Genomic DNA, 72,089 nt, shown 5'->3' on the forward strand with positions numbered 1-72,089 from the left:
AACTGTGTGGTAGGCTATATGAAAGATTGAAAATGGAATCAAGGTAGTCAATCAAATCTTCAATATCTTAAAAACAGTACTACTTTGGGTGGATGGAAAACATTGCCAAAATTAACGTTTACTTTTAAATGAATCCTTTGAAAGGACCCTTAACATAGCCATTGTCACGGTTTCTTTCTATCTCTTACCGGGAAAGAGACTTGGAAAGGTTCAATGATGTAGTTTAATGAGATATTATCGAAAGGCAGTCAATTAAATGTCGAATAGCTCTACTGATGAAATGATAATGAAAATTCTTGAAGGACTTTACCGAACGGCTTCTCAAATAACCCTAATTTCAAACACAATTTATATCAGCACCAATTCTCATCTACTTGTATTCAATTACTTTGACTCTCAATCAACAATAATCTCTTCACCCATTACCAATCCACAACTCATAACACAACTCTCATATTAATAATAATGCAAATTACACCACTTATTTATAGCAGGTTGTTTGGTCTAGTAACTTCGAGAAAGTTATGTAATGTTACATCATAAGAACTCATTGTTCTGTCACGTTGCACTACACGTAAACAAGCAAGTTGAAGAAGGTTTTAGATCTGCACGTAGCAGTAGAATGATCTGGAATTACGTCACATAATACAGATTTTGCAATCAAAGGTTACTACAGGACAATGACCAAAAATAACATATTGCATAAGAATTCCTCAATCAAAACCAGGGTTGGTTGATTTAAATCAAATGATTTAATTTTGCTAAAATAAAAATAAATACATCAACAAACATTTCACTGCTTCTCTGTAGTACAAAAGTTGTATTTAAATACTTAAGGCTATAGGCTATACATGCTTTGAAAGGCAACTTAGTTTACTTGGCAGTTCACAAATAGTGTTGTTCACTAAACATAGTTTTTGAGCGAGTTTTTTCCACTTTTGGTCTGGTTCAATCAGAAGTTCGAAATCGATTGGGCACTGCAAAAGCTGGCGAGCTTGTATTTATGTACAAACTTCTCAATGCAAAATAAACTGCAATTTTATGTCATCTGAACTTTTATTGTTTTGGTATGGTACGTCGGTAACATAATTATATTAAACAGTTAAACTTTCTTTGCAAGTGATGTGTGCTTAAACGTAAGGAAAGATCTTAGTGTAGTGAGATCACGGTCTGAGACGTACCTCAATCTTGATATGCACATTATGATTTAGTATAAAGCAACATATCACACCTACTTAAAAATATGTGCAATAGACAGGCTAGCCTACAATATGATGATAAAAATGATTAAACACTTGCAAAGCAAAGCCTTTCAATCAATCAAGGGGTTAAAAATAATTCTGCTATTTTACTAAAATGATCTCTTCCCCCAAGTAGACTTGACGCTTTTTTATATAAAAAAAATCTGATTTAAATCAAAAAAATCCGATTTAAATCAAAAAAATCCGATTTTTTTGATTTTTTTAAAAAAATCATAATTTTTTCTAACCCTGATCAAAACAGCACGTTCGGTCAAGATCCAAAGCAGCCCGTCGCGAGACCTTTCGCATTGATTGTGACAGCCATAATACAGCTTCCTTAACTACCGTACTTAGCTACAGCTTCACTCTGCTTGATGAGAGGAGTGTAAGATCGGAAGCTCCTGTTGAAGTTGCAATTCTCTGGTTCAAACATCCTTTATTTTTTCAGAGATCAAGTATGGCCTACCAGAGCTGGTTCCAGGCGGCAAAGTTCTCACGCTAGGTGGCCAAAACAAAAAAATCCTTTAAAAAATTTTCTTTTTAAAAATCCGTTAATTAATCTAATGTTTTGTGTTCATTCGGAGAAGAACAACGCAAACAATGACCGGAAACATACGGTATTTGCAGTTGTGTTTAAATGCACTGCTTTCCACATAGGAGTAGGGCTAGTCTTCGAGTTTTTATAGGTTACAGCGATACTCATACTTTGCATTGTTTGTGAAAAAGTATTGCAAAAGGCATGCAAATGTCAGTTTTATCAAAATTTAGATGGTTATTTGGATTTGTTTTTGGCAAGGTGACATATTTAAAATTTGAAAAAAGTTGCACTAAAAAAGGTTAACCTATATTGCTTAAATTACAGTAGAATTCGACCACAGTGACACTTTTTCGAAGGTCCCTTCATGTATCATTTATAGGCAAATTCTACTGTAGTCTAATTATCAACTGTAGTCATTATTTCATAGCCCTTTGCACAATGTGCACTAATGGATATATATTTGCATTCTTTAATTGCACTGTAAGCATTATGTTAATCATTTATCTTGTAATTGGCTGCTTACCGGAAATGTAGTATTAAGCTGATGTATATGTGTTTCCCATTACTTTCAGATTTCAGGTATAATGACATTAATAAACATTATCTTAATGTGCTGTTCTGTTTTTTTTAAACCAGGGATAGATTTTGGCTAAGGTTATAGCTTTCCTACCTGTTTTAATCACCTTTATTTAAATAAATATTAACTCTTGGGAAATACTTGAAGTGTATTCGTGCTTATGGCCAGGCTGGATGAAACCATTCATGGGCACAAGCAGCAGGAGGTAAGTATTTTTTATGCAGTTGATATTTGTGTGTATGTGTAATTGTACTTGTAACCATGACAACCTTTTTACACAGCCCAGGCCAACAGGCACTTATTAAATTTGTTTGTAAATGACCTATTGCACTTGATAGCAGTCTGACTTTCTAGTGTAGTTTGCCACTCCAAGTGCTAGTTGATAAATTCTGTCTTTATATTTTGTGATATTTCGGGCTACACTGTTAACATTTTGGCACTTTGCACTGGAAATTGAAGACATAACAGCACTGGGTCATTCTACTGTATTATAATATAGTCACGCTTGGTAAGGGTAACCCACCCAGAATTTCTTATTTTTGATAAGGAGCTAATAAGAAAAAGTGAAGATTGGCATTAACCGTGCCAAAATTCATGAAGCAGTTTTCAAGATATCGGCAATTACAAATACTAAGATCATCCCATGTGTAGTGTATCTTTATCCAATTCAACTCTCTGCCAACCAGTCAACCACTCATTACTATAGCATCATGATTTTTCATGTCTGTATTTTGTGAATCTCGGCAGTTAGTTTTTGTATGCAGTATTTGCTGTGGGTGTCAGTGTATTCTGGCTTTCCTGTTGAACGATGAGACCGTAGCGTAGACTCTTCTTTAGCAGCCTCTCAGTGGAATTCAGGAAACAACAACATCCTAACCTACGGTAGTAAAAGAATATGCCTTTGCCCTTTCGTCGCAGAAACTCGAATGAAAAAAGACAGTTTATTCAACAATAGAAAAAGTTCACTTTTATCATGGAAGTTGCGTTAGTGGGTTATTTCTAGAGAGTCAAGTAACACAGTTATGAATTCCAAGGGTCTTTTAGTGGTATATATATGATGAACATTGAGTATGAATCACATCTCAATTATTAAAACTGACGAGTTTTATTTGTCCTCTAAAAAGTTTTTTGTCCTGAGATTTAAAGACGTGTTTTTGTCAAACTTGTAGCCAGCAAGCAAATTTTAAAATAGTAACTTTTTACAGACTGGTGTCAATTATCGTTTGATGAGGATACAAGTCTTATCCGGACATAGCCTTGCAAAAAAAGACATCTTTGGAGCAAGGTATGTTGTTTAACTTTCATATTTCATAAAAACCCAAACTTTTTTTTATTTTCCTTCCAAATGTTCAACTTCTTTTAATTGTGAGCTGTTGAGTTTTGCTGTTAATGATTTTCTTTTTTTATTAAAGGTAGAGATTACAGCTTTTCTTTCTACTTACTGTTACTACTCATTAGTGCTTCCGATGACCATTCAATCATCCATCCATCCAATCTGCATTGGATAGTGGTTCTTTTAAAAAATATCTTCTAAGCAAAAACAAGTTGGTGTTGAGTTATCATCCATAGTTTTAAACTTTTGATCGAAGGTGTAAGTTATGTGCACTTGGGATTTAAAGCCTCTCTCGTCTGCAGCACTTGTTCCTTTCAGCCATGAAGTGATAAGGGCGAATGAAACTTCTGCATTTTTCCTTGTTACTCAGAGTGACAAGCATTGCACTGTACAATATATGATGTGTTCACGTAGCACTTTCTGATTTTCTCTTGATTTATTTTCTCTTTGTATTTTCAGCGATCCTTATGTGAGTGTGACTTTGTACAGGCCTAAAAGACGGGGTCGCTCATCTAAAAAATATGATTCTGTCAATACCAAGACGATAAAGAGGGTATGGTTGCCATTATTTTTGCATTTTTTAAAAATCTCAGTAGCAAGTATTATTGTAACTATTTATATAATTGTAGCAAGTGGCGAGATGTATTGTGTTGCATCTTCACTAGTATTAGTTGCTTGGTCAAGCCATGGACTTCTAAATAGTAGCACCTGGACTGGACACGCAGTGACCAACATGAGGCCAAACAGTTGGTACAACGGTTGACCAACAGTGGGCCAACAGCCAAGTAACTAACCCTGTTGGCCCACTGTTGGTCAACCGTTGTACCAACTGTTTGGCCTCATGTTGGTCACTGCGTGTCCAGTCCAGGTGCTACAATTTAAAAGTCCATGGTCAAGCGCATTAACAACCAATGAAAACACTGCGTTTTTTGGTGAATGGAATCAATTACATTGTGCAACTTGTATGTTGTAGTGTATCACAATACTATATTTGAATTATTATCCAACTTCGGGAACAAGTGATTTGATCAGTATAAATATTTGTGACTTTATGGTGATGGTTAACTGAGAGCTACTTATAGCGTTACTAATTTAACTAATATTATATATATATATCTTTGAGTTTAATAATTTTTGCACAAAATTTTTCTTTTTAATTCAGACGCTTAATCCAGTGTGGAATGAAGAATTTCGCTTTCGAGTAAGTCTGTTTACAGTGTAAACTTAACACTGATAAAACTAAATTTATACATTTATTAATTCCAGAAGTGTTTAGTGGTATGTGATGAATATTAAGTATGAGTCACTTTTCAGTTATTAAAAACGACAAGATATCGACAAGACTTTTCTTGATCTATTTCTCTGGTTTTGTAAAGTCTTTTGTGAAATACCCGACGCAATCATTAACGTAGAAAGGAACGAAAAACGATAATTTGTGTCCATGTAAACTGTGACCAATAATGTTAATTGTGAACTACAACTGCTGATGTTCGCTTATTTCTACAGTGTTTTGATTAAAGCACCAAAAGCTCGCTGATGTTTAGTTTAACCGCAAATGAAACCACACCATTTATCATTATAGAAACAGAGAACAAAAAATGAACAGTTTCGACAGTATATATATCAAGTCCTTGTCAAGAACAGCATCTCAAAACATGATTTGCATTTTAGTGAAAAAGGAAACAGGTTGTAGGCTATGGGATTTACATTTTTGATTTACTGACTGTGTCCATGTCTTCACTTCTGTACAAATGCATTTTTTTTATATGTTATAGGTTGCTCCCAGCGAAAACCGACTTGTGTTTGAAGTGTTCGATGAGAACAGGCTGGTAAGTGGATGTACAGAAATTTCTACTGAGTCTGTGCATTGGTGTAAAATTGGGCTGAAAAGAAAAAACGTTCGAAAAGTGCTAGTTTTTGAACCCAGTGAGCATAATAGTATTTATGATTTATTTATATACTACATTAAGACATAATTTTGACAATCTTGCGTGGTTGCCCGCAATATTTATCATCCATGGAATGGATCACAAACACAAAATGATATGTTTGATATAAACGTGTTAAAATGTTTAAAATGGTCGTAAAATAATCGGATGCAAGGTTTACTTTACCACTTCAATTTTCAAACAGTTTTTTACCCAACTTGATTGCTTTTACATACCGCAAGGCATCTACCGTAGCCTTTTGTTTACTTCAATACTTGGTCTAATGCGTCCTTTTAAAGTTTAATTACCCATAGTTGACATTCAATTTTGGCGTCTATGCCTTTTTTAATTGTTGAAATAGGTGTTGTTATGCGGAACATATATTGTACCAGCACCACAGAGACATTTTGTGACCTGATGGGTGATGGTGTTGGGTTGTAAAGTGATCTCAAGTTCTTTTTTTTTACTTTTGTGCTGATTACCATCATTCTTATTATATTTTATTGGATCGCGCAGGTTTTCTTGTTTGCCTGCTGTATTGAATTGTTTGTGAAAGAATGCACAGTAGTTTGCATGTTACTGGAAACAAGATGTTTTTGATGACATACTTTGGGCTGAAGTAAGGTTTACAGTTGGAGCAGTCAACCTCCCCCAGTAACACATACTTTTATCAAATCCCATTTTAAACGGAAGTAAATAATGCCTGGTTCCTGATGTTGTATCGTTTAACTGCTGAACAGGGCTACACACTTAGGAGAATTCAGAAATTTTTTACCAAGCTTGAAGTTACGAGTTAAAAATAATCCCAAAATGCATATTGCGTGCATCACTATACAAGTAATTGAAATCGCTATTTTTCAAGTAACCTTCAGCCCGTTTTACCCTTGGTGAAATCTTTAAAAGGTTCTGGAAAACATGCAAAAAACATAACTCTGTCATATCAAGCACCTTGCCTTGACTTTGTTCTCAACAAAACCCGTAAAACAAATTAGAAAGTTAGCACTCGCATACCTCACACAGCCTCACCTTTCTTTTTACTTGTGTTCCATAACGTTCTGAAAATCCCATTAGGCTATTAATGCTAATTTGCTAATACGTAGTGACATCATTTACTTGAATTTACTCTGCTTGGCTTTGTACTTGTGGTTGAGCACTCTTTTTGTTGCACGAATATCATATCGTATTACTACGAAATAGAAAAACTTTCATGTTTCCAAGTCTGATGAGGAAAACTTTGCATTTTGCAAAGCACGAAATTGAAATTCTGAGTGAAATTCATTTGAAGCCTCCAAACTTAAAACCTCGGACTTGAAACTAAAATATACGTCTTGCTGAAATATGTACGTTTTTGTTAGTAGCATGACTTGAATCGTGGTAATAGATAAATGGAATAGGTATTAACATGCTCATTGACAGCCACGGTTTGTTGTATTCGGACTAAATTTCTGCTACCATGGACCATGGTATGTGTTATGAATGATAATTAATCGGTAGGAAAAGTAGATTCGATATCAATGTGTTAAAGACTGAAATTGCGACATCATCGTTTGTTATATATCAGATTGTTGTTTAATTTGTCAGTTGTTGTTCACATTTTTGGTTTTAGAAAAATGAACATATATACTTTGTATTTGACCGTGGTAACTATCTTTTAGACTACTAGAGCAACGAAGCCTTGTTTTATTGATCAAAACAACCAGTCGAGCTGTTTGTGCTGAGTGGATGCTCTGTTCTGTGTTTAATATCTGTCAAAAAAAAATCCTTTGGAAATTAATAACAATGACACGAGATTGTTTTTACGGTGAAAATCTTACTAAGATTGTTGTCGCAGTCTGTAGAATTTATCTTGGTCTTTGCCGTCGAATATGCTTGGCTTCTTATTTCTTCATTGCTGTGTACTGGACGATACAAAGTAACACTAAAATCTAAGACCAAGTATATGCAACAGCGAGAAAAAGTGTGAAAACTTTGTAAGGTATCTAAGTTTATTTTAACGCGCATGGACAGTGGACACTGCAGTTGTTTGGGTAGGAAGGAGCATTTCAGCTACCAGTAGAGTCACAAAACCGAAGACCGTGTTTCGGTGAGTCAACATGGTCACGTGCTGACTAGCAATCGTCACCAAGTGGCTGTAACAACTGTATGAGCTTGTTTACATTAGTTATTTCCAGCTACTGGTTGTTTCTGCATTGCTAGCAATGTTGCAAGCGAAGCATAACATTCTTCACCACAGGATTTGTTTGTCCATCAAGAATGTGTGGCCTTGTGCTAGTCGTTATTTTTTTATTTCAAGCTCAGCCTGGTGACCCAAATAGCGAAAGGAAATCATTTTTACATCAAGTCAACGTCCGACGACGTTGAAACGATATAAAAAGGCGACGTTTGCTAGCTTGGTCAGCATGAGCTGGTGCCACTTACACGAAACGCTTTTCTTTCCCTGCACCGACAAATAACATATAAATGACTCAGCATAATGGACGACTGAAATACACCAAAAGTATGTAAGCAATAAAGTGAACGCCAGTGAGGTATATTAGTTCTTGTCACAACTTATTTCTTCTGGTTATAAAGTGATTTTTGTGTTTCTGTGTTGACCGACTTGTACAGCGTAGTATGAGGAATTGGCTGTACTGTATTGCTGTAAAGTTTTACGACGAGCAAACAAGGAATCGCATTGGGCATACTTTTCTAGTTACTTGTTGCCAGTTCTGTTTATTTGGATATCACATGTGCTCAATATCATAAAAGCAAAAAGTAAATGACGTTTTTTGAAACCAACTCTCATTGCTTTTTTTTCGGTTCACGAAAATGTGTTGAAAGAATGCTCAGTGGTGAAACCTTGTGTCATGGTGCTGATTGCACAGATGTACCGGTACTTCTCACTCTACTTCCGTTACGTCAGGACTGTTATTTAGCCGAATTCTTTATATAATATCGTGGTTGTTTTTAGGAATGAGCTTCACGTAAAGTGTTCACAGCGAATGCAATTTGCTTGAATAAGCCAGTCACATACTACTGACTTTTTGATGAACTTGTTTTTACGTGATTTATGCTGGTTGATTGTATTCGCATTTTATTTATTCTGGATACCGTGACTGATAAAGCTTATTAAATTAACTTACAAATGCATTCATCTTCATGTTTGTAGTAATTTTTGAGCTACTATACAATATGTGCATTTTTTGGCACCTTGGCAATGGTTGGTGAAAAGAGCTTTACCCTGAACTGACATAAGTTTCATTTAATGGTAAACTACTGTGCTCACTTGAGTTCTCCACATATCGATTCTGTATGACTGGTTACCTGGGTGGGGTGAGCTTGAACTGTTTAAAACACAATATGGTTTTTCTTTGAGCCTTCCCGGATATTCCGGGTTTTCAGTTGTTGCCAAGACATCAAGAGAAACTTGATGTTCCGGTAAGACTGTACGTACTTAAACTTTAACTTTAGAACGAAGTTTAAATAAAAATGTACTTGATTGCACACTAAAACCAGTCACGTCACTATTGTGTCTTATTAATGTGTGAAGTTGGTGCTTATTCATTGTAATTATAAATCGTAACAGTGGATGCACTTTGAACAAAAACTCATCAAATGGAGGTACCTACTGACTCGCTTGCCATTCACATCATTCAAGTGTTTGATGTAGCACTAGCTAATTAAATTTTTCGATTGAGACACTGTTTTAAATACAGGGTCATCAATATTTAGCGTTACAATCTATTTCATCCATCGAGATTCTGGCTAAAGAGTCGAGAGTGTCGTATGGGACCATGTCAACTTTACTCCGAAAGGACCTGAAGATGTCTCCATTCAAGCAGGTCAAGAAACAACAACTTTCTGCTAAAGTTGTTGATAAACAACGCCAAAGATCCCAGATTCTTCTTTCCTGCATTCAGGATGGCATGCTACCAAATCTCGTTTTCAGTGATGAGAAGAAATTTGATGTTGAACATCACTTTAACACCCAAAACGATCGGGTTTGGTCGAGGGATGGAGATGAAGCATCTCGAGTGGTGACAAGGAAACAATATGCCGCCTCAGTGATGGTCTGGGCAGCCGTGACAGAGTCCGGTAAAAGTCCCCTCTTTTTTGTTGACCAGGGGGTGAAATTGAACCAGCAAAACTATCGAGATGACATCCTCGTTGGCGCATTGTTGCCCTGGGCCCAGAAGCACTTCAAAAAACGTCCCTGGTCTTTTCAGCAGGACTCTACACCATCACATGGGGCTAAAAAGACTCAGGAGTGGCTTTCCGAGAATGTCCCGCACTTCATTCCCAAAGAGAAATGGCCCCCGTCTTCCTCCGATCTGAATCCTCTTGATTTTGGGATCTGGTCATACCTTGAGAGCAAGGTCTCGGCCACTCACCATCAAAGTTTGGAAGCTCTGAAGGTGAAACTGCAGAAGGAGTGGGCCAAAGTCCCTCAGAAAGTAAATTCGTGACACATGCAAGGCTTTTCCTAAACGTCTTCAACTAGTTATTGACGCAGATGGAGGACATATTGAATAATATTTTGTGTATTAACTCTCTATTGCTTTTTCTACAATAATACATTTGCAAAAATTCTAAATTTTCTTTCATTTCATAAATATAACCAATTTAAGTTGTAACAATAAATACTGATGACCCTGTATATGACCGAATAAGAAAGACGTTTTACTGCTTGCGATTGCGATTAAGAATATCCGGTCTTTGATTACCTTTTCAGTTTAAATGTTATTTTTAAATCAATCTATCAAAAATTCTGCGCTTCTCATTGCGAATTCTTTCATGAAAAACATGTTCAGTTCCTTCTTGTATAATATGACACTATTCGATTAAGACAAGAAAGGTGTCGTTAGATAAAATCCATCAAACGTGGTTTATTTTACAATCTTATAACTGAAACTGCTTGGCCATGTTCCAATTGTTGGCATTTTTATTTTGGTTAAATTCCATCTCTGTTTATAATGCTAACCGAAGGGTAGACTGTTGTAAATTTGTTGAATTTAAAAGCATGTTAAATTTTTCATTCAAATTAGTTTCACTTTGCTGCCAAAATTAAACGCTTCAAAACATTTAGTTTTAACAGTGCTGTGAATGTAGCATCAGTTTAGTTTCTGAATTTTGGATGCTGTGCTGTTCATCCAGAGCTAGAAACAATCACTAAACAGCTGAGTCATATTTCTAATCCACTGCAGTTTTCCCTGTGAATCAGTTTGTTTCTCCTGGTTTCTGTTAATGTTAACACATTGTTTTACGACGTTTCACTAATTATGTTTGTTTGCAAAGCTACTAGTTATGTATTCGTATGTCATGTTCTTAGCTGTGTTAGTTTTTGTCTTAGAAATAGCTTTGTAAGGCATTGAGCGAACAAAAAGAAACAGCATTCTCATGCATTCATTTCGTGGACAAGTTTTTCCAAGAAACTCATTTAGAGAGATGTTTGCCAATGTTGGTTTTAGATGCGCATATTTCTTATGTTGTAGGTCACGAGTTACTTTCATTATATCATCGACACAAGTTAAACATAACGCTGTTCTTTCCATGACTGTGTGAGGAGAATGTTTATTCTTCAAACTGTTAGGTACAGCATTAACAGTTTTGATACGTCGGCCTATTTACACAAGTCTGTTGATCTGCAGAACATTGCTGATGGAGTTCCATGTCAGATATTAGCTAAATGGAGATTAGAGCCATGACGATTTTAGCCACATTCATCACTTGTTGAGTTTTTGATGTTTCTCAGCCTGTTTACAAAAACACAGTTCAATACATAATTATAATTGGTGTTTGGTTTGGTTATTTTTAAGTCTTAATACAATCTTTACTTTTTGAGTTGTTGGCATTCAGAGAATAAAAACGTGTCCCCTTTGCCCCATCACATCACATTCGTTCTGGTATGTTTGACCATTTTTTGACCATTCATTTGACCAGTTATGTGTGCCTAATTTTGTTAATGTAAAATTTTTTTGTACCAAACTGTACTGTATTTGAAGTAAAATTGTTCAAAGTTATTTCAAAATGTAGCAACCTGAATTGTTATTGAGAATTTGTACACAATCGCAAACTTCAAACTATGTGCTCGGTTCGTTAAGCCGGCGTTGTTCATTTGAGGCCTGATCCGAAAGTTTCAAGAATGAGAGTTCAGTTTATAAGTTCTTCTATTTGCACCAAGTGTAAACTTTTCCCTGTTTCAGCAACAACCAAGCGTGCGTTTTTAAACGTTTTAAAATTATGACTTTGGAGTTTAGATAACAGGTGTGGACGATTTTTTGTAGTTTTCCTTTCAAATTACTGTCTCATAACTTTTAACCACTACGATTGCTGCTTGATATTCATGCACACTAGGGTGGAGTGAAAAAATTTTTTTTTTTCAAATCAAAAAATCAGATTAACCAAAATTGGCGTATGGACCTAAAACCAACTTCTGAGAAGGTTTTGGGTTTGTGTCACCTACACCGAGGTGGCCCATAATTTTTAAAGGTCATCCGAGGGTCAAATTTCATGAAAATCCCATAACTTGGAAACCGGTTAAGCTAGAATGTTGGTTTTTGGCTTAAAAGTTCCAGAAGGTCCATGTTTATATATGCTCTAATGCAACTTTTGTCTCTATTTTAACTACATAAGCTGATAATAATAAAAAATGACGTTTTAGTTTGAAAGCTATGTAACGTGGAGAATTGAAAATGCTATATTTGAACTATTTGCACCCATAGTTATGTGTTAAAGCATAATAGGTACAAACTGACTAAGTGCTGCTTAAAATACTTTCTAAGTAGTTAGTACAAAGGATATGCAAGCAACAATCATGGATATGTGACAAACAAACTCAATGACAAAAATAATGTAGCAAAGACTCAAATGCAATAATGTTACTATGCTATTTGACATTAAGTTTCAAAATTTACATCTTTGGTTTCCATGAAATTTATTAGAAACTACTTACAATCAGGGTCACATTATAAAAATTATCATGTGGTGAAAAAATATTGAAAACCTTCAACCTGAAAACATTAGGACTATCAAAGTCAGAAAAAATATATTTCGACTCTAATCCATTGCAAATTTGGGCAAGGCTGACTCTGCTTTGGTAAAGACCCTTGCCAACCTTAATCCACCACTATTTGCAATGAGTGTTACAGAAACTATGACATCAACTCATTTATAATTACACATATCCAATGGCAATACACAGCCAGTGGCTCCGAGAGGGGGAAAGTCGGGCAACTTTCCCCCCTAGCATAATATTGTGAAGGAAAAACGAGTAGTTTTTCGTTTTTGCACGTTTGAGGGGGGCCCATTTTTGCCACTAAAATGATAGTGTAACAACTTAAAAAAAAACAAATTTTTGAATAAAATAAGCAGTTCCAAGTATTTTTCGATCATAGCATATGCAACTTCAAATGCATCTCATCAAGAACGAATCATTCTTGTATTAAGGTAGGCATTGTTAAACTGTTTCAAGACGTAAAATTTGATGCCTGTTAAGCCTACTGATTTCTGCATCATCAATTTTCTATTGTTTTAACTTAAAAACTGGTGCTGCTGCGATTGGCTAAGCGTGTAGCCTACTATTTTTGCTTGACCAACGGAACCTTGACTTCAAAAACTGCATTGGCCAGGCGTACCGTAAGTCCACCGGTGTTAGCTCAGTGGTTATGCGTCCGACTCGAGATCATGCAGCGCTGGTTTGACTCTCGTGGTCATATCATTTTTGGAGTAAGTGATCAACTGTAGCTTGTGTCATTTTCAAGTGTAACCAGGCCAGATAGGAAATTCAAAATAAAGCTGCCTCATTCAAGAAGCCTACTTGAGCAGTTTCAAATCCATCCTTCTCTGCATTTGTTTTTCCTTTACAATATTATGCTAGGGGGGAAAGTTGCCCGACCCCCCCCCCCCCCTTCTCGGAGCCCCTGGCTGTGTATCGTTATTGGATATGTGTAATTATAAATGAGTTGATGTCATGGTTTCTGTAACACTCATTGCAAACAGTGGTGGATTAAGGTTGGTCTTTACCAAGGGTCTTTACCAAAGCAGAGTCAGCCTTGCCCAAATTTGCAATGGATTAGAGTCGAAATATATTTTTTCTGACTTTGATAGTGCTGATGCTTTCAGGTTGAAGGTTTTCAATATTTTTTCACCACATGATAATTTTTATAATGCGACCCTGATTGTAAGTAGTTTCTTATAAATTTCATGGAAACCAAAGATGTAAATTTTGAAACTTGATGTCAAATAACATTGTAACATTATTGCGTATGAGTCTTTGCTACATTATTTTTGTCATTGAGTTTGTTTGTCATATATCCATGATTGCTGCTTGCATATATCCTTTGTACCAACTACTTAGAAAGTATTTTAAGCAATACTTAGTCAGTTTGTACCTATTATGCTTTAACACACAACTATGGGTGCAAATAGTTCAAATATAGCATTTTCACTTCTTTGTTGCATAGCTTTCAAACTAAAACGTCATTTTTTATTATTATCAGCTTATATAGTTAAAATAGAGACAAAAGTTGCATTAGAGCATATATAAACATGGACCTTCTGGAACTTTTAAGCCAAAAACCAACATTCTAGCTTAACCGGTTTCCAAGTTATGGGATTTTTATGAAATTTGACCCTCGGATGACCTTTAAAAATTATGGGCCACCTCGGTGTAGGTGGCACAAACCCAAAACCTTCTCAGAAGTTGGTTTTAGGTCCATACGCCACTTTTGGTTAATCTGATTTTTTGATTTGAAAAAAAAAATTTTTTTCACTCCACCCTAATGCACACACAGCCTTCTTTGTTGTGTGACGTCACACGTCGTTTACGTGTGTGCGTTGCTTGGCGTGACCCTCGACGTCACGATGTCACGTGGATATGCTGGTAACGACCTCCTTCAGGCAACTCGTACTGTTGCGTGTCTCATAAACGTTGTCAATAATTTGCCTTCGTTGCATTAACACGATTAGCCAAGAAGAGAAATTACATAAAGTTATCAAGTTAAGATGACACATGAAGCTACATGTTAATACAGAAGACATGCCCATGGCCAAATTTGATGTTTTTCGAATGGCTTGTAATCTCCCCTAAGCAATGCGATTGCGATGTACACTTTCATTAGCATTAAAACTGACTTGTCGGACGATCCAGTGTTCTGAAGCAATTTTTTTTTGTCAGCTCAAACCTCTTCTTTACAAAGCAGAAACGACAAACGTAGGCCTGAAGTATTCCGTCAGAAATTTAACAGATTTCGACCAGTATGCAGAACGAAGACTGAAGCAGCTAAGAGATGGCCATTGTGTGGCACAAACTGTACAGAAAGACAGCAGATTTTACAAAATTACACTTAATAAGGCTATGTGGCCTACTTCAACAGGTCATGCATAAACGATTTTTTTCATCATCTTCGTTATTCGGGTCTGCTACTATTCGGTGAGTCCGATTCGGAGGCTACGGTACCCGATAATTTAAAAAAAAAATTGAAAAAATCCTCCGTGAAGGGATCGGACTCACCGAAACGGGCCATTCCGTCGTTATTATACTGTAATTTCATTAGGACAACCACTATAATTGATTCCTTAGTTACACTGAACGCATATTAAAATAAAACTATCATTATGATGCATTTCGTTGGTGGTAGAAGCTTGAAGTGCATCAAATGGTTGTGAAGTGCATCAAATGCATCAAATACTTGTGACAAGACCCCATCTTTTTACCTGTCGGCTGCACTGCATGGCCGCATGGTACGACTTTTGTAAGAGCGCCTGTTTGACACCGCTCAAGAGCATGCGGCTGTCGTAGGCCAGTCACTAAAAAACGCATTCCTGAAAGTGGTTATGAAGATTGTCTTCCTGTCCTCTCAATCTAAATCTTCATCTACTCAGCGTAAGCCTGGATACAGTGAACAAAATCGTTCTACCTAATTAAAGGTGATGTGCGTCGACACATGGTGAAATTTATTAACTTAGTGGCATTTTAAAAAGATAAGTTATTTTTGTTAAGTTTTAGAAACATTCACATAATTACTTCCTGACTTGGTTAGTTGTACTTTTATTTTATCATCAAATCGTTGTCCTCAAGATACAGTATAAACATTTATTCAACGTTTACAAACGTTGTAATGTAGAAAGGACTTTGTTGGCTGGGGTTTGCTGTCTTGTGTAATGTCACGTAATTGGTGATGGAAAGCGACATGTGCAGCAGTTTGATTTTAACCATCAACTTTAATGCTTTGTTATCCCCTCCATCAACAAGTAGATAGAGATGTAGCGTTGGTCACTGGTGGATTCAGGCAGAAAGTCCAGCATAAAAATAACTTTCCGTTTAATTGTCAAAACTCTAATATACGGTAGGCTGCAGGTTGCAGTGGATAACTAGTTTTAGGTATTTTGCTGTTTTTTGGAAGTAGCTCTTTCATACCTTTCTTGTGCTGTATTCTACTGATTTAATTTTCAAGACTTGACTTGTTCGATCTGTTCAACAGTGGTGTCAGTAGGCTGCTCAATACTCGGTATCTATGCAGATAGTTCAGCAATTTGTATACTTGTTGTGGGTTTGAACTACGGTTACTTGATCTTGCCATCTTTTCGCACGAGCATGGTCAAACTTAGCCAGCAGCGTACAAGACAAAACTAATTTTCCATGGCACTTTTGTGAAGCGAATCGCGTTGTAGGGCTTGATTGCTCTTTAGCATTATTCTTTATCGCAGACTGAACACAACCGAATATGTGATTGAGATGTGTGCCATTTGGTTGTAATGATCACTGTTGATTAATGATTTTTTCTTGAAAATACGTTAGTCCAGAGTCTAGTTACATCCGCACTGCTCAGGCATGCATATTGCATAAGCCACCCGACTTTTTGCTGGCATTTTGTAACTGAGCTCGGTTTTTAGTTGAGGTGATACTACTAATTTTGTTTTATTGACAATCAAGAAATATATACCACAGATCTACGCAATTTCTGCTACAATTTCAGGTTGCTATTGTATTTTTAGGCTTATTATTCTGTGAAAAGAATTTTGGAAAGATTAATTTTGCCAGTTTCTCATATTACTTGTAGGGACTCTAAAGTTCTAAACCACTAAAGCAGGCTTGATTGATATGACATTGTGTGCTTGTTGTTGCCCGTAAATTACTCCATCCAAAGGTGTCGTGTTTAGAAGAATTGTCCTTAAACTGTGCTGCTCAAGTGCACACCATGATAGTAGACCCTCGTTTGATGATCTTATTGTTTCCTAACCGCAGACCTGGGTTTCATCCTCTGGTTCATGGGGGCGGTTATTCTTTTGGGCTGTAAGGCGTTTTTCTCCGTTTCGTCTGAACATACCTGGGCCTGGATGGGTTATGGAACACCAGACATTTCGATTCCAAATCCAACGCAGTTGTACCGCGTCACATTCGCTGCAATTTAGCAGCCTAACCCAAAACTGAGTCTAATCTTGTAATTTTGATCACCTCAACAATCTTGCTATTTCCAGCTAGAAAGATGTATTTTCAGCATTAATTCTACGTCTGCTGATTTAACCAAACTTCATTTCTGGTGGGAAGAGTTATAGGTTTGTGGTGTGACAAGGTAAACGACTTGGTAGTCATAATAAAAAAAGAATCATATCTTTTGTCAAGCTTGTTTTGAAAATTTCATGTAAGATTTGCTTGATGATTTCAATGGAACTCAAAAGTAATTTCAAGAATGAACAATTTTTTCTAAAGTGGCAAAGTGAAACCGCAAAGTATGCGATACTTCATTTATTGTCCACCTATTCCTGCTTACTTGCGTGAGGTGTATGCTTGCTTTGTGAGGTTAAAGAGCCTTGGGCTACGCTCAGAAGCATGGCATGACTATTTTCGTTATGAGTGTGATTTTGTCTTCAATTAAAAGCTACGCTGGTGTACATTGCAAGGAGACACAAACGGCGGCAAGTTGATCTTTCACAGGCATCGGCCGCCCTTGGTAACGTTGTAACTTACACCTCACGTTGTAAGTTTTCAACAACAACAAGTACGTTCATTTTGACCAAACCTCATTGCATAAGTGCTTACAAACGCTTCTGGGGAATTCTGGCATTTCGATCAAATGTAATTTCGGGGTCGGGATTTCCCGCGATCCCATCTCTAGGCCAATATACATGAGTTATGACCAAGACGTATTTATATTTTTAAGGTCAAACCTTTTCTTACAGCGAAAGAATGTAAAACTAACGAAACTCATAACATTGATAACTACGTACCGTACATGTGTAATAGTGTATTCAGACTGGTGTAGTGGACGAATAATCACCCACATATGATTCCTTGCAGACTCGGGACGACTTTCTTGGCCAAGTGGACGTTCCCATTAACAGTGCCTATGTCACGGTAGGTATTATTTTCTGCATCCATGCTACACATGCGTCGCGATATTTACACAACTTCCGTCGCTTGATTTTAACGTTATTTCAACTTCATCAGTCATCACGTTATTCACAGCATTAACTTTCGCTTTTGAAAAAAGACAAAAATTTTCCAGCAGTCGGGTGGAATATTTTGTATCACTACCTTTATTTTATGTTAGTATAGTGCAGTTAACGATATTGAAGCCGAGATATTCATGACAAGACTCTTTTTTTAAGTGTCTAGTGTTTTGGTCAAAAAGTCCAGCTACAAACGCTTGGTGAAACTTTTATTGCCTCTTGTGTAAATGGATTGCATAACAATGAATTGTTATTGAGCTGTGTTTGCCTGTGACATGTGAACAATATTAGTTTTCCCTTTAATACGAAAGCAATTTGTTTGCTGCAGTATTACGTACACAGACGAATATTTAAACAGGCTCAGCTTATCGTTGTTGTATTTTGTACATTGCATTATTGTCGCCTGGCGTCGAAGTTCGTAAAAAAGGACAGCTTAGTGTTATTTCATTACGCAATGGCACGCCCAGTTACTGTCATTTTCTTTCAGAACGAAACACCGAACGGTGCCATTGAATACAGAGAGTTTCCTCTGAGACCGAGAAGGTACAATCTTTCGCTTTGTTTTTGTAATGTGTCTTGTACAATGCATTGCCAAGCATACATGCAGCACTAATACGATATTGTTATTTTATAAATTTGTAGCAATCAAGGCTTGCTTTACTAGCAAGTAGCACACCGCATCATCGGTTAAGGGAAATAAAGAAAATGTAGAGAAATATAAATATAATTAAACTGTCACTTGGAATAGCAAGTATCGCGACGACCAATCTGCCAGTTTTGATATGATGTGCTGTGCTGGTTGTATTCATTGGTCTTTTTAACAAGGCTGCTATTCACTGTCGCTTGCTAATTATGCAATATGCATGACGGACATCGGCATAAAGGTTACATTTATTTACCGCACAACAGCACCAATGATGACACTGTTAACGTTATTTTTGTTGGTCATGACAACATTAAACTTTTTTATAGTTGACTTGCGCGCTAATTTATCTGTGAAAGGTATAAATATCAGCGGTGGCCTGACAAAAATAACCACATTATAGAAAATTTGTTTTTTCATTAAAATACTGATCATCGAATACAGCTAAATCTTATCACAGTTTCGGTTAAAACTGGCCCGGTGGTTGAATGGATGGATGGAGTGCCTGGTTTTGATTTGGTTGACGTGGGCTTGAGTTCTTGTCGGGTCACACCTGAGATCTTACAAAAACGGCCTTGAACGAGCTGATTCCGGGTCATAATGTAATCAGCTGCGCTAAAAACTCCCCGTCTTGTAAAGTACTGAGAGCAACGTATATCTGCGATGGAAGCAGCGTTATAAAGAATGCAATATTACCATTCAAGATTAATATGACAGGATTTTAAGCAATGTAGTTGTATGAAAATGCTTAGCAAAGTTAAAAGAGCAAGTGGTGTTTTAATCCTGTTAAACTTCAACCACTGTCCAGTGTTACACAAGGAATTGTAGATAAACGTTGACATAATTACCTCGACCAATGAAACTGTTCATGCTGTTGCTTATGGAGCACATACCGATCAATCCGTGACTAGCTTTGATATCTCAGCCATTTGGTGATCCACCAGAGTTTCTTAACTCACCTTGGTTGCCTTAAAACATAATTTAAAAATTGTTGCTGTTTATATTTGCAAATGCTTACCATTTTTTCTTGTAAAACTTAGATATGCACCGCAGTTGAAACCTAACTTTTGCTGCCATTACTTATTTCTTGGCACTACGCCAGGTGGAATATTGTGCTTCACTAACCAGGGTTGTTGTTATTTTACCCGACCCAAAAAAAACCAGGTGGGTTTTTTTCAAAAAACCCACTTAAAAAAACCCATAAAAAACCCAGAGCATCATATTTGTCCAATTTTTATCAGAAGATTGAAAAAATGGATCAAAGTACTACAAAATGCTTAAAACAAACTTCAAATTAGGACTTAAAGGGCGGGGAAACCCAAATTAACTTTTTGCGAGTTTTTTGTTTCAGCGTGATGTCATTGTGTACAACATGCGTTTTAGCAAAAAAAAAATCCAAATTTTGTTGCCCTCGTCTCGCTAAGGCCGCTTTTATTTGATACCCGTTTGTGAGGTCTCGCGCGCATCAAGCTGTGATGCTGTTCGCTGTGACGTCACAAGGTACATATAGTTGTGGCCAAAAGTTTAAGACCAGATTTGATTTATGACCATTTTTGCATTACTTCAAAATACTGCATCAGATATTGTTTCAGTTGCATCATCTTTATGCATCATCTTATATCTGATGCAGTCTTTGAAGTAATGCAAAAATCGTGATAAATCAAGTCTGGTCTTAAACTTTTGGCCACAACTATATGTACCTTGTGACGTCACCGCGAACAGCATCACAGCTTGATGCGCAACGAGACCTCGCAAACGGGTATCAAACAAAAGCGGCCTTAGCGAGACGAGGGCAACAAAATTTGGATTTTTTTTTTGCTAAAACTCATGTTGTACACAATGAGATCACGCTGAAACAAAAAACTCGCAAAGTTAATTTAGGTTTCCCCGCCCTTTAAGGATGTGATTGTGAAGGAAAATTCCAAGGATAAATTGAAAACACAGTGGATATTTCTGTACACAAAAATCAAGTAATGCCACTTTGTACTAAACTAAAACTCATTTATGCAAGAAGGCCTCATTATTTTATTGAGTTATGCCAGCATGTACTGTGAGTGAGAGGCACTTCATTGGTAAAAAGTAGTATTTGAGGTGAAATAAGCATGAATCTACCTTTTTTGCATCTTTTTTAAATAAAACCCAAAAAAACCCGTTTTTTTTTTTATAAAAACCATGCGGGTTGGGCTTTTTTAAAAAAACCCGGGTTTTTCTCAACCCTGTCACTAACGCATCTTCATTGACTGATTGTGTCAAAGTGTTAATACAATGTTTTTGTGATCTTTAGTACAAAGTCCAAGGTCAAGGGTCATTTGCGATTGAAGTTGTCGTTTGTGGATGACCGACCTTCACCAGAGAATCAAGAAGATGCAACATCTGAAGTAAGAAACTTTTCTTTTGGTCGAAACTAAATTTTACTTTATGAAAAATGGTTCGAAATAAAATGAAACAAAATTTTTCGATTACAAATTTCATTTCCTGAATCGAAATGAAATTTTATGTTTGAAGTTTAAGTAAAATTTTATTTTGTTTCAAATAAATGATTTGATTTGATACTCCTGCAAAGAACGTATTGCATTCTGTGATGTTTCGAGTTTTACGGTTCTATTTTAAGGTTTCTTTGATTTCAAAACGAAACCAACATTATTCTCATCAGTGATAGTTTGTATATTTTTATGAAGATTTTCTTACTGTTTTTTGTTTAATGTTTGTTTTCACGCAAGCTCCAAAGGGTTTTTATTTTTTGAACAATATATCACAAAGTTACGTGATCTCCTGAAGCTGGAACTAGCAAATATCAACTCGTCGTCATCAGATTTTAATCCTATATGCAATTATGCATATTTCGAAGTCGCAGATATTGTCTCAAGTGGTTTGCTTAAAACGACAGCTGCTTGTCTGCTCGGCACGGTTGTTATTTACTAATCATTTTCTCAATGCACTTGGCACTTTTTGCGTGTTATTCATTTTACCCTATCATGTCAGGCTGGTTGCGAAGCCGGTGATGAGGAGGCAGCGGAAGGACCAAGTTCTGCTCTTCCAGAAGGATGGGAAGAGAGGCAAGATCATCTTGGAAGAACGTTCTATGTTCATCACTTGACCCACACAACTCAATGGCAGCGACCTGTCAGGTTTGCGTAATGACGTCAATACTATAATGTGCTAATGATAGCAGTATGAATAATGGGGTCTGCTACTATTCGGTGAGTCCGATTCGGTGAGTTCCTAACCTCTAACCCCTAACCCTAACCCCAAACCCCTAACCCTAAAACGGCAATGATAATTAGGCTACGGTACCCGATAATTTAAAAAAAAAATTGAAAAATCCCCCGTTAAGGGATCGGACTCACCGAAACGGGCCATTCCGGAATAATGAACATGAATCAGTACTTTGTGGGTTTGTGCTTGTAAACTTGCTGCTTAATTTGCGTTTTTCTTCGTTGTTTGAGCTGCTGGGGCGGAAAGTCTATCCTTTTACCACCCAGATTTACGATATTCTTGCGTTTATTTGCTATCTTATTTCAACGTCTTTTGTATCAGCAATTTTCTTCTACAGTCGTATACATACATCTACATCCTCCTCTTCCGTCAATTCCAACTTCTCCGCCACATCAGAGCCACAAGCATCAGCCGCAGCCACCCCCACATCAACCGACAACGAGCGACCATCCACCGACGTTGCCGCTCGACAGTTTCGACAACGACGTCACATCAGTGAGGAGGTCGGTGACATGGCAACCACGTCACAGTCACGTGACAGAGAGAGAACGGTGAGTAATGAGTTTCATGAAGCGTTTTTTTCTAAACCAATAAATACCGATAGCTTTTGGTTTGTCTTGCAAGATTGATCGATCAAAACAGAACTGGTACGTCCGTCAAATTAAAACTTCGATGGACGCGCTTTGTGTGAGAATTGAATAAACTTATGTTTTATCAGTTTTTAGTTGTAAGGTTTAGGTTAGTTCCTAGTTAGTTCTCTGTTTTTTAAAGAAAGTAAAAGCGTTTAAAGTTACAAATCGTACAACAGCTGGTGTTTTTTTTTCCTTTCGACGAGTGTCGGTGTCATTGTCATCGAATCATTGGATGTGCTCTGTAGTCTATCTTGGCAAATTGAGTTGGTGACGTTTAGGACAGGGGTGGCAAAAGTTTGTCAAGCATGAACATTGAACGCATTAGTTATGTTCGCAGGTCTTAAAATGTACTAAATTGTGATAGGTAAAAATATTAAAGTCAATCAGATTGTTTAATCAGACATTTTGAATATTGGTCACACAGGCAGCTTGAGTTTTTCCATGCTATCCGTAAGTTGCTTATAATTTAACCCTAAAGTTATTGCCGCAATCAGAACTGTTTCTATTCCGTGGAGGCTTCGACGATGTTTAGATTTTGGGAAACCCATCATCGAAGACAAAGGTTCAAAACTAAACATGAAAAAAAGTTGTTAATTTTCTTGGGCGTAGGACAGTGCTTCTCAACCCCTGGGTCGTGACCCAAAACTGGGTCGGCGTTTCATTTGGCTGGGTCGCTGTAATTTAGTTTTCGTAATTTCCACTATTCAAACTACGCCGCAGGTATCACCCAACAATTTTGCCACACGCATTTTGCGGTGAAGTGTACACAACAGTACCTACACACTACAGTAGATTAGGGAATTGTAACAATTAATTGCTTCAAAAACCACACCAAACAAATACAATTAATTGCTAAAATTGGACAATTAATTGTTTTAAACCTTATCAAGTAAAAAGTTCTTGCATTTCCCGCATCCCTTTCAATCTTTCAACATCATTGTGTACCGGTAAATTCGTCAATTAACTTACCTAAGCTTGTATGGTTACTATATGTTCACTTTTTGTATTGCTTTGGCAACAACAACACGGCAACAACATCTTTGGTTTGGTCGTCTCATTTATGAATGAAGAGGGATTAGAGTGGAGAAAATGCTCCAGTATTTGCAGTGATGGAGCTCCAGATATGCTCGGATCTCGCAAAGGTTTTACACTTTTACTGCTCGTGTAAAAGAAATGAATCCTACTGTACTCGTCAGTCACTGTTTCGTCACCGAAAAAGTTTAACATCTTGCAGGCTTTCAATCGAATTGGGTACTGTCATGCAAGATATAATTCACATCGTCAACTTCATCAAGGCCAAATCACTGAACTCACGACTATTTGAAAAATTATGCTAAGATTTTAATGCAGAATACAGACATCTGTTGCACTTTTCTGATGTGGGATGGTTATCTCGTGGCAAAGTACTGGAGAGATTTGTAACTCTGCACATGGAGGTGAAGGAATTTTTGATAAACAAAAAGCATAGCTTGGCAGAAAAAGTTTGCAGATCAAAAGTGGCGTTTGTTTGTGGCGTATCTTTCTGATATATTTTCGCAGCTGAACATCTTGAATAAATCTTTGCAAACATCAAACAAAGTGTTGGTCAATGTAATAGAAAAACTGATTGCTTTTACGGAAAAGCTGAAGTTGTGGAAGTGGAAGATCGCGTCCCAGAAAACAGCACCATTTACTGTTTTGAATCAGTTGCTGGAAGATATGGAGTTAGCCTTTGACGATGTCCAGCTTGTCATAGAAAGGCATTTGGGTTCATTGATACGAGAATTTGATATGATTATCCCTAAAGATGAGTGTGGCTCATTTTTTCATGCTTACAAAACGTCGTGCGAAACGTAGTTTTGGAAATAGGGTCGCCAAATATTCGCTATGAATTTAACCTTAATATTTGGGTCGCCACAAATAAAGGTTGAGAAGCACTGGCGTAGGATATTTACTTTTGTTTCCGAACCTCAACAATCGAACCACAGTTATGCGACATTATTATAGCCTAATCTTTCTACACGTTCTATGTTGTATGCTCAGTGGGACGCAGCATCCGAAGGTTCATCACCATCTGAGGCTCATCCAGCTCCTCTGGAGGAGGCAAACGAGGAAGCTCCCCCTTCTCCAACGGATGCTCCTATTCCTCGCTCTCCCAGTCTTCCCGCACGTAAGTTTTTCAGGGTCTGGTTTTCTTACCACTTGGTTATCCTTGTTGGTTTAATGTATAAAGCATAAACATTAAACGATAAACATGCATCATGTCGTTACTGCTACAAAGAGGATGATATAATTAAATGGGCATCATAAAGTTAGAACAGAAACATACAGATTATCCAACCTTACTGAGGTTGATTACCTCGTCTTCGACGTCTCTTGCACTGGGGCATTAGGGTGGCCCCTTTTGAGGCAATTTTTTCATTTCAACTTGCCTAGGTGATAGATTTTTGCCCTAGCCCAAAATATTAATAAATCCATTTTTTTTTTGAAATCTAACCCTGTTTTAACCCTGCCCCAACACCATTTTTAAATCGAGCCCCCTAAATTACGTTTTAATGATAAAATTAGTACTATTTGAGCTAGATATATGTTGTTGGTATTCATTTTTATTGATTTTCAGAAAGGAAGACACTTGCATGCCTTAATTCAAGATTTGAACAACTTTTTTATTGATTCATTTTATAGTATCAATGTAAATGCTTCTTAAATTGACCGATGAAGTGATATGATTTCTTTTTGAGAGTTAGGCAAAAGACAAAGTGATGAAAGCCCTACTAATTTATTGACCAAGAAGTAACAGCACATCGCATTTCACACAATAGAATCTATGTTTGCTTGGATTTTCTGGTGACACATACTTTTTCCCGATCCATGGCTTTTTTCTTCCTTCTATGGTGCACAAAGCTTCACCAATTTGTCGTTTTTGCCCGGCTATCCGCCCAGTTGCTGTTGTTGTCAGTTTAACTCCATGTTCTACAGATTGAGTGTGACTTGGATAATTTAGATCAGGAGTCACCAAACTACGGCCCGCGGGCCGGAACCGGCCCGCAAACTGATTTCATCCGGCCCGCCACATGCTGCGGAAATAACAGCTGCACTACAACTGTTAAGGAAAAAACATTTTACATTTTTCCACCAGGCAGCCTACATGTTGGTGTTCTGTTTTTATCATTAGGCCACCACAAATGGGGACAACCTAGGCCAAATTTGGAAAGATGTAATGTTTTTTCAAGAGCACGATGCCCTGTAGTGTATCACAGCAGGGGATAATTTTTCCAGCAACCTTTGAATTTTCATCACAACTTTGCTATTCCACCACTGACTTTGTTATTTATTGTGCTCAATTCAAGTCAATGGAGATTCTAAATAGTTGTATATCTTTTCGCAATTTGCATCCGGCCCGCAGCTGTTAATCTCGCAACAATCCGGCCCTCAGAAAAAAAGTTTGGTGACCCCTGATTTAGATGAAAAGAATGTTCCACAAATTGCTTAATGTTATGCATGGTTTGGTCAAGGGAGGTTCATTCAAGGGAATGATTCCTTTTTTGTTTGAGAGGTAAGATATTGTCGAGTCCCCACTGCCATATATGGTTATCATTTCTGTACTGTATAAGATGTTGCTTCAAAATTTAATTTGGGAAGGTGAAACTCTTGCGCTGAAGAATTTTACGATTGACTTTCATCTAAGGCAAAAATCTATCACCCAGGCAAGTTGAAATGAAAAAATTGCCTCAAAAGGGGCCACCCTACTGGGGCATGTTATAGGCAAGAATCTAATTCCCAATCTCTTCAGGAGTGCCTACAACTGAGACTGATGGCGATCATCCCCTGCCCAAGGGGTGGACAGTTCGCTTTGATGCGAAGGCGGGCAAGAAATATTACGTTGATCACGTGAATAAGAAGACAACGTGGCACCGGCCGAAAACTGAAGGGAAGGTAGGTTTGGTTGAAGAAACGTAACAAAAAGTAGTGAATTACTTGAGATAAGAAGGTATTAGTTGATTTGTTGTGATATTTTGCGACAGTTTAACTGTGGTCATAAAAACGGGGAGAGGAATAGATGTAACTCGTAAAACTTCGTGATTCGTAAAAAAAAATTCATCAAAACGATATGTTATGTACCTACCATACAATACGGTGGTGGGAGGCTTTATTACACCAATAACAATTCAATATGATTATTATCCGGTAGCAGCGACAGACCATTAGGTCATCTAGTTTTCGAATGGTCGAACGGGTATTGAATATCGACCCAATTCTACTTTTCTCAAGCCTCGTTGTTTTGCTCGCCAACGATTTTTATAAAACAGACGGCGACAGGGTGATCTCATCATGTTTTCATTTTTCCTCAGAGAACTACCAGCGCTCGGATAAACATTCCTAATTCTTCTTCCTCTCCCAACAATGCATCAAAGCATCTACCCTCAGGATGGGAGGCAAAGTATGTGATTTATTATTCTTTATTATTTCTTTTTTGCGTGGACTGACTACCTTGTACAACGTTCCTGTTTTTACGTTACATTTGCGACAAAAAAATCATCCATCTTACATCCTCCAGGACTGCACCTGGAGGCCGTGTCTTCTTCATCGACCACAACCGACAGATAACCACGTGGAACGACCCACGAAGCACTCGTCTCCCCTCACACAGGGGGACCATAAAGAGCGCCAACGAGCTGGGTCCCTTACCTGTGAGTGTTCCACTTGATTCAATAACGTTCGGCATAAATACATGATTGACCAGGGCTGTGGAGTCGAGCAAAAGTTGTACGACTCCATTTCTCCGTTTATTACTGGCCAACTCCGGCTTCAGTGTTGGCAGATTTTTTCAGGTTGTCAGGTTTTTTTTTTAATTTTGTCCTTTTTTATTTTTTTTTTACCCGTGAGTGCTCCTCTTGATTCAGTAATGATCGGCATAAGTACATGATTGACTTTACAACTGGTTGAATCATGCTTTGCAGCCTTATTAGGAAGCAAAGCTGTTTCGTCAAAACGCTTAATCTCAACATGAACAAGAGCTTCAATTTGATGAAAACCTGCACAAAATCTAACACTAAAGAGAATGGTTGCAGAATGTTACTCATACTAATTTAATCAAACTACATCTATCCACGAAAAGGTTGACGATTTTGTTCTTTATTTGCAGCCTGGTTGGGAGGAGAGGATTCACACGGACGGGAGGATATTCTTCGTCGACCACAGTAAGTAGAAGGAAGCCGTAATCTGAGGAGATCAGGGTTTTGCCACTAGCATCACGATCGCATTGTTTATTGTCATTTTGAAATTTAAACTGTAGAGTGTGGAAAGAACACATGGGAAACCATTCCTCATAAAAATCAACACCACAGTGTATTCTTGTAGCAACTTCACGCCAAAGCACTGAATCTACATTGTAAAGTGCTGAGAGTGCTGTGAATTGCCCGATGGATGCAGCGCTATTGTTATTGTGATGTAACCCCAGCTGAGCTCATCGATTTGCAAACATTTCATGTCCTATCATGTACTTGTAGCCAATAAATGACAATTGTTTGAGATGTGCAATCTCAATGCGAGAGTGTCGTCTGCGTACCAATCACTCATCATTGATTTGTTTAGTCAACCACAAGACTCAGTGGGAGGACCCGAGGCTGATGAATCCAGAGATCACCGGACCGGTTAGTATGTGTTTATGTAATCACTAAGTAGAACATGAGCGAGAAATTGAAAGGCACTGGTTAGTTTTAGACTTTGTTTTAGTTTCTGACATGAAACTATTTCTTCGAATCACTGATTGTTTGAAAGTCCCAGAGTCGGAACTGTTGATTTTAAACTGAGTTGCTTTGATTTTCAGGCGGTGCCTTACTCCAGAGACTACAAGCAAAAGTACGAGTTCTTTAAGACCAAAATCCACAAAACAGTGCCGGTGAGTTGTCAAGCCAGCAAAGGTTGCGATTATTACGTCTTCACGTAACATGTTTTTACGTTTCAACGTCGCTTGTGGCGTTTTTCTTGTGAAGTTTGTTCTCCGACTGAGAGCATCTTGCACCCGAGGACGTCGGTTCGAAACTCAAGTAAGCACCCAGCTGCATTTTTGCAGGGACGCCTCATGACAGGTTCAAAGGTTAAAACAAGAAATGTTTTTCTCCAGATTACTTGAACTAAATCTTCAACGCTTGGATTCGACAAAAGAACTAAACAAACTACTTTGTGTTCAGCGTGACATCCCAAACAGATTCGAGATGAAGGTTGACAGGAAATCGATCTTGAACGATTCCTTCCGAGGTATCACCAAGGTGCGCAAATCCGACTTCCTCAAAGCAAGGTTATGGATTGAGTTCAAGGGAGAGAAAGGGCTCGACTACGGGGGAGTTGCGAGAGAGTGGTTCTACCTCTTATCCAAAGAAATGTTCAACCCCTACTATGGGCTTTTTGAATATTCAGCCACGTAAGTCACTGATGGTCTTCCTTTCTTCACTGCGTCGTTATGTTCAAGTTTTTAGATTCCACCTGTTTTGTCTCATGATGTTTTACGTTTATAGCAGTGATTGGTGATGTCATGGCGATTGGTGACGTCATGGATGTCTTTGAACTAGCTCTGTCTGAGTTTTTTTAAATTTTCTTGCATGTGTGCGTTAAATATTCGATCTAACCTTCTCGTATGAAAACACTTGTGCAGCGACAACTACACACTTCAAATCAACCCGAACTCCGGTCTGTGCAACGAAGATCACTTTGAATGGTTCAAGTTCATTGGAAGGGTGGCAGGGATGGCGGTCTTCCATGGAAAGCTACTAGATGGTAAACTTCAATTTTTGATCACTTTTATACCAGCAACAGCGTTTAAATTTAATTGAATCCTCGATGTTTGTGTCTCCTTATCTTAGAAAGAATGGACTAGTGCTTATTTTTGTATGAGTATGTCTCTATTCTCCGTGTTACACACATGGAAAGGGCTCTAGGAAAGTTGCTTCAAAACAACTCAGCGAGCAATTTGCAAAAACGCGGTGCAAAAGTGACGTGTCTATAAACCGGCTTGGAAAATCTTAAAATCAAGTAAACCCAAAGACCACGTTACTAAGTTTCAATTGAAAAGCGACGACGCCCATTCACTTTTCTTGTTTTTCAGCTTTCTTCATTCGACCTTTCTACAAGATGATGCTGGGTAAACCGATCACGCTGCGAGACATGGAATCTGTGGTGAGTTGTATTTGATATACTTGCAATGGAAGGCTATCATTGTCATAGCACGACGTTCAAAATAATCGTGACCTAGTTAAAGCCTTTCTATTGTGTTTGTCTAGTGGACCAGAGTAGCCGGTGAAATAAGATATTTTAGTTGTTCAAGTACGAGTTAGGTTTTTGTTCTTGATTCCGATCTCTCAACGAGCCGTGGTATTCAAACTACTTTGTGGATATTTTTAGTTGTAGTTTTGTTTTCACACACAAAATAGCATTTTCTTTGTTGTTTATTGTGTTAACTTTGATCGATTAAGTTATTTAAATAACTCAAAACATAGCATTCGGTTCAATGTTAAAGAATTATAACATTGCAATCATATCCCATTAACTCATCACGCTGAGATACAGCTACTAGCTGCCTCCAGTCTTCAGCAAGTGCATTTATTGAACCAGTAACTATTTTCTGTGAAGTCATGATTGATATGTTTCAATCGTCCCGCTCTTGTCAAGTATCGAACCAGTGTCGCATGATCAGAAGTTAAAGACTCAAATTCTCAAACCCAATTGTCCAGTCTATACATAGTTACGCGCATGAGCAAACCCAACGGGATGTTGTCAGACAGGGTTCTTATTCCACTCCATCATTTGCAGGATAGCGAGTATTACAACTCACTCAAGTGGATCCTGGAGAACGATCCTACAGATCTTGAGCTCTACTTCACTGTTGATGAAGAATTGTTTGGAGAGACCAAGGTCAACGAACTCAAGCCCAATGGGAAAGACATTCAAGTCACCAATGAGAACAAGAAAGAATACATCCAGTAAGGATGGATGAAATAGAACTTACATGGAAAGAAATTTGCTGAAATTAATTTGCTATTATGCTGTATAGCGATTAAACCGTGTACCGTTTGCGTTACGATTAATATAAGACCAGTACCGGTTACCAGCCAAGCAATCGAATCTTAAATGTTCGTCCCACCTTCTAGTTGTTGAATCTTTGATTAACACGCGAAGTGTTCTTAGTTAAGCACGAAATGAACGAAACCGAATCGAAATTAAGCGACCTTGTGTTTTCAGGCTTGTGATCAAGTGGAGGTTCGTGTCTAGAGTGCAAGACCAGATGAAAGCATTCCTGCACGTAAGTGATGTTGAAACTAAACTTTTTGCAAACGGGTGACTGTATTAATGCTTTACTGCAGTAGCGGGTAATTCAAAACAGTTCAACGCTCCCGTGTACACTCATTACAGCAGCACTTGGCTGTCCAGCTTAGAAGTCCCATCGGGCGGATTTGGTCCCTTGGTCGTAGTATGTCCACGTCTACTTTACTTCCAGATTGGCTGCTTTGTCGTATTCTTCTCTTGTTTAGTAGGTTTGCAATTTGCTGTGGTATGATGAAAGGAAAGACTCTTGACCCGAGAAGCCCCGCCAAACTTATCTCTGCTGTGTTCTTGTTAATAATTGTGATGTCAGAAGTCATCTTTGCCGATTGATGATCTTATAAAATTAGTTGTCGTGTCGTTAACTTTGCTTGCTTCGGACCATTTGTTGCTGCTCCCAAATTCATATTACATACAATTTTCAGTGTGTAAAGTTCATGGGTCAATTTAGCCAGGTCCTAATAAGCTTTTGATACTTTGAACAATGGGTTGGTTTCAGATTTGAAATAGATGCAGCTACGGTGCTCTGCAATGCGTTGCATGTACGTTATTTGATGTTACACTTCAGGGTTTCAATGAGTTGATTCCGGGCAACTTGCTCAAGATATTTGACGAGAATGAATTGGAGTTACTCATGTGCGGGTTGGGTGACGTGGACGTCAATGATTGGAGGAGAAACACCAACTACAAAGGAGAGTATTCAGCCAATCACATCGTCATCCAGTGGTTCTGGAAGGTAGGGTGATGCAAAATAAACAAGAGGTTCTTCGGTTTGCCTGAAATTGATCCATGTTAGAATATGCGCCTTTCAAGGAATCACGATAGGCGACAACGAGTGTGCACTATAGATTGACATGGGTATGCACCCGGCAAAGCTGATGTGGGTGAAATTACTTCTAAAATTACTCCTGGAACGAACGAGAGTAAAAAAAAGATAAGAGTCTATGCTGTGATACTAGAAAATTTTTAAGAAGTAATCTCTATTGCCGTAAATATTTGTGAAAACAACTCTATTTCCTTCTTCAGGTTGTCTTGTTGATGGATCCAGAGTTGCGGGTTCGATTTCTGCAGTTCGTGACTGGAACATCTCGTGTCCCGATGAATGGGTTCGGAGAACTCTGGGGCAGCAATGGACCTCAACTGTTCACGATTGAAAAGTGGGGAACAGCAGAGAAACTTCCCCGCGCTCATACATGGTGAGTTATGTCAATAGTGACATTGCCTGTTTTTATTTCACAGCGCTTTATACATCGCAAGTGTGCTTGTTACAAGGAAAACAGTTACAGCATAGTCGCGAGCACATTGTTACTCAGTTCAAATAAGAAGTACTGAACAAAAACGACGCTCGCTGTTCAATGTTGTTTTCACAAGTCTTTGATAACACCTGACGAGGTAGCGAACCCGAGTCTATCGATCCAGAAGCTGGTATCCACTGGGTTTGCTTGAGTCGGTTTTGCTGAAAGTGGCCATTTCTATGTCACTTAAAAACAGCTTTTCATTTCTTCGTTGTTTTCTTCGCAGTTTCAATCGACTGGACCTTCCTCCTTATAACAACTTTGAAGAATTGCGCAGCAAACTTCATCTTGCCATCGAGAGCACTCAGGGTTTTGAGGGAGTTGATTAACGCGTTTTGGTGGGTGGTTTTGGACCTCATATTCGGCTTTATTTCTCTTAAGACCTTCTCCTATCAAGCAACTGCTCCAGCAATCACATTTTCTTGATAAAAAGAAACATTTGAATAAGTTATATCGAGTTTTTTTTCATGTGTTGTTTTGTTTCGCTTCGTAATTCCATCTGACAAAATCTGCCTTTTCAACAACCTTTGAACTTGTAGCGTTTGGCTAAGATGCTTATCGCTGACTCATGGGACAAGACGACTGGTCAGTGGTTGATGATGTTGGCCTCAGTTGAAGGGATTGTTATAGCACAATATCATTTTGCAATCCGCATTTCGATGTTGAAACGATGTTGTTGCATTGTGGTTGTAGCAATACCATATGTTACAAACTCTGTGTGTTCAAATATCAAAGCAATGGAAGTTTATGCTCAAGCAAGAATTTCCATTTGCGCTTCTACTTGCGAAAGCTGTCTTGTTTACGTCGTTTCAATGTCTTAGTAAGTTTGCCTTTATGTACTCTCATATGGGAAACTTTACTAGCTGGGCACTATGTGCGTATAAGAAACATAAGTGGGCGTAATTTTCCTTGAAAGTTTGCCATTTGCCTGTACTATTGTGTATGTGTAGTCTCAGTTCGTTACGTAATTATGACACAGGAAATATGTCAACCGTTTATCGAACACTTAGGATTGGATGCACCAACAACGTATCATTCAACGGTTAATCAAATCTACCGACTAACCAGCTTATTCCGCGAACTAATCGAACCGCAATTCGATTATTTGAATTGCAGATTACCGAACTACCGATGAACTTTGCGCACACTGATTCTTGAACAACTAACTAGATGGTCCGTCGCATTCCGCCGCTTAAAAGATTTGCTGTTGATACATTGAAGTTTATTCGGCCCCTTTATCTGCCCTGGTTTGATGAGATCACCCCCCCACCCAAACAGGCCGCTTTTCATCTGCCCCAAATCTTCTCTTTTGTAAAAAATGTCTTCTCGTGAAAGCAGCGCTAACTTGATGTGTTGTAGTCATGCCGGCTTGACCGGTAATCAATTTCCCAGCTGACAACCTTGATGATTTACGTCGCTTCAAGGTTGCCGATCGTTGAAATGATGTAAAAATGTTCACGTTTTGTATCAGTCGGTGCCCGGGAACCTCCAGCACCTGAAGAAAAAGTAACGTAGACCTCATAGTCACGTGACCAAAGAAGTTTGTTGTTGTTATGACATTGTGACTTGCAGCGACCTGGTTTGACGTCATCGTAATGCCTCATCGACGTCAGCATCTGAACATTCGATGACATTGCAGCATGTCTTAACTTAGCATACAAGTTACTTTATGCTGTTTTAGCGTTCTGTTAAACTATTTTCAATTCCAGTGTACCCAAATGCTTTTCGAGTTAATTACTTAAAAATACATTTGCATTATCGGAAAGTGTAACCGTAAGATTTTTGTTCTTATCATCATAAGAGCGATTTAATAAGTTCTCTTGGTTGTATAAGTATTAAGTTTGTCTAACTTACGAGTTGCCGACTGTTGTTTTGTACTATTCTGTCATCGTCTTGTTTATTTTGTAGTTTCGTATTCGTGATGGATTCTTTACACGTGTCCGATCTATTATCAATTCCTGTTTGTTTCAAATTGACAGTTGCCCCTCCAGTGAAGGGCCGTATGTGATGGGCCCAAACCCATGTGACTTGCAACTCATCGCTTGATTCCCCAATACATTACTTGTCCGAAACATGTGCTTTTGCCCCCCCCCCAAGTACTCTTCCACCACAGATTGCTTATCTGGTGGGGCTACTCTTGGACACCTGACGCAGATCTTATCTGTGGAATGGGAACAAGCCCATTTGACGGAGCTTCGGCTGTATACGAAGAATGACTGCACAAGGATGTAATAGATTGCATCAGCATTTTTAAAAATAACGTTTTTCATTCCTCTGCTCAATTGTCGTTTTTGCATTAATTTAAACTAACAAACGGGGAATTATGGTGTAAGCATGCCGCTAGAACGAGCATTATTTCGTTTTTCTTTTTCGTTTTCAATCGGCGACTTATGTTATTGTACAAAGACACGTATAATACGAACATTCACTTTACTTCTGTGTTCGCTTTTCTTTCTTGACGTTTGCATAACATCCAGTAACGACGAAATATCGCATTGACATGTACATTTATCTTTATAAACGCATCGCTATGGAAGGTTTGATTTCGATCGAGCTAGCTTGGAATATTTCCTTTGCACCATCCTGACGTAGTGTATGTCACCATTGCATCATGACTGCGTCACAGTCGCTCAAAATTGACCACTATAAATTTTGTTTTGCTGAATATGATTTTTTCGTTAATTAACGTTTGAAGAACGTGTTTTGCGCCATATTCTTCCCAGCAAGCAAAATTCATCCGTTTTACACTGATTCGAAGTCTGCTGACGTTAAATTTATGTAAAAAGGACCAGTTTTACTAGCTAAGGTGAAGTAAAATGATATGTGTCAGTCAGCACCCCTGCAAACAAAAGTTCTTTATCCGAAACTTATCTGGGAAGGCTTTGCTTCTACGCGTTAAAATTTTACGTTGATTGAACATTGGTAGACGTTTAATTTCAATACCAGTCCTTAATTTCATGACAGAATTTTCTTTTTATTCATTTTCCATTGCGCTGGATTGGTGAATTTGATTATTGACTTCCATGTAATTCTATGTCATTTCACGAAAAGTAAACGCAAACTTTTCTCCGCAACATATTAATGCAATTCTGTTGTGTTTTTGTTCAATATATTAAACGATAGGATATTATTTTTCTGTACCAAATTTAGATAATTTTCCTATTATTCGGGACATACAGTATTTCATTTCTTTGCTGAGAAGTTCAGTGCCTTCGTGGCCGCATTTGCGGGGTTGGTTAGGCTTTTTGAACTCGATGCTAAAACATGGTTATGAGCGGCTGCAAAAAGCCCAATTGAAAAAGAGACTTAACTAAAAACACGAAGTCTCTTTGCAAGTAGGCAAGTCAGTTTCTTGCATGCTCATTTCTTGAAAAAGTGGTTTAAAAATCAAAGTGAGTTCCAGCCGTCTCAACCAAGTCAGCAAATCAGTCCCTTTTTTATTGATGATGTTCAATGTAAAGTGAAACTGATTTGCTGGCTTTAGTTTAACCGCTCCCATCGCAAGGCTGTTTTGTTTGATTGTAATTCTGATATATTGGCATTTCAAGCATCGTACAACGTGAAGGAGTGTGCTCACTCTGGTGTGGTTTTATATTTGAAGAGCAAGCTATTTGGTCTTTGTTTGGAACATTGGAACACCGCGGTACTGCAGGCTCACAGATAGGCTTACAGCTAAAAGACATCGGTTAGACTTAGGTGGTTTTCTTTGATCCCCGTTACTCTTAAACTTGTGGGCGGTGGGATGACGCAGTGGTTAAGACGTTCGATTTGCAATCCTGGTTCGACTTTCTGCTTAAGCTGGTTGTTGACAAACACCGCTCACCTCTACCCAGGGTGTAACAAATTGGGTGGGCGTAGTTGCTGAAAGAAAGGCGGCCGAGAGCAAGAAACTGGCCACCCTACTCTCGTTAGTGCCGACGGCTTAGTATATTGAGAACCTCATCTTCTTATCTCCCGATGCTTGGATTCAAGTATGGTACTCACCTTTACTCTTAAACTTGTCAGCCTTAGAAAAGCGGTAGGCTACGGTTGGTTTTACTGAGATCGTTTGCTGGACCTCGCCAAAGTGCGCCATTGTTGTCTGGGCTATTTTCCACAATAACCTTAAAATTCAAGAATCCAAAATGTGGCGTGGGCGGCTAAGATTCCTTGAATAAAAAATTGCAATCCATCGGCCCAATAACAACATTTTGGGCACCTGCAATAGCCCACAAAATTTTTGTTTTCGAAGAATTGTCCTAAACGGAATTTTGCTTGCTCGCAGATAAACAATTAAAATCAGGCAACTCTTTGAACATCATTGACTTCAGTCCAGTGAAGGTCACGTGATCTCCAAAAACAAGCGATTTTACTCTGCTTTTGCCTAGTTTTTCGCTTGCTTAATCAAATTTTGTAAAGTTTATCGGTGGCTAAAACGTCATAGGGTAGGTAGGTGTGTTTTTAATAGTGGGTAGGCTATAAAAGAGGTAGAATTTTTTTTTAATTGTTTCAGAAACTAAAGTACATTCCAATGTCAGTGTTGTAGGCCTACACGTCAATGAAATGAATTGTCAGCGTCAGCGCGAATTGGCTAAAAACTTTACGGCGTAAAGTAGCCTACTGCGTCAGTTCTTAAAGAAATTGACGGCGTCAGCGGTATTTTAGCCAGGGTCTTACAAAACAGAAATATTTCAACCAAGTGTAGGCTAACAGTAGCTATAAATAAAGAGCAGGTTTTATGTTTTGAGAATGTATTGTAATTAGCTTATTGGTTATTTCTTTTAAAACGTTTGTCTGACGATCTGCTGCGTTTGGGACGCATAATGTCCTTTCCAAGCGAAAACATGCGTTCCACAGCAGCGCTGAATGGTATTGGTGTGTTGTATTTCAAAAACAAGTCTCGAAAGCGTTTACTTGGCAAGGTAGCCTTATCACTGTTCCAAGCGTGCTGTGATGGCTTAGCATATATAAATTTTGGGTCCACCGCACCAACACCGCTCTTTTCAGCTCTTGAAATAATATTTCTTCAAACTCCGCGATGACATCCATCGATTTTTCGCTTTCTTTCTCTGATCCCTCATTCTCGATACTGCTCACGATATGAGTGATCCCCATTTGGTGAACTCTGGGTGAACTTCTTCAGCTTGTATTCCAGGGAGCCATTCCAACCAACGCGAAAGCGGGTAATTCGGATAAGTCGCGCTGGCCAGAATACATTGTGAAACGAGATTTTCCATCAAAACAAAAAATGACGCATAGCGCTTGACGCTTAAAATCGGCGAAATAGTTGACAGCGCTATCACTTCCGTCAACTAAAAAATAAACTGACGGCGCTAGCCTCAGCGTCAACGTACAACACTGTCCAATGTTAACACATTGCTCAGCTAGTTAACAAAGTACAGTATTTTAGTGTTAATAGCCACAAGTATGCCGTTGAACATGAAATTACTTTCAATTCTAAAATGTAATTTGGTGTGTTATTCTCCCCCAAAACTTTTATCTTTCACGTGCTCCTCTGCTAACCTACATCTAGGTAAATCTGAAATTGTGTTCACAAACTCTAAAATATCTGGGTGTAGGCCGATTTATTGAGAATTCTCTCTCGGATGAAAATGATATTTAAAGGAAGGTACGCTCTCAATAGCCTACTGTGGTGCAAACAATGCAAAATCTCATTTTGCTAAATGCTCAGTTGCTCACCCGCTGTAAAAAACATTGTATTCTGCTCTTCTTATTGTAACTTACCGTATGTCGTTTTACGCATCCCAGTTGTGGAACAAGTTTAAATCTTCCACACACGCAATCGTTTTATAACTTACATACGGTAGTGTTGCTTCAATGTCTTTGAAGTTCTCTAGTAGTAAACTGATGAAGGAGATCTGCTCGACTATCTGAGCGGCTGCTATGCTGCGACGATCCTTTGTCCATTACTAACTTAGTTGGTCTGTCTGCACTGTCAAAGTACCAAAGGATCGGTCAACAGTCTCAATAGTTTAATAGAAATCAGTTTCATGAGAGGCCGTAGCCTTCACATCTTCAGTCTCATATGAATGAAACAAGTTAGGGGAGACTCGGGTAAGTTGGCCCAGCAAAATGAAAAATTGAATTTGTGAACTAATAACAAAACATATGTTAAAGCGAATGCTATTGAAGAGTAGAGAATTTATCACTCTAGAAGTGGACATATTCTTGCATCAACCAACATTCTTAGGTAGCCTATGTAATTTTTCAAGTTTTCCAAAAAAATTAAAATGGACCATCTTGCCCGCCTGTGCAGGTAATTTGGCCCACCATGGAAGGTAAGTTGGCCACCTGGCCAACGTGTCCATCTCTCGGTATGATAAGCAGTGGAAAAGCTATCTTTCTCCTCAATGTTACTTTCTAATTATTGCTTGGTTTTATACAGGCTACAGGCATACATACATTGTATGCCTGTAGCCTGTAGGTAGAGCAATGTACCGGTATGGTTTATAATACTGTATAATCTACTATTATAATGCAGTATTTTACCCCAGTAAACGTTTTTTGCATTACACCAAATAAACTTTGGATAATAATGAAGGCTGTATCAAATATCATGTAGCTGCAACGGCATGCTTTTATCTTTTATGTTTCTAACGATACTGATAGGTAGAACCTTGTTTGCAGTACAAACCCCATTTTGCATGGGTACCAATATCGGAACATTTTTTATTGTATCTCCGAAGCGGAGTACGTTTTAGACCGTCGCTTGAGAAGTGGTTGCATATTTTTCTTTGACTCACACCATTCCTCAACATCTTTAACCCTTTTCATACACCTGCTGAGACATATTTTTGCGATTGGTTATCTTGATCTAATTACTTACCAATATTCTATCATTACAATGTGGGTTAGGAATAAGTTGTCGCAATCTGTGGGGAGGTGAATTATTGTTATTGATTGCTGATGTAAAGCCGCGATTTACTTACTTTGGATACTTGATGCTTCAATCTTGAAAAAGTAAATCATCGTATTAATTAGTCCATTATCATTCTATGTAATACCTCATGAAGGCAAGTTGGCCATGGTGGCCAACGTACCCACCCACGAAGTGGGCCAACTTCCCTGCATGGCAACCATATTGTAAAAACTAAAATGTATGTCAAACTACCGAGCTTCTAACAACGGCTTCACCGTCAAAGTGAGCCTTAATAACTACCCTAGCGTTGCACTCACTAAATAATAACCTTTCTTATACAGTAAGAAAAAACTCACACGACATGTAAAAAATTCTAAAATCCAAAAATTTTAAAAATCACAATTTTTCATACAAAAATTGAGCTCACAAGTTTATACTGCTTGCTAGAGCCTCCCAACCTGGTAATAAGGTAGTTTAAACAGCATTTTCTCGGTATGTGTATGATACGTCACAATAACTATTGTACTTAAAAAATTATTTAGAGTGGGCCAACTTGCCCACTGGGCCAACTTACCTGAGTGTCCCCTACGGTTCGTGCGAAGAAATTGAAATATAGCCTACACACTTTTACATTTCTTCGCACGAACCGTAACTTGTTTCATTCATACGAGACTGAAGATGTGAGGGCTACGACCTCTCATGAAATCGATTTCTATTAAACTATTGAGACTGTTGACCGATCTTTTGGTACTTAGACAGTGCAGACAGACCAACTAGTGTTGCTGGGAATCCAAACCTGACCAAGGCAAGACGGTCAGTGCCCACTGCCTGTCCGGATTTTCAAATTCCTGGACCGGCGCCCGGAGCTCCTGGATCACGCGGACCGAGTATTTGCGTACAAAGCTAGATTGAATCTAATGCCACTTAAATCAAAACCAAGCCATGGCCGCCGTTACCTACCTGCCATGTGTCGTGCGTGTGGGAAAGCGGAAGAGACTCTCCCCCACGTATTGAATCACTGCCCTACCGTGATGACTGTTGTCACGGAACGACACAATTCAGTATTGAGGGAGATCGTGGGGCACGTGCCTGCCGAATGGCAACCCGAGCTTTCCATAGATAGTACGGTTCCACAGCACGTGGAAGCGGGCGGTGCCGATCTGCGTCCTGACATCGTCTTGCAACGCCCTGACGGTGTCACGTTCGTATGTGACGTCACATGTCCGTTCGACAACGGCGCGGATTCTCTTCGAAAAGCCGCCGACAGGAAACACGACAAGTACGGCGAGTTATGTGTCAACATAAAGGAAGACAGGAAGCGCCCTTGCAGGGACGTCCTGTCACTTGCGTTCGTCGTAGGCTCCTTCGGGAGCTATGCCCCGACGAGCTCTCGAGCTCTGACGGCCTTGGGCGTTCCTGCTCGTGGGGTAGCAGAGATGGCTAGAAAAGTGGCTTCCCTCTCAATCGAAGGATCCTTCCGCGTCTGGAAAGCTTGGAACGCCGGGCTCACTTGTGGAGGGGCTACGTCATAGAAAAGACGACTTCAGCGATCAGAAACTTATTCCCCAATAACAGAAACGTTGCAATAAGTATCCGAGCGCGCAAGACAGCAAACCGTTTAGACGTCATAACCTTATATTAATTGTCTTAAAATTCATCACTTTATATCATCAACTTATGTCTATAAACCAGTGTCATCTTTTTATAATGCTCCAGTCTCATCAAACACAAGCATTCAAAAATGAACAAAGGAAAGGAATAAAATGTCTAATGTACATTGTGAATTGAGACTGGTTTAACAGCAATTAGGTAACTTCAATCATCACTATATCTCTATGTATTAATCAATCAATTGTTTCGAATTATCTTACGCTGCCTTCGCCTTGTAACGCTGTTCTTTCCCGCTTGGATCAACCTCACTCTGCTTTCAACGCATTGATCAACACGATCCCCTGATCAACTCGATGCAGCCTCAAAATTTCCACCCCAATTTTCTACTTTTTCCTGGTAATGTAGCCTATCAGTGCCTCTGGTTTCGAGTGCTAGCCTCCCCGACCCAGCTGGGCGAACCTGCCTCAACGTCTGGCCAATGCACATCCGCGCTCGCCGAATCAAAGCTTACTCTTCTCCAGTGAGTAGGCTATGTATTACATTCCCGCCTATATTTTTTGTTTCTATTGATTAATCGAGCCTCTGCTCCACATTTTTATTTGAATTTCGTCTGCCACGAGAGCCAAATTATCCTTAAATAGTTGACTCTCTTCCTCGTGGTATACCCCAATTTTATCCGCTCTGTCTACTGGCAGACCGGGTATAAGAGTCAAGTACCTGCGCCGAGGTCGCGTGAAGGAGACGTGGGCGCCGCCCGGCGGTCAATTACTGCCGGTTCCAGCATCCACACGCGACGGGTCACCCGGCCCGTCGCAGGCCATCTTTCTGGGCAATGCAGAAAGAGCCTGTCTCCCTGGCTCGCTCCGCCATTCTAAATTTGCGGACGGGTCATGTAACGTTTTCGATCCACACTCTCCCTCCACAGGTACCTCGACTCCCCAGCCTGGCCCCCGCGACCTAAGCTGGTGGACTTACCCCTCCGGGTCGCTCCGGGTGCATCGTCACCCCTAAATCACGCCGCTCCCCGCCGCCGCGGGGTGTGGCAGGCCGGTTTCTGAAAGTCTTCGACCTGGCTATGTTTGTTTGTGCTCTCTCGCCGTGTCAATCCTTTGTAGCCTACCCGTGCGCTGTTGATGCGAATAAAACAGTTTAACGCTACGGTGCGATACTGATGAGCCCAACCTCATGAGCGAAACACGTGTCTATCGCTGTCAAGTCTTGCTACAAATCGGCTGTCGAGAAACATTTTATTTCGTCTGTTGCAAGAATAGTCATGGTACAATCATAAGCAATGCTACGAATAAAATGGTACAATAGCAAATAGGAAGCGGCAAAACAAATTTACAAAAATTACTTTGAATTTCGATCTCAGTTTCAGATCAGATCTTTACAAATTTTGCGTCTTATGTAAAAAACTGTAGCCTGTTGGACCACATGATAAGTAAAAAAACAAAGTTTAAAAATATTAAACTTCCAAAGGCCAAGCCCCTCCAGATCCATTACCTTACAGCTTTTACTTTGTTACAACACTGATGCATTCCACAAAAAATTTTCTTGATCCGCTGCTGTCATCAACGTTACATTGTTTCAACCATTCCTATGTAAAGTTACGCCAAATAAAAGTTACTCATAAAATATTCCCCTTGTGCTCGTTTCAGAAAAGCAAAAACTACGCTTTTGCGCCACTCCGCGATCATTTAGTGAAGAAATTTGATCATTGGTTGCCAAGCTTTTTTATTGAAATATTGTGTTGAGTAAATTTCGCGTAATTGCAGGAAAATCAAATTATTATCAGAATGTCAGAAGCAGACAAACTGAACATTGATAAAATCATTGGAAGTCTTCTTGAAGTTAGAGGATCAAGACCAGGCAAAAATGTACAACTTACGGAAAATGATATCCGTGGGCTGTGCTTAAAATCTAGAGAAATATTTTTGAGTCAGCCTATTTTATTGGAGCTTGAGGCTCCATTGAAGATTTGTGGTGATGTGCATGGTCAGTATTATGATCTCTTGCGATTGTTTGAATATGGTGGTTTTCCTCCAGAGTCAAACTACCTTTTTCTGGGAGATTATGTCGATCGAGGCAAACAATCTTTAGAAACCATTGCTCTTCTTCTTGCCTACAAAATTAAATATCCAGAAAACTTCTTTTTACTTCGAGGAAATCATGAATGTGCAAGCATCAACAGGATTTATGGATTTTATGATGAATGCAAAAGGAGGTATAATATCAAGCTTTGGAAAACATTCACCGACTGTTTTAACTGTCTGCCTTTAGCAGCAATTATTGATGAAAAAATTTTTTGTTGTCATGGCGGATTGTCCCCTGACTTACAATCAATGGAACAAATAAGACGCATCATGCGACCTACTGATGTTCCAGACCAAGGTCTGCTGTGTGATTTGTTATGGTCTGATCCTGACAAAGAGGTTGCTGGATGGGGAGAGAATGATCGTGGAGTGTCATTTACATTTGGTGCTGAAGTGGTTGCAAAGTTTCTTCACAAGCATGATCTTGATCTCATATGTCGTGCACATCAAGTTGTAGAAGATGGTTATGAGTTTTTTGCCAAGAGACAACTTGTTACCTTGTTTTCTGCCCCAAACTATTGTGGTGAGTTTGATAATGCTGGTGCCATGATGAGTGTTGATGAAACATTGATGTGTTCATTTCAAATCCTTAAACCAGCAGATAAAAAGAAATTTCCTTATGGTGGCTTGAATGCAGGTCGGCCAGTTACACCACCACGCAATGCTGGAACCAAACCAAAAATGGGAAAAAAATAAACTGAAGTAAATTTTGGGGCCGATTTTAACTTCTCAAATGTGTATATATTGTATATAGAGTTATTTAATATTAAGTTTTGTTCATTTCTTTGTTTTGACTATGTTTTATTACAATATCTCTAATGATTAACCTCACAAGGTATCAGCTATTGATTCTCGTTGCTGAATATTAATATTATGTTGTGCTACTCCACTTTTTGTAATAGTTTCATTTAAACTAGTTAAAAATGCTTTGTATCACAGTAGTCCTTGCTTGTTGAGGCCACGGTTAATAGGTCCACCCGCTTATTAAGCTCAATTTGGTCCGAAATTACTGAATTGCATAGGAGTGACATAGAATCGTCCCCCACTTAATAAGCCTAAAATCGTCTGGTCTCGAGGTGGACTTAATAAGCGGCACCTACTGTAGCAACTCGACCTACTTATGATTAAGCTAAAATGTTGTGATTGAAGCATGTCTCTGTCTTAACTGTTTCCATGCACCTTAAAGCTTTCTAATGAATCTGAAATTGTAGCTTGTGGCTGAAGTGAAATGAATAAATATTCAATGTACCACATCTAAACGTTTCTCGGCAGCCGATTGTAGCAAGAAAGTGAATCACAATTGCTTGCTGTACTAGTAAGTACTCAGCCTTATGCTGACATCCAGAAATAATGCTCTCTTCACAATACCACATCTATGTTTGTACGCATTTTATTAAACTTACCAAATAACTATAGCAGATGTAGCTTCAATTTTTGAGCAAAATGTAGTGTGTTTTCCTCCTATTTGAAAAATAGCATTTTGCTGGTATGATACCAGCAGTTAAATTGATTGACAAATACTTTTTGTTGTTTTGCATAAAATAAAACAGTTTTAAAATTTTCAGTATTTTTAAAACTTAGCAGAACAATGCCACTCTACCATTTACAGTATTTGTGTGTTGCCAGTTGACTTTGTTTATTCTTCTGTAGTCATAGATAGCACGAGGCAACAACTGGAAAAGAAATCATGAATTTTGTTGATTTGTTGTATCTTCTTTTGTGTTTTCGTTTTGTTAATTTTACATGATTTGCAATTATTGTTTCCTTAATTTGTGAAATGTGGTGTATGCATCTGGTCCACAGGCTGGTCAAAGTTTGTTTTAAATTTTTGTGTATCTCCCTAACATATAACGTAACTGAGGCATTTGTATGTTTTATTCACAACTAAAATTTAATTATTGTTTCATAATTAGAAATTAGAATATATATATACTTGTTATAAATGTGAGTAGCCAACTTATATGTGAATGTTTTCGTGTTTTCAATTTTTGATCTGCTTTCACTGGTATATGTATTGTTGGAAAGAGTTGAGTTGAACTTCTCTAATTGTTTCTACAGAAGAATTTTGATAAATTTCATTGTATTTATGATCGAACATACTAAATAGCCTACCTGTTCTGCTAAGTAACCCTTCAGTCACATTTTTTTCTGCGATTTACAATACTGTCAAAAAATGCCTGGCACAGTACACATGGAAAAGTTTTCAATACTGGTATTGCTGTTTGTGGGTTCACAACTTGGCCACTTTATGTGTCATTTTAGGATAACTTTAGTCAATACCGTACACCATTTTTTCTTGGCATATTCTTAAAGATATAAACGGCTAGTGTATTTTTAAAATGGTATGTGATCGGTTTACAAGTTCACTGTTGTGTGGTGGTTAACTGCCAATAAAACACTGTTCACTCCAATAGCTTTATTACTTTCGTTTCGCCCAGTTATCATGCCTAAATAAAAGGTTAAGTGATTAAAAAATACGATGGACTATTCTTTATTTAAAACCATAGTTCTTTGCACACTTATCATTTTATCCTCAAAAAGCTATATGCATGCACATCAATTAAGCTGGGCCCGTCGTTTGAAAACGATTGATCGGTCTCTTAAAAATCAGCTTCAATGTAGGCTACTTGCTTAATTAAAGCTTAGTAGTTCTTCATATAATTATTTACTTCAAACTTATTACCTATACTTATCGCAAATCAGTGTAAGCATTAGCTTACAATGATTCACTCTGGAATAGAGTGTGCCAGACTGCCAGTATGTAATAAACCTTTTTATTTGAGGTAGGTGTGTGGTACAAGTAGCACCTTTGAACCCTGAGCAGTCGCCATGGATTGTTACACCATGGGTCTCGGGGAACACTGGTCTTAATCACACACCAAACTAACAAGTGGGTCCACGTCCCACCTCATGGGCAACAACCTCGACTGGTTGGCTAAAACTTGTTAGAAATCCTGTTGCCTTGCAGGAAATACTTTTTAAGTAAAGGCTAGGCCCACCGCCAATAACTGTGGTTAGCGTCAGGAAGGGCATCCGGCTGGAAAATCTATGCTCCAAAATATTATTTAAATGCAGCAAAAGCTAAAAATGGCCCCTAGTCCCCAGCAGCCCTTAGATGGGCAAGGGGTGCGAAGAATCTCTGGGTTCCAAGAAAACAAAAAAACATTGAAAAAAGATTATGGTGTTAGAATCGGATGCTGGAATGTGGGAAGTTTGTGTGGTAAAGGAACTGAAATATGTGAAAAACTAAGAAAAAGAAGGGTGGATATATGTTGCCTAGAGGAAGTAAGATGGAGGGGACAGTCAGCGCGGTTTTTAGGTGCCAATAGGAGGAGATATAAGTTATGGTGGTCAGGAAATAACACAGGAATCGGTGGTGTTGGTTTCTTTGTAAAAGAGGAATTCTGTGAGAAAGTAATAGAAGTTAGAAGAAGGAGTGACAGAGTGATGACAATGGTACTTGCTTTTGAAGAGGAGGTAGTGAGGCTAATCTGTGCATATGCACCTCAAAGTGGTAGGGATTACTTAGAAAAGGAAAGTTTTTATGATGTTTTGGCAGAGGAATGGGATTTACGGAGTTCAAAAGAGTTGGTGTTTGGATTAGGAGATTTTAATGGACATGTTGGAAAACAAGCAAATGGGTTCGAGGGCATTCATGGAGGGTACATATGGTTTTGGGGAGAGAAACATGGAAGGAAGAATGCCACTTGAATTTTGTGATGAAAGGAAACTTTGTATTGCCAACACATGGTTTAAAAAGAAAGAGAAAAGGAAGGTGACTTACAGCTCAGGAGGACATGAGTCGGAAATTGATTTTATTGTGGTTGGGCAGGGACAGAGAAAGTACTTGAAGAATGTGAAAGTAATTCCGTGGGAGTTGCAGCATAGACTAGTAGTAGGAGACTTAAATATGAAAAAAGTGAAGAAAATTGTCAAGAAAGAACGAGTTTTTGTGAGAAATGTGTGGAAACTGGAGGAAAAAGAAACGAGAATTAAGTTTGTGAAAAGAGCTGGTAAACATGAGTGCGCAGGACTTGTGGGCTTCATTTCAGAAAGGTGTCCTAGCAGCATGTGATGAAGTATGTGGGAAAAAGAAAGTGAGGAGAGATCGTGGAGACACATAGTGGTGGGATGAAGAGGTGAAGCATGCGATTTCACAGAAAAGAGATGCATACAAGCAGTGGCGCAAAAATGGGTCAGAAGAGAATAAAAAGAAGTATAAGAGTATGAAAAAGAAGGCAAAGAGGGTTGTTGCAAGAGCTATGAAGAATGGTGCTGAGGAGGAACTTAATAAAATGGGGGAAAGCCAAAACAAAGTATTTAGACTCACAAAGCAAATGAAAAAGGATGGGAAAGATATTGTAGGGGGAAGATATTGTATAAGGAGTGGAGATGGGAAGTTGCATTTCAGCCCGGAAAGCAGAGGAGAAGTGTGGAAGGAACATATGGAAAATGTTATGAATAAGGAGAATGTATGGGATCATATGACAGATGTTGATCTGGTGGAGGGTCCAGTGGGAAAGGTTACTCATGATGAAGTGGTGGAGGCAATGGGGCAAATGAAACTGCATAAAGCAGCCGGTCCATCAGAAGTGAGCATAGAGATGATAAAAGCAAGTGGAGAGTTGGGAATTGAAGTAATGCTACAACTTAGCCAAAGGGTATTAGATGGAGAGGGAATGCCGGAGAAGTGGAAGCATAGTACTGTTGTTCCACTGTTCAAGAGAAAAGGGGATGTGAAAAGTTGCAGTGCATATAGAATAGAGGTGTAAAACTACTAGAGCATGGAATGAAAATTGTGGAGCGAATACTAGAAAAGAGGTTGAGAACATTGGTGAAATTAAATAATATGCAGTTTGGATTTATGCCAGGAAAAGGTACAGTGGATGCTCTGTTTATATTGAGAAGAATGCAGGAGGAATATCGAGAGAAGCAGAGAAAACTATATATGTGTTTCGTCGACTTAGAGAAGGCATTTGACAGAGTACCAAGGAAAGTGATGGAGTGGGCAGTGAGGAAAAGAGGTATACCGGAGTTATTAGTGAGAGCTGTGGTGTCTATGTATGAGGATGCAAGAACAAAAGTGAGAGTTGGATCAAATTATTCAAACGAGTTTTTTGTGAAGGTTGGTGTACACCAAGGATCAGTTTTGTCACCTCTGATATTTGCTATTGTGGTTGACGTTGTAACTGAAGGAGTGAGGGAGGGCTTATTGAGTGAAATTTTGTATGCAGTCTTGACAAGTATGCAGTCTTGACAAGTAATAGTATGGAGGGACTGGAGAGAAAGTTTAAGAAATGGAAAGAAGCATTTGAAACCAAGGGTATGAAGGTGAATCTTGAAAAAACAAAAGTGATGGTGAGTGGAGCAGAAGGAACAGTTGTTGAGAACAAAGTAGATCCCTGTGGAATATGTGGCAAGAGAGTGATGAGAAATTCAATGCAATGCAAGGAATGTGGAAAGTGGGTACATGCAAGATGTGCTATTGTGCTAATGTCAAGAGAGCCGCAACAAGATTGGCGAAGTGTTTTGTTTGTGGGAAATGCAGTAAAGGAAGGAATGAAGTGGAAGGCCATGATGATGAGTTCTGCCATGGCATCGAAACAGTGACAGACTTTCTGTTATCTGGGTGATCGGATAAATGGAAGTGGTGGATGTGAAGCAGCGATGACAACAAGGGCAAGATTGGGCTGGGCAAAGTTCAGGGAATGTGGGGAAATGTTGCATGGCAGAAAATTTTCACTAAGGATGAAAGGAAAAGTATATCGGAGCTGTGTGCGGCCTGCAATGCCATATGGTAGCGAGACATGGGTATTGAGAGAGAGTGAACTGGCAATCCTAAAAAGAACGGAAAGGTCAATGGTGAGAGCAATGTGTGGGGTGAAAACGAGAAAGGAAAAAAGGACTGAAGAATTGTTGGATATGCTAGAGATGAGAGAGACCATAGACCAAATGGCAAGGGCAAATGGAGTAAGATGGTATGGACATGTGATAAGGAGGGAGGAAGGAAGTTTTCTTAGAAAGGCACTAGATCTAAAGGTGGATGAGAAGAGGAAACGCGGTCGTCCAAGAAGAACGTGGAAACAACAAGTGAAGGATGAGTTTAAAAAAGTCGGACTGAAGCAGGAAGATGCAAGGGACAGGGTGAAATGGAGAAAAGGGATTAAAACAATTGCTGCGCGGAAACAATCGAACAAACCGACGATGGATTATGATGAGGATGATTTGATACAAGCAAAGCATTGAACGATTGAAGTTTCATCATCATCAGTTTGTCCCTTCTTTACTTTAGTAGATGAGACCTGGCGTTTGTACCCGCTAGCTCAGTGGTTCCCAAACTGTGGTACGCGTACCACTAGTGATACACGAAGGTCTTTCAGATGATACGCGAGAAACTCAATTTAAGTTAACACGTGGACGTCCACGGTTGAAAAAAATACTGTAATACTGTAATAAAAAAATGAAGAGCCCAGTTCCAAAACCGCTTAGGCGCCACTTTTACCAAAATTGAGTTTAGAGTGTCATTAGGTAGAGTATTACCATAGGTACCTACTATCCATTCCTTTTTTTCCAAAACCTTCTCTTTCTGCTTCAAATTCGACACTAAAAATTGCGTTTTCTTCCAAAACCGCTTACGCGCCATCACACTTTGTTTCCAAAACCACTTGTATCCACAATTAACCAATCATATTAAGCCATTGTATGACGTGACATATCGCTGATTGTTAAACCGTTTTCGTCATCGTTTCGTAATAAGCAGCAGTGTTACCATTTGGCAAATTTCACTACCAAATTCGAGATTTGGCAGAATTTTACGTTGTTTGGCAGTAAATTTTGAGTTGGCAGAACTTTGGCAAACATTTTTGGTGAGTTGACAGTCAGTCTCTGGTCAGTTTGGCAAAATTTGAAATGTGTTTGGTAGTTTGAAGCATCTACTATCTGGCAACACTGATAAGCACTGTTATAGGCTTGCAGCCTATTGTTGCAGCTACCAACGGTGCTCAGACTGCTTAGTAGCCTACTTGAGCTTTATAACTGTGTTTTTTTGCTTTGTTTAAAGTGAATTTGGATTGTGGTGATGAATTAGTGGTGGTCAGCTTGGAAAAATGGTTTCAAAAATTGGTTTCTGTCATTCTGGCAATTTTTATTCTCCAGTTTATTTCCAAAACCGCTTATATCCACATTTCTAATTTTATAAAAAGGCGATTCTAAGCCTTCTAATATTCCTTAGATCTGGACAAACGTCATGGCTCAATTCAGTAGGTAGTTATACATCGTTAGAAATCAAAAGCGCATTACATTTACCAAGCGAAACTGTCATAAACGTTTTTCGTGGTTTTCTCGAAATCACCGAAAGTGGATGTAAGCGGTTTTGGAAACAAGCTCTTCAAATACTGTAATACAATTACAATTTGCACAAACTTACTCAATGTACATTATTTTGTCACAATTAATTTTATTCGTAGTAGATTAAAGCGTTTATGACGCAACATAATAGGTAGGCTAAGTGGTTTTTAAACTTTTTTCGTTGCGATGTTTTTAAAAATTTTTGTTGGACTTGCGACGCACTCAGCGATTGAAATTTTTGTTTATTTGTGTCGAATTGCGCTATGTGATTGTTAGACCATAAGCAATTGCTACAGTTTCGCAATGATGAGTTCTCTTGCACATGTCAGGGTATAACAATATTTGTGAGCGATTCATTATGTCATTGAGTTTAGATATGAAGCGGAATCATTGTGTGACCCCCTTGAAAAACTGAAACTACGCACCAAGGGCGTGGCGATGCACAGTTTGAGAACCTCTGACTTAGGTTGACAGGTTGTTTAACAGAAAAGCCAAAACTTTTCAGTTTTCAATCTTGCTAACTGATAGTAGCAGTAGTAGTGCATCCTATTCATTGGTATTTTACTAATCCGACTGCTCAAACAGCTTACTATAACTATATTTGGTCTAATATTAAAATATTTTTGTCTTGAAGCGTTGTGCTAAAATTCGTTAAACTATCTTGATCTTCATTGTATATTTTTGAGATTTTCTGGTTGTAGCGTAGGTGGTATGCGGACACTGTATGAAACTGCTAAATGGTACGCGAATAGAGAAAGTTTGGGAATCACTGCCCTAGCTGGACTGCAGAAGTCCACCAGTGTTTGCAACCCTTTCACCATGCTTTCCTGTTGTTGGAGTTGATTCTATCCATTTTCTTTGCACTGATGTCTTCTCTCACCAACTCTAGCCATCTATTTTTTGGTCTTCCAATTTTCTTTCCCTGGATAGAAATCTTCTTTGCCATCACTGGAGCTATCAGGGTGGAGAGTTTCCAAGTGGCGGCCTCAAATGCAGAAGGTTTAAACCAAAACTGTTAAAATCTCACTGCTACAGGAGTACAGGAATCAACCCTCAAAAGCGCGGAAAAAACTAAACTCTTAAAGAACTAACTTCAGCAAAATATCAAGATTACTGTTGCAATGACACAATAAGTGAACAGGCAATGTGATTGGGATGTAACAATACATGTTTTTCGCACGCAATAAAATGGCACCACAGTAGTGCTAAAACACCGTGTGAAGTTTGATGGGCATTTTAGCTTTCTAAATCTATAGAAATAATATGTACTGTAATCTTTAATTACTTCAAAGTTTAAAAATGCATCACCAAGACTTCTCGCGGGCCGCGTGTTTGAGACCCTTGGCCTAAATTTATTTATTTTTTATTTATTTATTTATTTGCATCAGGCACTAAAGAGACAGGCCCATATTCATAAACACAACACAAGTCACAAAACACACACGGTTACATATACAAGCAAAACTTATGCGTACATAGTCACGTTATAGTGAGACGCATAGTCAGAAGAAGCATAACACTCTGAGGTAAAAACTGCAACTAACCACTTGTTAGATGAGACCTGACAGCGGTTGACAAAGTAAAATATACGATTTCGGAATAGGGCATGAAACGTAGGAATATGATGGTAAGTTTTAAGATAAGATATAGCGATAATGCTGGACAGTTCGTTAATCGTTTTCCCCCTATTAGCCATGTAAATGGAAGTGTGAGACAGATGAAGATAAATAAATGAAATATATTGAAATAGCTTGAACAAGAAGAAACGAAAGATAAATCTCACGTTTATATAGCGTCACAATCTGTTGCAAAGTATAAAAAATGTTCGCGGGATAATTTGTATAGGCTACTGTATATGAAAAAATATCCTACCAATCCAAAGTAGGCCTACATTTTACGCGCGTTGGTTGCTCGAATGAACTCATTTGCAACAGCTTTTAAGTCAATGGTGTCCATCACCTGTTTGTGAATACATAGTAGCAAACATTCGGTTGTTTAAACTGTTGTCTGTCATTGTGGTACGAAGCCACATTTTTACTCGCCTCATGGCGTTAAAACTGCGTTCAGCATTTACCTTTCCTAATTTAACGCTATATCATAAGGGAACGTTCAAATATTACGTAACGCCTTCGAGGGGGAGGGGGGGTTTATGCAAAGCGTTACGTTAGCGTCACATCGGGGGGGAGGGGGTTCAAGCAAAACGTTACGTAACGCTTTCGAGTACGGAATGGTAGTTTTTTGTGCTGATTTCGTAGTGAAAAAGCGTTACATGGGGGAGGGGGGAGTTGAAAAAACGTTACGTTGGCGTTACATGGGGGAGGGGGGGGGTCAAAAATTTGGAAAAAAAGCGTTACGTAATATTTGAATGTTCCCTAACGGCTTACTTACTCTTTCCTTGTAAACAATTTTAACTTCCAGGTTCTCACACTCTTTGCTATGCAAAGACGTTTATACTAGGCTACCACTCCTTAACTTTCTTACAATTTTGTATCAATCAGATATTTTTTCTAACTAAAACCAAGACCACGAGGAACTTTCTTTTCTCATCAGTCAGCCATCAACAATATCCCGGCCATCCAGCCCTACCTTTGGTTCTCTGCAGTGCAAAACGGTCCTTAGTGGTGTGACTGGTGTCTCGAATTATTGGCGTTTAATTTTCACAGCTGGTGGTAACATTAGGGCTACCATACGTCCTCTTTTAAGAGGATTTATCTTCTTTTTGCAAGAAAAATGAATTGTCCTCCGAGGACACTAAAAAATGCTCAAATGTCCTTTTTTTTGACAGTTTGGGTTTTCATGCTGATATTTTCAACGGGATTATATTGCTTGATGACGTTTCAGCGACGGCTTGTAGGCTATTTGTTTTTTAAGCATTTTGTATAGGCCTACCAATGTAGCATGCTGATTTATAAATTCTACAAGAAATTGGCACATTTCATGGAACTGTTGTTGAACGTTCATTGCCTGGTTCACCGTAAGATGTTAAACGACATTTTAAAGGCCATGCTCACACTTTCACAAAAATTATTCTTTTACCTACTTAGGCTAGGACGTTTTATATTGATACAACGCTTGTACACATTGTTGATTACCAACACAGTTTAGTTCGTTTGTTACTTCAAACAAATCAAAACGAATGTTTAAAAGTGAAACTTGTGTAACACCTAACCCTACAGCAAAAGAAATCGTGGCATGGCTAGGCCTACAGCTTTGCAAGGAAAGGAACAGCTTTTTAGTTCACGCCGTTTTTAGCATCGCAACGGTTATGTGCAGCCTACTGTTTTAATCACATTTCTTGCAAATAACACTGCGTCACAAAAAAATATGGCATGTCGGTAACTGAGATACCAATATCCATTCTACACGTAGTTTTGGGCGCTAATTCCGAATCTGAAATCGGTTTCGCTCTATCACGTCAGGTTTTTGAGTTATTCACAATTTTTATTTTCTCCAAATTGGCTTATAGTTGATTATATTGGCGATTGCTAGTGTGCCTCTAAATCGCTTTATTGCCTGCAAAGTTGCTTTTATTGATTAAAAAAACATGACTGTTCTACTGCACAATAGAAATGAAAAACCGTCAGTTCCAGTGGCCAACGGTACCAAGACCAAAGAAACATATGAAGCAATGAAGAATTTGCTAACATGCATCAGTTATGAAAACCATAAATGGCATATACTGTGTGTGGTGACCTAAAAGTTGTTGGACTCTTACTTGGTTTGCAGCTGGGTTACACTAAGTACATGTGTTTTCTTTGTTTGTGGAATAGCTAGGCAGATGAACAGCACTATGGTACAGAAACTTTGTTGGACCAGAAATAAGAAAATTGTTGAAAGATGAAATTTTTAAAAGCAAATTAACTCCACAAGAACTTGCGGCCTGGAACGGTTTCTTTTTGGTTGTTGAAAATGTTCTTGGTAAGCACAAAGTAACCAATTACAAAGAAATTGTCAACCAAATGCTAATGTCATATGAAGCGATGGGGGTTCGGATGTCGCTGACAATGCATTTTTTGCATAGTCACCTAGATTTTTTTCCACCCAACATTCCAACAATGCTGATGTCAGTGATGAACATGAAGACATTAAAATCATAGAAGAAAGATACCAGGGGAATGTCAGTCCTGCCATGATGGCTGACTTTTGTTGGTCTCTTCAAAGAGACACCAATGAAGACCATCGCAGGAAGAGAAGATGCCCACAGCATTTCTAAAATGTTCAATGAGAACCATTTTTTCTGCAAAAAATGACTGATATCTTGGTGTTATAACGTAGCCTTTATGCTAAAAGACGACTTTTTAAGCTACCGTCAACCAGGGCTACTTTGAACACTTTTTGCACTTATTTGCTTGTATTTTTACGCGTTTTTAAGTTAAACAGCTCAGATTTAGCCAAAATTGGGGCTGTGTGTGGACGCTCAAAGAGGTGTAAGCAATTTTTGAACAAGTAAAATTTTGGGGCTTTTCCCGCCAAATTTGTGGGTGTTCAAAGTTAGGGTCGGGGTATCCTAACTTTGAACACTCACTTATTATGCATATTTTAGGCCATAATTGAGCAGTTTGTTCAATCTTATATGTCACATAGCATTATTTTGAACTAGTTGTTTCATTTAAAAAAAGTTTCATGATGAAACAACTGCTAACAAAGTCAATAACAAGCCCCCCAACCCCCCTCCTAGCAAAATTTTCAAACTTCTCCAGGAAGACCCATGATATATGATACGGTATTGATGAATATTAAACTGCCGAGGATCATGAAGCAAAACTGCACGTAATCATGCAGCAATAATTACTACTTTTCTTGCAAGGTTTAATAAATCACAAGCAAAAATGGCATTAAATTTAATCACATGAAAAAGCAGTTGTATACAGCGACCAAAACACCAGTCCACTCAATGGTAAATGTACAGCGTGTAAAAAGTGTGAACTGGAATGACAACAAACACAACAGTTCATGCCATGTGCATGGGAAACATGGCGCAAACAAACAGTGGAAGGTGAGCTGGAGCCATTGTTGGTCCTATAGGCGAGCCGTCACTGTGAACAAATAAATCCTATCAGCACCAGTTATATGCATGTCAGCAGAATTTATATTCCCCATTCACTTTCAAGATCAGGCACCCTGAAGTAGCCACGCTTATTGATGCTTACAAGCTTACAGCGTTTAACTATTTTGTCCCATTGATAGTCAATTTCGTCGACGCAGTCTGGCCATCGCCAACCTTTACTACATTTCGACAAAGTGGAAACTTTTGCCCCCTCCCCATCTACTTCCGTCACCCTACCAGGAAAATTTGACCCTTCATAATTGACGATAACCATGTTGCCTACTGAGACGTCCATTTGCATACCGGTAGCGACATTGCGGGCACCAGCCTTTGAACTGCAAGGTCCGGTTTCAGCATCAACACGTTTTTCCCCGTTCGTTATTTCTTCTTCCTCGACTTCACTTGAGTCAGCATCAGATGAGTATGAATCTTCACTGCTGCATTCAGATTCATTGTTCAAAACGACTTCAGTGTCAGTATCATCCGAACTGTAGTCAATGTCCGCAGGAGTAACTCCCTTTCCTGGAGTTACATTCACTTTTCTCCTACGCTTCCTTGGAGGTGCAGTATCATCTCCGACTCCTCGCATTGCCTTCAAAATATTGACAACAACATCAGACACTCTCCTTCCAAAATCATTGGAATCATCATCATAGTCTGGCAGCTTTTTTAAAACCTCTTGCGGATCATATGGACAAATGCCACAAGCTTTAAACCCACTTACAAGGTTGTCAGAATGACCGTTAAGAAACAGTTCCTTGTGCAGATTATTCAGAAGTGAAGCAAAAGCATCCTTGCTCAATGTTGCAGCACTCTTCTTGTTGCTAGATTTCCAGTGGTCCAAGATTCTTCGCCAAGCCTTCTCTTCTCAAGTAAATATAGCCAATAAATTAATGTATCTGTATGCTGAACGAAAAATTAATTAAATTCTCATGTAAATGATACGATAGAACCAAAAAACTGGCTAGGCACATCAGAATTGTTCCATGGCATACCTCAATGCAACAACATGTTAGGGCTACTTTGAACATCGCTAAATCACAGTGGTGTAGTCCAAAGAAAATGCGCGGGCTACTTTGAACACTGTTCAAAGTTAGGCAACCTAAACTAAAAAAGTGATGCGATCCAGAACTTTCGTAATTACAAGCGATATGCTCAACACAAATCCAGTTTTCGAATTATCCTCGATATACTAATAATATTGAAATCTTTTACTAAAATTACTGGGTCAAAAGCTCTTTTACTTTCCAAGATCGGTATAAAAGTTTCCAGAGCCTACCTAAAACTGTTAGCTGTCTGCAAAAATTACAAATTTCCAAAAAATAGTCTCGAAGCAGTCTTTACTGTCGACAATACCATTATTTTTACATTTTCAGAAAGGACCATTCCTAAAGGTCATTTGATGAAGTTTTCGGTGAAATGCAATTTAAAATGTGCCTTTCACAGGCCTTAATACAATGGGTAGTCGGATTTTTAAATTAGTGTTCAAAGTTAGGCTACCGTTCAAAGTAGCCCTGCTTGACGGTAACAAAAGTTTGTTAATTGTGATATTTGTTAAGGGTTTGCGATTGCATTTAATTTGTTTCTATATGCTGCATATCAATTAAAAACAAGCTTAAAAATAGCTGTCAATTGATGCAAATATTCGTAAAGTTAGGCTCCTTATTACGCATATTATTTTTCATGTTGAATTGAATTTTTGATTGGCAGTGATTAAAAGAAATTTCCAGACTCTTTCATGAATTTTAAAAAGACTTTTTTGACTGCGGCAAAAAAGAGACATTATAACAAAATTGACCCAATTTTCAAAAATTTAAAAATAATAAATTGTGAATAACTCAAAAACCTGACGTGATAGAGCGAAACCGAGTTCAGATTCGGAATCAGTGCCCAAAACTACGTCTGGAATGGATATTGGTATCTCAGTTACCGACATGCCATATTTTTTTGTGACGCAGTGTAATTTAACAATTTCGTAAGGCTTACCATTCCTTGTTGAAAAAAAGTTAAGGCTTGGAGATCGTGCCTGCCCCTGGAGATCGTGCCTGATTTGTCACATTTTGCTGATTTTTGCGATCATTGCTGTGACTGAAACTGTCTAAAAATTAGGTCTATTTTCACTTTTTACTTACTATTAATAATATAAAATCATTTGTTGTCTTAAGGAAGCACTAAAATTGAGAAAAAATAAGTTAAACGTTTAGTCAATCTGTTTTCTTGATTTTTTTGGTAACTTTTTCTGCGTAGGCCTATACTGTAATGATCTAAAAAGATATTGGGCCTAAAAGATTTTTCAAGTGTAAAACTCTACTTGCTGGCGAAACGTGTCCTCTTTTTAGGCGATGAAAATATGGTAGGCCTAGGTAACATCAAACATAGTTGTGACAAAACTGTCTTTGAAGAAGCATAGGAGTGGTAGAATTTCAATAAATTATGTTTGTGACCTAGGCTACACATTACACAATAGCTCATTATCGAGTAATGATACAAGAACTAGCCTACATACCGGTATACAAAGAACAATAGCACGAAAGGGCATCATGTAACCTCTGTGATACAGAATTTTGTGTGTGAATATTATTTTGAGGCAAACATGAAAGATTGTAATTAAGCTAAAAGCGAATAGCAGAAATTGTTATATTGAAAAATGTGCAGTAGCTCGCATGACCTTAAAAGGGCACCATTGCTACCCATCCAAAGAAATCTTGAGGGCAAGGGAGAGAAATCGCCCCCCTGCCCCCCCGCTTCCAGCGCCCCTGGATTCGCCTGACCTAAAAGCACCGCAGATAGAAATCATAACGGAAGTCATATAACAAAATCAAAAATATGTATTTGAAAACATAGAAGAAAAGTATGCGGCAGACCGGATCTTACAGCAAGCTTAAGTTAGATTCAACACATTTTGAAGAAAACGACAATTCATTTCATTGATCAAACAAACGAAAGCGTAGATCAGTGTCAGCCAAACCGTTTAGTTGCGACTCCATCTAGATTAGAACGATATCTCCTGTGTTGTCTCTTTCGAAGTGTGTAGTCCTCAAAAACGAAACAGCTTACGGTGTAATTGTTGAAATAAGAGGTTAACCGAATGAGTCCCCAACACAGTCATATAATATTTGCCTAAGTTAGGCTATAATGGTTTCAAACAGGGGTGTCATATCGATTGCTGTCTCACATATAGGCCAATAAAAAAAACGGGGGCACTTCTGTCTTTCAAAAACGTGGAGTCGAATTGAAAGTATTCGATGATAATGGTCTAAGCTACCGTAACTAGTGTAAGATTCCAACACAACTGCAACATACACAAAAGATGTGATACGCAATGTCTTTTTCGCAACAGAAAAAGCGCCTATCATGTCTATATGAAAATAAGCTTGGATTTTGCGTGGTGTGTCAGTAAAAGCTATATAGGCCTATAGTCGCAAATACGTGGACGTTGAAACTGATACGATACAAGAAACGATCTACCCGAACTTCGAAGCAGCTTGCAACCATGGATCGTGAAATTGACTGATTAACAAAGCACAAACAAATAAAAAGGAAATACATTAAGTTATCTCATCGCAACACCCTTGTCGTTTTTTTAAATACGTGATGTGAAATATTTATCAGTTTTAAAATAAGATACAGTGCTACAACTCAAAACAAGCTTTTCGCACATCCAGTGTGCAAGTCTTATGAGACAGTATTCGCCTATCAACAATAGTAGGCCTATGTTTTTTTGCATCGCTTCAATGTTAGCTGGATAGTAGCTCTGCATGCAATTCAAAACAGCATTCACAAAAGTAAGCTGTCATTCTAAAGTTTATGTTTCATTCCATCAAGATTACGTCTACTGGAATTCAAGATCATCAAAGATCGCAATATTAACTTAATTGTCTGCAAGGGGGCGGATGAAGCTGCAACCTTAGTACCACTACCAAAGGCAATTTAGTGAAAGCAACTAAAGTGAATTCAATAGAAACACAAGGTAAGTTAGAGAAATTATTAATCTAGCACGATTTGGCAGCCCTATTTTATAAGCTTACATCACAAGAATTAATTCGTAGAATATTTGTAGAACAGTAGCAATTGCTTAAGATATCAGCCCGTGAGGACAAGCTGGTACAAATTATGCCAATATGTTCATGATATCGTTTTTGTGCACCACTGTCGTGCAGTGACGTTCGGTGGCTTAAACCGTTGGAAAAGCAACTTGGAAATATGCTGCAGCAAGGTAGTAGGCACGAAGGCCGTAACCATCGGGCGAAGCCCGAAGGCGTGTTGCCGAAGGCAACACTTCCAGCGGGGGGTCTGGGGGGCCTCCCCCAGAAATTTTTGAAAAACACTTCCAATTTGGTGCGCTCTGAGAGCATTTCCAAAACAAATCAAAAATAAAAATCTGTCAAATTGTGCTTCGCCTATGTCGTGATCATACATCCATTTAATGTTTAGAAGTCATGAACAATCTTAATTTTAACGTTGCAGGACCAAAATCCTGTGTTAGACATGGAATATTAGTTGTCTAAATGTTTAATTCGTCATGAATGTTCATTCTCAGATATTCAGTTAAGCCTACACTACAAAAACTAACACTTAGGCCTAAACATTACAACCGCAAGCAATTTGTACAAAAAGCTGGATAAGTTTGCCTCCTGCGTATAGAAGCTTAACAAACTAAATATTGCATCCGCACCTGAACGTTCATTGGCGAAGTAACGTTATATCAACGCTGTAAAAAGGGCAAAGGCATGACTATGAAAGCTAGCACAGTAGGCTAAAGTACATGGCGAGGAGACATCAAAAAACAGCAACAATCTTTTTGGCATTATGATGCTGTGCGTGTAGCGTGACGAGATACCATTCTGACGAGTTAGTCTAGTCGCTCTAGCGAATGTACGCATTGACGTCACTGGGAAAGCACAACTAACCTACCATAACCATAACACATCTGATTGGCTAAGCAGCTGGTGACGTTTTGCAAAACGGGTCAGGATTGGTTAAAACGAAGGCGTTTTTTGACATTTTTTAATCTGGGAAAGCAAGTTTGATAGTTGCTTACCTGGAGCCTCAGTGATTGTTTCTGACAGAAGCGTTTGTGTCAATTGGCATTTATAGGCAAGACATGCGGTTTGGTGAAGACTTAGACTACTCACAAGCGTTACGAGTAATTCTAGTCACGAATACAGTAATTTTCAAGTTAAAATAGACGTGATAAAAATAATTAATTAAACCTAGAATTCAGTCATTATATTTTGCATAGTTTTTGCTAAGGTAAGCACTGCTTTCCTTGCTTTCCCTCACCGATCGTCACTGCTGTCGTGCAATCGAAGTGATATTTCGAAGGACGAAAAGTGAAATTCATAAATAAAATAAGCTAGTACGCTCAAAGTTGAGGCATAGGCTACAATAGAATAAACCAACAATTGTTGTCAAGAGTAGTGTTAGAAGCGTAGATTCAAACACGAATCCTTTGTTACTGTGATATCAGGTTAGGCTACTAACTGCACCAGCACATTAGTGCTGGACGTTAATTGGCCACGTAATCAGCTATTGCTTTCAGCTGTTTGTAAAATCTTTTCTTGATAAAGTTATAGAATTTCACTCTGATGTGAAGAGCTTTTCGAAGGATTTCTTTCGTTTCGGCGGATGGTTCAACCTTCCTGGCTGTCTTTGTTTTTGGAAACATGTCTGAAAAAAAATACATTTCTTGTTAAGAAGTTCAAAAAAAAAACTATTTTGTTGTATCCAGACTTAATGTCCGGTGGTTGAAAATGTATCAGTTGAAGTGAAGGAAAAAAGAGTTAATATTTTCTGTTTATCTTCAAAAATATCAAGATGAATTCTCTCGATGTAGGAAGAAACAATGTTCCATCAGCCAATAGGATTTGATCAGGCAGCTGAGAAAAAATGCTTAGGCTTACTGTAACCTAGCCTATGCCTTTTATTTTTTATTTTTCCTTCTTTTTGTGATTTGAATATGGACATTCTTGTCTATTTGCTTTCAGTGTAAACTGATGTTATTTGGTCAAACGCTTTTTCATTGCTGCGGAGTTTAGGGTACGGTAGCCTACTTTGAGTGTGTCCAAGAAACGCTCAATTGAGACCAGGTTTGTATGTGTCTCCCCAAAACTTGTAACTTTTAGTTAATAAACTATATGCTTTGAGGCGGGCTAGCGGTGATAACTGGTTATGAATTAAATTAATGAAGTAAAAAGAGGCGTATGACTTCGAGAAAATTTTTTCTTGTGATGCTGAACAACCTACAGGCTAATTTAGACAAGACGTTTATCAAAATAGTTTCCTTTCCCGTGCAAAATATTATTTATTCTGTTAAAAATAAGCATTAGCCTAAGCACAGGAAACTTACTGTTATCTTTCATGTTGTCGTACAGTTTGGAAACTCCACTGAAATGCCTTAAAACACAAACAACAGAAAATAAATGTAATTTATTTTAACAAAAAATTAACTTTATAAACAGTGATATACAATATCTTTTAACCCATAGTTCCACTTTCCCTTTCTAAAATCAGGGATATCTATAACTACGGGATTGGAAACTCCATCCAGTGCTATACATTAGTAGGGTCATCACATTACTACGACTACAGAAAGATTAACAAAATAAAATAGCCTACTGACTAAAAGATATACAAAATTCGATTTTACAATAATAATACAAAATGTACAGTTGTACACTCACATTAAAACTTAATTGATGTAGCCTATAAAAGTACATTTACGCTGCTAGAAAAAAAAACGATGAATCCAAAAAACGAATGAATGTAACGAGTCCAAATACCGCCTATACTGTTATACTTTAGCGTTTCGCGTACTGCAAATTGGATCAAAAGTTAATGAGGAATGTTCAGCAATCAGTGAAATATGCTGTATCATGAGCTATGTTCACAAACCAATCCAATATGAAACCAATCCGTTTACGATGTCATCAGAACTAAGACCAATAATTATTGGAAATTTTTTAAGCAGCAAACAAAATACAACATGACTACACTAATAATGGAATACAAACAAATAAACAAACCAGGCAAGAGTAAACCTTACAATTTACAGCAGGTGAATTGATTTTTACACGTTTGGTTGTTCATTTAGCCTACTACTTGCTGCCCTTTGAGGTCAATTTATGTGATTATTTATCACAGCAGCGCACAAAGAAAAGTGACCCTACTGGTGTATAAAATGGTTTTCAGTTCCACAGAGTTTTCAATCCCGTAGTTAGGCTATAGATATCCCTGTCTAAAATATTACTCACCTCATAAATACGACAAAGTCGTGCTTGCGAGAATAGGTTTTCGCTACGTACGCCTAAGTGCAACAAGAGAGGCTTACGTGAGACGATAGCTTTCAGCTTTGGTCTCAGTATATTACTATTTTCTTTGATCTCGATACTTTCTTCTTTTGTGGCTATTACGAATAACGTGATGTCGTATACCTCACATTGCAAAATCAGTATCGCAAAGATCTAAATTCTAAACCAAGGTATTATTGGACGTCGGAGCGATGGAGTTGCTTTCTCAACCTCACTTCCCAAGTCCTCATTATAATAGCTCGGTATTCTTCAGTGAATAACTATAGGCTATCATGATACAAAAAGATCTCACCTGGGTAAATAATATTCCAGCAAAGACAATGTATTTGGATAGTCTTCAACAATTCCGACAACGGCAAAATGCTGCTGAACGTTTTCTTTGGCTTTTTTTAACGTGTTTTGGTTGTCGTAACTGCATAAAATACTAAAGATGTGATTTGGTTTTATTAACATTTTTTCATCGTGTATCCTCATTGGTAAGATTGACAAATTCTTGTAGAAATGCTAGAAGATTTACAATATGGCTTCAAGGAAAGGCTCTTTCGAAATCAGCAAAAGTTCATCAATCAGCAAGAGTCCTTCCTAAACAGCCACATTTTCACTTTTTTTTGGAAAAATTACACAGAAATAGTTAAAAAAGAATACACTTTAGGAAAAGCATGGAAACTTATTCATGCATGTGCAAACGAAGCACAATATTAAAAGAATCATCTGCACTTATTTCGACGTTTCATCACAATTTTATTGTTGTTACCTGCATTCATCATACTGGCCACAGAAGAAACATAGATACCGAGAGGGATTTCGTTTGATACACTCAGTCACGTTTCGCCTGATGCAGTCATCCAAACTCTGTAAGTTTTTGTATAGGAAATTAAGAAAAGAAAACAAATAAGTTAAAACCATAACGAAATAGTAACCACTTTATTTCTAATAGCCTAATGTAAAATGAAAAGGATTAATCCAAAGCATAGTTTTGCAACACCGATTGTGTAAAGCAGTGAAGATGAGTTGCCGTGTAAAGGGCTGATGATACATTTGCATTGTGAATATGAATCATAAAGGAAAAAAGCGTAAACTTGCTTAAAATGTTTGGTAATGTAGGCTAAATATAGGTTACGGTATGTTAATAAAAAATCTTAATTTCTTGCCAACTCATTAGGCCTACCAAGTATCGTTCTTGAGGCGTTTTCGGGACCAACCATTTTCTTATTTTTGTCTCTGACCATCCTTTGAACCCGAACCGATTGAAATAATAAGCAGAGATGAACTGTTCCACTGGATCGCGTATAATGTTCACATAAATTGGAGGGGGCCGGTTAAACCTACAATAGTACATGTGTCGTAAAAGTTGTACTTAAAAACTAAAGATTTAATTTTGAATTTGACGAGTCAAATAAAGCTGACACAACCAAGCTTCAGTGTCTTTACCCACTAAAAATGTTAGCAGCTTTTTGTTTTAATTTACAAAGCAGTTAAATGCAAGCCTACGGAAGAGGGCGCCAGAAACAATAAGAATTAAGAACAGACACGAGATGAGCGAACATTCTGCTATCGTACAATGGTATGCGCATCGGATCACTGTTGGTAGAGTACAAGTTTAGTTCCCAGCTGTTACACTTTCCTGTTGTAGTGAAAACACATTTTTGCTGGTCTTTTATCATCACCATAAAAACTGTTTTTGCCAACCAACGCATCAATTACTAGTTTTCACCTTGTTAGCTGCTAGGGCTATAATAAAGACTCCTGTTTAATCAAATCTGTTCTTGTTTAATCTAATCAAACTAGAACCAATTTTTTTTTACCCAGAATTCAAATGCATCGTTACTTTTTATAACAGTAAAGCTACGTCGAAAAGTATCCTACTGGCGACCCTGCCACGAGCATATGTCTTTGGTCTGACGAATGACACCAGCTGAGAATTCCTTTTGAATTGAACCACACATGCCAAATACCGAAATACGTAAAGGTACAGTAAAAAACAAGCCTCTTATTCTACAACGACCTCAACATATAATTTAAAATTATTTGGTTGGAAATTACTTCCCGTATACAAAACCCCCACTTGGCACAAAAGAGTCATAATATGAAAATAATAAATGATATCAGGAAATCCAGTTGCAACATTTCATATTTATGTCACGTTTTGGATTAAGTCCACAGAAAAGATTACAATAACAACAAGCATTGGAATCGAGAGTAAGAATTTTAATATTCTTTGAATTAATATTTAATGTTATAGTTTTTACAGTAGCCTAATTACAAAGTAGTGGACTTTGGCACAGTCCAGCGCGAGTTGGAATTTATAGATATTTTTTCTGCTGTTTCTTGTAAATGCCCTGTGATGGATAGAGCGATAGATCGATTGATTGTGGGAGTCTTTTATCCTCGGACCGAAAGAGCTTCTTTGATAGCTTAAGTTTCGCATACTTGTCGGTGTTTTAAACCACTGACGCAGGCTGGGTCACCCAATTTAACGCAAAAGAAATTCAAAGAGACAAGTTTCCCGAAGTTTTTCCTTTGAGAGATAGCATTCAATAACTTAGATGCCATAAACTTAACAACTTAAACTACCATGGCGTACGGCAGCCGAACTGAATTGAACTATTTATCTTTATAGTTGGCTGTATTGACTCAACATTTTGTAAAAAAGAATTCTGAATAGCATACGACTACTTTTCACTTATGCAAGTTTTTAGTTATTCACATTCTTACTTGGTAAAATCAATGAAGCGTACGTGTCTGATGAAGAGAGATGGTCCTATTTTTGATGATAGTCTCTCCACCAATAGATACTGCGATAAAAACAATTAATATTTCTATTTATTTAAGGTTACGTTCACAGGCGCGGATCTAGAAGTTTTTTTGGGGGAGGCCAGAAAATTTGAAAATGAATTAAAAAGAAAGAAAAAGATGAAACAGACATGAACAATCAGTGGCGTAGCCAAGAATTTTGGGGGGTTTGACGGCCAGCAGGCAAAACTTGACGGCGCGTTTGCCAGAGGCGACACCCAGCGGCGAGGGGTCTGGGGGGCCTCCCCCAAAAAATTTTGAAAAATTACTTTGAATTTGGTGCATTCTGAGAGCATTTTCAACAAAAATATGGGTATAAATATTCCTGTAAAATAGTGCTGTCCGGTGGCATAGCAAAAGGATAAGATCATGTTTTCTTCGGCATTTTTTCGGTAATAAAGCTAAGTCTCTATGTTTTCTTGTTGCTAATTCCTGGCTGAGATGTTTGAATGTTTGGTATTGGCAAAACTCGCTCTTTTAATGCAGTTTCACTTAAAATTAGGAAAACTTTGTTTTAGAGACATAGAGACTGAAAGCATCATTCTCAATATCGTGACGTCACACGCGTGCCAAAGGGGGGGTTGCAACCCCCAACCCCCCCCTCCCCCCCCCCCTGGCTACGCCACTTTGAACAATGATACTACGACATATACGATATGCTATAAAATAGACATTAAAACAGCCATGTTCATCAATAAATTTTGCTGGAATAAAAATTGCTAAGCATGCAAAATAAACTTGAAATCTGGTTTAAAACCCTGTATGCAGTATCCATGACCAATTGGATATTTGTATGTTTGCAGACGTATAGCCTATGGTAATTGATTGTATTATGATGAAAAGTAAAAACTATAAAATAATTCAGGTTTCAGATTGTTTCAACTGACGTCATTTGGCTCAGCGTTGCTGAGCCAGCTCCAACAAATGTTGCTATTAAAATGTATATAATCGATGGATAATTTCAACCTTAATAATAATAAAACATAATCCCCCCCTCCCCCCGGGATAAGTGAAGTCCGCTGTGGGACTAATATCAGCTGTTTAGAAGCATATCAAACCATTCAACAATTTCTCACAATTTTTCGGGGGAGGCCCGGCCCCTTGGGCCCTCCTCATAGATCCGCGCCTGTTCGTTTACATGACGTTTCATTGCGCTCGAAATGAAAGATTTTCGTTTCGGTTCGTTTGGCAGACGCGTAATCTATTTACACGCGCTGACCTAAGCGAGATTTGTGGCGTTTAGATTTCATGTCCATAGTTTTGACAGAAACGAAACCGAATCAAGCGGTTGCGGGTGCTGTGAACACGCCGATAGAGTTGGGATTTCGGGATCAAATTTGAAATCCCGGGATCGGGATTTCGCGGGATTTCTATTCCTTAATCCCAAGATTTTTCGGGATTAGCAAAGTGGGAAAATACACATGCAAGCTACGAAAACCACATTTATTTATTTTAATACTGATGCAAAAACATGAAAGCATCGAGAGTATCATCGTTAAGACGATTTCTGATTTTGCTGGCAAAATATCCACCGGTCTAGAATGTTGGTTGTGTTTTAGCGAGTAATTTGCATTTATGTACCAGCATGTGCAACAAACGCTCCTGATTTCTGAAAGATATGCTACATTTGTTAATTGAATATTCTTCATTGTTGCTTATGTATATAAGCTATTTGTCACCAAAGTCATGGGCAATCTTTCAAGAGATGTACATTGTACAAGGCACGAGCACAAAGCTACGTGGTTAAGATCGATATTCATTGCAGTTGTAGTAACGTTAACACAACTAGTCTAGTAAACCACCAATAGCAAAAAATAGTAAACAACTTGTCTTAACTCCAAGTAAAGCAACACAAACAGCAGTTGATTGATTATAATCTCTCTTGTCTTGCGAAACTTGAAAACAAGCGCAAAAATTACTCATGCGTACAGTACAGATTGCATTTCTTTCGCCCGCGAAAAGCAACCGCAGCCGGATTCCATGTGAACAAAAAGTTTTACACACGGCTTGAAATTTCAATTTTCATTTCGGTTATTTTCATTTAGCCTCTCATGTAGAAGTAGCCTAAGGATCGGTTACAAGCGCCATCATTGAAGTGATAACACCTTGTTCTTAATCATGAAGCTCTTGCGTTCTTATTCAAAAAGATTAAAGAACAACAAACCCTCCTCGACATAATGATGTTGCTTTGTGCTGTAATGACGATTATTCATGAAAACCTGATTGTTTTTGTAATCGTCATTTATTTTGTCATGGAAGCAGATTCACTTCAATTTTTACTGTCTTGTTTTTGAAATTTCTCATGTGCAAAAAGTGACTTGTTAGATGGCGATCATAAACAATGAATCAAACTTTCACTGACCTGTTCGTTTTCTTTCAACAATTCTTTTATAAAAGGATGACTCTCGACATAAATATTAAACCTATCTTGGTATTGTTTTTGCAATGTCGAGAACAAAGCACGAGAGGTTGTACTTGCACACTTGGGAACTCTATTGTACACCACCAAGTCGGTATTGCGAGATGTGTCTTCCCAACGTGATCTAAGAAACGAAATCTGAAAAGCAAAGTCATCTTAGCGTAATTGACATAACTTGAATTTGGACTTTTTTTCTCGAAATATCAGTTGTGATGCCAATGGTAAGAGGTCAAAACGTGATAAATAAAAACAGCGATAAACGAGACGGTAAAATACGCCAAATTCCCAGAGAGCAAATCAACCATTTTCTACGTTGATTCAACGTCCGCAGACGTAAAAAAACAGTTGATTTGCTGTCTGGAGTGTTTGTTGCCTTTGTTTTATTTTCAGTTTCTCTTGAGTTAACTCATTTTCAGTTAACTCATTTCGTTTCCTTCGAAATAAGTTACCAGCTCAGTGGCCGAGTGGTTTCGCCTTCGCCTCTGGTGCTGGTAGATCTGAGATCGATTCCAGGTCGGGTCAAACTGAAGACTTTAAAAACGGTACCGATTGTGTTCTTTCTTGCATAACGCAGTGAGAATAAATCGGGTAATAATGTGATAACATCGTAAACCTGATATAAAAAATTAAAACATGAGCCCTGTCGCTAAAAGACCTTAGCTGTTGTAGAGCGACAATAAATAAAACCAAAGTATTATTATCGAAATGAGTTAGGTCAACAGAAGTCCAAAGATCGTACGACGGTGTGCGAATCCTAATAATTGGAAAGCATGGGACTGATCAGATCAAACAAAAATGTAAACATTGTGGCTTGTGCTGGCTACCACTACATGAGTGGTTTACATTTTACAAACACAACGCGGCATGACAATAGACTACAATCAGGATAAGTTTACGACAGTGCAGGCTATGCTGAGAAACCAATCGATCAATCAAAAATAATCACTGTACGCCACTGCTCGGATGCAATCGATAAAAGATTTTACCTATTTAGAGCGGCAGTAAATAAACTACAAAAATATTGTTCATATTTTGGTTCATGACTACGTTTTAGCTCAATAACGTAATTTTCCATTTGTAGGCCATTGACCCATTGTTAAATTATTATCTTAACCATATGAAATGACAATATCGTATTCAAATCATTACGAGTTAATAATACCCTTTTTGGGTGACACATATTTCAGCAACTGACTAAGCTTGATAAAATTGAACTTCTCCACTTGTTTACATAAAATCTGTTTTGCTTGCGATATTTGCAAACACATAAATTCAAGAAATGTCGTTACGTTTTTTCTTTCTTCGTTCCCAAATGGAAGTTGCAAATCTGCTGCTTTATGGCGTCTTCGCTTGATTTCGACGTATGACTTGTATATATGTAAGCAAAACAAAATACTTAGAAGCGACACTACAATTATTAATGTGCATAGGCCACGTTTCTTTGACCTCATTATAAGCATAATATCTGAAAGCACAAGTAAGAAATTAGTGAACAGGGTGTTTGAAACAACAATGCTTCGAAATATGGTGTGTTTCAACATAAGAATGTTTGTTTTGGGTATCATTTCAGATAATTTTTCTAGTGAAGAACTTCGTTTCGAAATAAAAGAATTTTTGCTTCAATGTGCTCAAACCGAATAGCCTAAAAAGCGCACAAGATTATTAGAAGCCTGTGAAATGAGGCAACAGTAAATTTGACCTAGTCGTAAAGAAATTATAGATTTCAAGCTCATAGGCGTAACCAGGGAGGGGGGGCGAAAGAAGCCATAGCCCCCCCAAATTTTCAAAGTTTGGATTCCGAAGTTGAACCCTTTGTTGAAAATAAAATATAATTTGTATAAATTTATATCGTTTTCCAAGACATCTGACAATTAACACCCTCCAGGACTTGTTTTAGACACACAGAAAGACACCAATAAATTTTGCAAATCGTAAATCGTGCAAAGTTTACGCGATTTACGCTTCTTTTAACTAATCTGTGGAAGCAACTTCAGAATCTCTTACTCTGTTGGGTTTTTGTGTAGCTGAGTTTTTTGTGTTCTTTAATTTTAGCCGCAGTTTTTGCCCGTTCGTGTGTAACAGCTACCTTTAATAAGTTAATAGCTGTTTATCTGCCTATAAATTTCATACAAATATTACCCTGAAAGTGTTTCCAGAAAGCGCTATAATCCAATATTTGAGTGTAATTTTGCAAAAATTTTCCGGGGGAGCATGCCCCGGACCCCCTAGAATACGCGTGCCTTCGGCACGCTCTAACCCCCCACCAGCTTTATTGCTTTCCTTGCTTAACCCACCAGGATACGCCACTGCACATCAGGTGGCGAAATCAAACACTTTGTCGTTCTCTTCAATTCATCAAATATTTGGCCTCTCCCAAATTTTTTTTCTGGCTACGCCACTGTTCAAGCTGAGGCTACCATAAAATCTTCTAAACGTTCTACAATGCGCTTACATCATCCGTATTGTCATTTCTGCAAAGTAGAAAAGCAGCTATCCTGACATTGTTTTGCAGATTTTCAACAGCAAACCGTTGATGGCGACTACTAGAAAAACACACCACAATTTCAAACTTAAAAAGACCTCTCTTGGACTTCGTAGAAGTAACAGGTACTGAAAATAAGCAAAGTATCAAAATTACAGCTTCTCCTCACACAGAACCATTGCGTTACTGTGTCCCACGTGCAAACTCTGCCAGGCCACGAGCAATTTCTACTGCTTTAGAACAGGGGCAACAAACTACAGCAAACGAACGGATCCTGCCTGCGAGATTCATCTGTCCGCCAGCCGCATTGTGCAAAAAATGTGGTAGCCTACAGTAGGCTACCGATATAGGCTACACTTATACACTAGTACAATTGTCCCCGCTTAATACGCCCACGGTTAATAGGCCTAGCCGCTTATTAAGCCCAATTAGGAATTACTGAATGTATAGAAGTGGCAGAGAATCGTCTCTTGCTTAATAAACACAAAATTGTCCGGTCCCGAGGTGGGCTTAATAAAGGGGAAGCATTGTATACCAAAAGCTTATATAAATCAAAATCAACTCCGTATAAGTAGGCTAGGTTACTGAGGCAAAGCAGGTGAAGCGTTCAAGCATTTAATTTACCGGTTTTAACCTCCTTATTTTCTAATAAAAACTTTTTGAAAAAAGTTTTATTTCTGAAAGATTAAGTATATGCAGCAGTGGCCGAGTGGTTAGCGCGTTGGGCTCGCAGTCGAGAGCCTGCATGTTCGACTCCAGCCACCTGCACTTGCTGTTGTTTCTCTGGGCAAGAAACTTTACGATAATTGCCTCTACCCAGTGAGTAATGGGTAGGTAGTAATGGGTAGTGAATAAGTAGTGAGTAATGGGTAGGATTTCGAGTAATGGGTAGTACCAAATTTAAGTCATAAGTAGAGTAGACAACCGGAAACAGACATTGTCGTCGGCTGCAGCGTGGGTCAGGTGTACGTCGGAAGGCGTACACCGATGCATAGCGCTCAAGTCCGCTTTTTCGAAATGCAGGATAAAGATAAACAAACAAACAAACAAAAAAATGCAACTTTGGAAGCTTGTGGCAAAATAATGAGTTTTTTTTTCTCTACAACTTAGGGCTTAGGCTATTCCTCTGTAACAACTGAAAAAGTCAGTTGTTGCATACAGTTGAATATATATTTCACACACAGTTGCCTACTGTATATTCAATTGCCTCTGGTTGCAGACTGTATTGAATGAAAATGAATATCCGGCCTGCGAACATCTCTTCTCACAGTCATCTGGCCCTAACAGTTTGGTAACCCTTGCTTTAGACGTAACAGGCCAATAGCTTATTTCTGCCTCTTCACAAGCAGTATTTTGTTACATACTTAAGAATGAATGCTTTATCCGATCTCAGTCATGCTGGATTAGTCGAGAGTAGACAACCTCAAATTAAAAGCTCTATTTTAATCTATAATCTTATTTCAGATGATCATATGACGTATTTTGTCGCTATAAAACATTTGCATTGTTCTACTGACTTCCCCTTTTCAGTTTGATATCGTTGTGCAGGTAGAAAAGGCTATTAAAGATGTCCGTTCGCTATTCAGTCACTTTTTCCTTATTGTTTTATTCTCTAGATAGATAAAATAGAAACAGTTGTTGGCTGGGGAGCTGACTACAAACTTTGCTGCATCAGTCAACTGGTCATGGTCGGATTGTTATGAATTGCTGTTGCAGTTAGGTAGTTTAAGTAACCGTAGGCTGCTTGTTATCTGGGTTTTGTTTCAAATTGAAGTGTGTGGATAAAGCATTTTCAGTGTATCAAACCACCTAATCATAAATTAAAGTTTCGTTACTAACGCCTGTAGGCCTACCAATATTTGGCAAAAGATTTGTGCATGACGCTTCAGGTGTTTGGGTTATGTTGACCGAATGCTATACCTGTATTGCTATTATATTAAAACTAGTCTTGGACAACTAGATTGTTTTAGCTAATCTAAATTATAGACTAGAATGAAA

At 38.3% G+C, this 72,089-nt stretch overlaps 2 protein-coding genes across 2 annotated transcripts; both read left to right on the forward strand.

Moving 5' to 3' along the window:
• The first annotated feature begins 2,422 nt into the window (after nt 1-2,422).
• Nucleotides 2,423-35,706, forward strand: LOC145772775 (E3 ubiquitin-protein ligase NEDD4-like). The gene is made up of 25 exons (XM_082584652.1): nt 2,423-2,561; nt 3,562-3,641; nt 4,149-4,242; nt 4,852-4,890; nt 5,465-5,518; nt 17,895-17,951; nt 18,534-18,589; nt 20,974-21,067; nt 21,672-21,817; nt 22,243-22,456; nt 24,560-24,686; nt 26,310-26,452; nt 26,869-26,957; nt 27,075-27,207; nt 27,663-27,717; nt 28,112-28,170; nt 28,347-28,418; nt 28,711-28,940; nt 29,172-29,293; nt 29,622-29,692; nt 30,326-30,495; nt 30,755-30,815; nt 31,404-31,571; nt 31,862-32,031; nt 32,357-35,706. Exons 1-25 carry the CDS (start codon nt 2,517-2,519, stop codon nt 32,457-32,459), a joined length of 2,652 nt encoding a protein of 883 aa, XP_082440778.1. The 5' UTR covers nt 2,423-2,516; the 3' UTR covers nt 32,460-35,706.
• Nucleotides 35,707-42,396: 6,690 nt separating this feature from the next.
• On the forward strand, nt 42,397-45,135 carry LOC145771549 (serine/threonine-protein phosphatase PP1-beta-like). Its single transcript, XM_082583252.1, has 2 exons — nt 42,397-42,450; nt 42,577-45,135. The coding sequence occupies exons 1-2, from the start codon at nt 42,397-42,399 to the stop codon at nt 43,387-43,389; spliced, it is 867 nt and encodes a 288-aa protein (XP_082439378.1). The 3' UTR covers nt 43,390-45,135.
• Nucleotides 45,136-72,089: the final 26,954 nt, after the last annotated feature.

The sequence above is a fragment of the Aplidium turbinatum genome, chromosome 6 (genome assembly GCF_918807975.1).
Source record: "Aplidium turbinatum chromosome 6, kaAplTurb1.1, whole genome shotgun sequence".
Taxonomy (NCBI): domain Eukaryota; kingdom Metazoa; phylum Chordata; class Ascidiacea; order Aplousobranchia; family Polyclinidae; genus Aplidium; species Aplidium turbinatum.

What these genes read in the sequence shown, in the direction of transcription:
- LOC145771549 (XM_082583252.1), top strand. Translation starts at nt 42,397, where the DNA reads ATGTCAGAAGCAGACAAACTGAACATTGATAAAATCATTGGAAGTCTT. An exon ending in TCATTGGAAGTCTTCTTGAA is followed by an intron (nt 42,451 to 42,576) that starts GTTAGAGGATCA and finishes GCTCCATTGAAG; the next exon opens with ATTTGTGGTGATGTGCATGG.
- LOC145772775 (XM_082584652.1), top strand. Translation starts at nt 2,517, where the DNA reads ATGGCCAGGCTGGATGAAACCATTCATGGGCACAAGCAGCAGGAG. An exon ending in ATGAAGAATTTCGCTTTCGA is followed by an intron (nt 4,891 to 5,464) that starts GTAAGTCTGTTT and finishes TATATGTTATAG; the next exon opens with GTTGCTCCCAGCGAAAACCG. An exon ending in ATCCAGAGATCACCGGACCG is followed by an intron (nt 28,171 to 28,346) that starts GTTAGTATGTGT and finishes TTTGATTTTCAG; the next exon opens with GCGGTGCCTTACTCCAGAGA.